This window comes from Quercus suber, unplaced genomic scaffold (assembly GCF_002906115.3).
Source record: "Quercus suber isolate HL8 unplaced genomic scaffold, Cork oak 2.0 scaffold_43, whole genome shotgun sequence".
Taxonomy (NCBI): Eukaryota; Viridiplantae; Streptophyta; class Magnoliopsida; order Fagales; family Fagaceae; genus Quercus; species Quercus suber.
Window position 1 is genome coordinate 91,615 of NW_027069508.1, and position 71,557 is coordinate 163,171.

General features: G+C 32.4%; 6 protein-coding genes and 1 pseudogene across 13 annotated transcripts; 2 read left to right on the plus strand and 5 right to left on the minus strand.

The window, feature by feature from the left end:
• Positions 1 to 12,366: 12,366 nt before the first annotated feature.
• On the minus strand, positions 12,367 to 14,487 carry LOC112010074 (uncharacterized). Its single transcript, XM_024042414.1, has 4 exons — positions 14,139 to 14,487; positions 13,582 to 13,860; positions 13,350 to 13,434; positions 12,367 to 13,213 (listed from the first exon to the last, which is right to left on the minus strand). Exons 1-4 carry the CDS (start codon positions 14,485 to 14,487, stop codon positions 12,367 to 12,369), a joined length of 1,560 nt encoding a protein of 519 aa, XP_023898182.1.
• A 4,637-nt stretch (positions 14,488 to 19,124) lies between these two features.
• LOC112010065 (L-tryptophan--pyruvate aminotransferase 1) lies at positions 19,125 to 24,151 on the plus strand. Its single transcript, XM_024042406.2, has 5 exons — positions 19,125 to 19,290; positions 19,551 to 19,860; positions 21,799 to 22,082; positions 23,368 to 23,669; positions 23,792 to 24,151. Exons 1-5 carry the CDS (start codon positions 19,193 to 19,195, stop codon positions 23,992 to 23,994), a joined length of 1,197 nt encoding a protein of 398 aa, XP_023898174.1. The 5' UTR covers positions 19,125 to 19,192; the 3' UTR covers positions 23,995 to 24,151.
• Positions 24,152 to 25,273: 1,122 nt separating this feature from the next.
• On the minus strand, positions 25,274 to 31,686 carry LOC112010091 (AP-1 complex subunit mu-2). 2 transcript variants are annotated; one of them, XM_024042429.2, is made up of 11 exons: positions 31,169 to 31,686; positions 30,893 to 31,039; positions 30,739 to 30,801; positions 30,469 to 30,645; positions 30,171 to 30,274; positions 28,762 to 28,869; positions 28,578 to 28,674; positions 28,385 to 28,485; positions 28,154 to 28,295; positions 27,943 to 28,065; positions 25,274 to 25,725 (listed from the first exon to the last, which is right to left on the minus strand). In XM_024042429.2, the coding sequence occupies exons 1-11, from the start codon at positions 31,295 to 31,297 to the stop codon at positions 25,627 to 25,629; spliced, it is 1,290 nt and encodes a 429-aa protein (XP_023898197.1). In that variant the 5' UTR covers positions 31,298 to 31,686; the 3' UTR covers positions 25,274 to 25,626. The 2 variants fall into 2 exon arrangements, with proteins under 2 accessions (XP_023898197.1, XP_023898198.1); XM_024042430.2 differs by having other exon boundaries at positions 28,385 to 28,482; positions 31,169 to 31,684.
• Positions 31,687 to 36,618: 4,932 nt separating this feature from the next.
• Positions 36,619 to 41,769, minus strand: LOC112010073 (lysM domain receptor-like kinase 3; annotated as a pseudogene).
• A 2,431-nt stretch (positions 41,770 to 44,200) lies between these two features.
• On the minus strand, positions 44,201 to 48,090 carry LOC112022826 (uncharacterized). Of its 7 annotated transcripts, none has more exons than XR_010628192.1 (7): positions 47,811 to 48,090; positions 46,825 to 46,889; positions 46,470 to 46,524; positions 45,568 to 45,657; positions 44,994 to 45,047; positions 44,783 to 44,844; positions 44,201 to 44,456 (listed from the first exon to the last, which is right to left on the minus strand). XR_010628192.1 is itself a non-coding variant. In XM_065771424.1 (7 exons), exons 2-5 carry the CDS (start codon positions 46,883 to 46,885, stop codon positions 45,000 to 45,002), a joined length of 282 nt encoding a protein of 93 aa, XP_065627496.1. In that variant the 5' UTR covers positions 46,886 to 46,889; positions 47,811 to 48,090; the 3' UTR covers positions 44,201 to 44,456; positions 44,783 to 44,844; positions 44,994 to 44,999. The 7 variants fall into 7 exon arrangements, 3 of the variants coding, with proteins under 3 accessions (XP_065627496.1, XP_065627494.1, XP_065627495.1); XR_010628193.1 differs by lacking the exon at positions 47,811 to 48,090 and adding an exon at positions 47,067 to 47,574; XM_065771424.1 differs by having other exon boundaries at positions 46,470 to 46,552.
• A 4,974-nt stretch (positions 48,091 to 53,064) lies between these two features.
• Positions 53,065 to 54,771, plus strand: LOC112010071 (peroxidase 5). Its single transcript, XM_024042412.2, has 2 exons — positions 53,065 to 53,450; positions 53,595 to 54,771. The coding sequence occupies exons 1-2, from the start codon at positions 53,223 to 53,225 to the stop codon at positions 54,414 to 54,416; spliced, it is 1,050 nt and encodes a 349-aa protein (XP_023898180.2). The 5' UTR covers positions 53,065 to 53,222; the 3' UTR covers positions 54,417 to 54,771.
• On the minus strand, positions 54,729 to 57,927 carry LOC112010063 (protein POOR HOMOLOGOUS SYNAPSIS 1). Its single transcript, XM_024042403.2, has 8 exons — positions 57,549 to 57,927; positions 56,589 to 56,705; positions 56,274 to 56,339; positions 56,041 to 56,144; positions 55,727 to 55,929; positions 55,589 to 55,647; positions 55,362 to 55,389; positions 54,729 to 54,967 (listed from the first exon to the last, which is right to left on the minus strand). Exons 1-8 carry the CDS (start codon positions 57,825 to 57,827, stop codon positions 54,909 to 54,911), a joined length of 915 nt encoding a protein of 304 aa, XP_023898171.1. The 5' UTR covers positions 57,828 to 57,927; the 3' UTR covers positions 54,729 to 54,908.
• Positions 57,928 to 71,557: the final 13,630 nt, after the last annotated feature.

The following is a 71,557-nucleotide window of genomic DNA, read 5'->3' on the forward strand; positions in this document are numbered from 1 at the left end:
ATCGACCAACTAACAATAGTCTCTATTTAGCCTACAGAAGTAAGCTGAAAACTCTTTTAAAAAAAAAAAAATGAAAAAAAGAAAAAGAAAAAGAAAAAAGTAAGCTGAAAACTAGGGGTGGCAAAATTTGACACGACCCGCGAACCCAACACGACTAACCTGTTTATAAACAGGTCATGGGTTGAGGCTAAATGGGTTCGGGTCATATTCGGGTCGACACGGCTAACCCGTTTAATAAACGGGTTGTGTTCGTGTTTAACATGTGAACCCGTTTGACCTGTTTGACCCGTTTAGGTAATAAATGTATTAAATTTTGTTATTTTTGCTTAATTTTTGTTGTTGTAATTATATGTTTATTATTATATTTATGATTGTAATTGTATTTTAATTTTAGATATATAGAAATTAATAATAGATTATTTAGATCATGTATGACCCATTAATCAAACAGATTATTAGTATATATTTTTACATGACTTATTAATTAAATAGGTTAAACGTGTCGGGTTGGGTCAACCTGTTTAATAAACAGGTCGGGTTAGGGTTGAGGATTCTTGACACGTTTACTAAACAGGTCGGGTTCGGGTCAACCCATATAGCAGAGTACTTATGGCTCGACACGACACGAACCCGACCCGCGAACACGAATTGACACCCCTACTGAAAACTAGACCATTTATTAACAGCCTATCAATGTCAAAGTTGGCCCAATGCCTCCGGCTGGGGATGATTGCATTCATAACACATCTAATACGGGTCTAAAGTTACGACAAATTCCACAATTTTATTCATAATTGTTGAAATGACATGTTGTGATTAACTACAATAAGCTATGTAATAAAAAAGCATCATATAAAATTTATTGTTTTAATTAAATTAAAAGATGGTGTTAGGTGATTAAAATAATTTAAAATGAATAATCAAATATCTTGTAAATTTCCTAAAACTTTTAGTAATGAAATTTTAAATGTAGTATTTTTTAATTCTTAAAATTTTGGTAATAGAGATTCACATGGGGTAAAATATATTAAAAAATTTAGTGCATCACAATAACAATATTGTGATACATGGTACTGACATTAACCATATGAGATTTTGCATAGCATGTAAGATAGTTTTTATTATATAGTATTGATATTATGATTGTGTGATACACAAATTTATAAATATTTCAATAACATAATTATAATTGAATAATAAAATTAAAAAGGAAACAAAAACTACTTCAAGTATTGTGGTGAAAAACACATTTTGTAAGACCATTTTTTTTTTATTTAGAAAAAATAATCCAAAATATTATATGTTATTACTATTAAAATAAATATTAAAACTTATTTCAATTTTCTTTACAATTTTGAATTTAATTTTAGTTAGAGTAATTTGTATTGTGAATTTCTTAAAAAAATTTTTAATAAATTTTTACTTTGAACAAATAAAATTAGTAATTTTAATGTATTCATAAAATGTTAACTAGTATAAAGACAGTTTAGCTACTTAGTTTTTATTTAGCAAAAATTATTTTTGCCAACTTATTTGACTATTTATCTTATTTTTGCTATTATTCATGGGTTACACTGCACTGGTGTTATTTATGGGTCTTATCATACTATTTTAGCTAATTTTTACATTTATTTACAGTGCTTTCAGTAAAAAAAATTCAGTTTTAACAAAATAAGCGGATTCTAAACGGCTTTTATTATCATGAAGAAAAAATAGCTAACTGACGCAACTATAATTATAAGAAAAAAAGATATAAAATTTTCTTTCAATGTAGATTACTATTTTTTTTATTTATTATTATTTTTGTTACTCAAGTGCATCAGACGATCACATGTGTTAGCATGGACGGCACATGCATCATCATTGGTGGCACATGAGATTCAAGGAGACAATATTATGAGCCAAATGCTCAAAAGGTATTATGTGCGTTTCTTGGTGCAACACAATTCATGTGTTGGGGGACCAAGCTCTGACATCCAAAAAATTGTATATCCATGGCTATCAATCAATTACTAGCAATTCATGTGTTGGTGTAAAGGGATGCTATTATCTTTGGAGGTGACTCTCTCATCATCTGCAAAATTCTCCAAGGCCTACTTGAGGATTCTTCACCAGGTTCTTGCCCATATACTGGCTCGATACTATTTGTATTGATGACTTCATAGCTTGGTTAGAGAAAACTCCTATTCATACTGAGCACGCGTGTGCTCATGATGTAACTCATTTGCCTTTGTTCTAAATAATTTTTTTGGTATCCCCATAAAAGGTAAAAAAGAAAAATGAAGAAGAAAACTAGCAACATGATAACCCTATATGCCTTTTGAGATAATAGATTTGGATTCGAATCTTACTTATACAGAAAAACAAATGATGAACAGATTTATTACTACAAAAGTGAACAGATTTATTACTACAAAAGTGAATCAGTACGTGTTAAAGACCTAAACTGTTCTTCAAACCGAATTGTGTGATTAGAAATGATTAGATGATATAATCATGCAATTAATATTTTCATGTTCTAAGCCTGAAAAAGAAATCAGCCGACCAAATAGCTACGTATAATATTATTATCAGTATATTACTAGTGCAGTAACATGCAATTAATATTCAGATGGTGTACATGTTTTCTTCTCTCTCTCTCTCTCTCTCTCTCTCTCTCTCTCTCTCTCTTTTTAATTGTGTGGTCAAAGTCAAAGAAGCAAATTACGTACGTACATAACATGACAACCCCACTAACCCAGCGGCAATGCAAAAGGAGAAGAAATTAAGCCCAACACACCATATGCTATGGAAACAATAAGATGAACCTATACAAAGTGAGAATATTTCTATAATTCATAATTCATTGACATATAATTAGTACAATCTAGATCTACGTAATACATTACATAATTTAAATGAAATTAATTTAAGCATCATATGCTTAACCCTAAAAACATTATCATTTGTTGGTTAACTATTTTATGCAGTAATAACCAGGGTAAGGTTTGTGAAATAGGCTAACTATTTTATCTGGTCTCATCCACTAAATCTATGTCAAACAAATCATTGAGGATTTTTTTTTTTCATTTTTTATTATAAATTTTTTGAGAAACAATTCAGTGTGGATTTACATGGCCTAAAGTGTTCAAATGGGGATTAAATGCTGTGGACAAAAAGGATTGCAGAGCTATATCCTTGATGAAGGGTTAATGGGTTGAAAAAAATGAAAACCATAAGAAAAAGAAATTACAGGAGAGAGAGATGGGGGATAAGGGTAAAAGAAAATGATAGAAACATGATCGGTTTAAACCGACACATTGTTTAAAACTGCACCCATTTAACCAAGTTTGAGGAGTATTTAAATAATTCTAAAAAAAAAGGAGTATTTAAATGAAGTAGTGAAAAATATAAAATATTCCGAGGAGTGTATTTGTAAAAATGGTTATTTGAAATAGAAAAATAACTTCATTTAAAGAGTAGCCAAAATTTAAATTAAGAGAGAGCTTGGCGAGAATGCTCTTAGATGACAAAAATTGTTGAATACTTTTATGGTGAAACTACAATGCTAACCTCTAAAGTTTAACTGCTAAGATTTTTGATCTCCAAAGTTTCAAGTGAGCATTATTGGTTCCTAAAGTTTTAAATATGAGTGCTAGTAGTTTCTCTGTTAACTCCCGTCAATTTATTTGCCTATATGTATAACGGAATAATGATGTGGCATGTTTCAAAAGATGTGGCAACCCATTTATTATTGAAAAATTATTATCATATTATTAACATGGGTCTTCAACACATCAAACTCATTAAAATTGGATCTTTCTCCAAATTCAAAGAACTTGGATTATTTTTTTCATTTTCCTTCATTTTCTCAGAATCCAAACAGGGTCTAAAAATATGTTCAATTCAAAATCAAATAACTAATATATATATATATATATATTTTAAAGGATTTTGCTACTTTTTTTTTTTTTGAAAAAGAAACTTATGGATTTTATTAATAAAATTCAACTACATCCAATTGTAAAATTGAACCAATATGAGATGAGATATCTTCCATCCATACTTGAAAATCTGGTATGCATAATGCATTTTTAGCAAGACTATGGGCAGCCCCATTGTCGTTTCTCTTAATGTGAGAATACAACAATCATTCTCTACGAATATGTGAAAACCTAATACAATGAAATAACCTTGCAAAACATTTAACATCACGACTAAGTAAACCAAAGGATTCCAAAGACCGCGAATCTGCATTCAAAGCGTTCATTGCAATTTTTGAAACTCCCTCTGGAGTGACATCTTCCAAACTCAGATCAGTATCCAACTGTAAAGCCTTCGATATAGCCAAAGTTTCAAGCTCTATGACAGTTAAGGGGAAAGGGATGATTTCGACCATGTGTGCCAAGCCTTTTCCTTGGCATTCTCGGATGATCACTCCAATCACTGCCCTATCTTCTACTTGAAACATTGTATCGATATAATTTTTGGCTATGTTTGTGAGCTGATTTGGATTGCACCAAGGTTGGTTTATTCTGACTGGAATCTGTAGTGTGTCCAATCCCACCCTGGTGGTGGTGATACTCTATGTAACTAATTATAATGAGTTTTGAATAATTTGGATGCTGTGCTCACTATATATATAAATGAGGGTTTCCCTCTTTCAGTTGGAATTATATACGGTTTAAAAATATCCTCATTAATGAAGGGTAACTTCATTTAAAAATAGGGTCATAAATGTCAAATACAAAATTTGATTTTGAATTCAAAAAGATAACTCCTAAAATTTAGGATTTTTTTCCCTTCACGTTTAAAAAAGAAATTACAGTTACTGCTTATCTCTAAAGTTTATCCTTTTTATTTGTTTGAAAAAAAAATTATAATAAATGCAAATTATTAACATTTACCCAAAAAGTAAAAGAGCCTCTAAGCACGTGCATGAGTGCATGCTCAAAGGCTAGTACTATTTGTAAAAGGATTCATGTATTTGGATTGGACTTTTATGTGATTCAAAAATACTCCTAAACCTTACATTTAACAGGGAAAAAAATTTGAGGACAAACCGGTAAAACTATATCTTTAACTCTTCTTAAAATGCTTACAAAATAGGATACTCTCCTACTAATTCATGTTTTCAAAACAAACTTATCCAAAATTTAAAAAGAAAAAATGAAATTATGACACTAGACAAAAAAAAAAGCCTCATCGTAAGCGCAAAGTGCATGTAATGAGGATAGTATGTATATATGTGTGTGAAAATTTTTATTACAAAGACAATGGATGAATTTGGCAAGAAGCTTAACTTTTACCACAAAAGTTCGAGCTACAATTATACCACAAAGGAAACCATGATGGATTAGACGCAAAGGTATCCTTGCAACACTTTGAAATTTAAAACGTTTTAAAAAATCAAGTCAAATTAAAGCTTGAAACTATCCAATTATAAGTATCTCACTACATTGTTATATAAATTTCTCTCTTAATATATATATATATATATATACTATTATTACAAATCAATTATAGAAAATATCGTCTATCTTCTATAACACAGCGACTTCTCTTAGAAATATGGTCAGCAATGTTAAATACCTAATTTTAAAACACACATTTCTGCAACACCTACTATCATTTTAAATTCCAAAAGATAACTCCTTTTCAAAACACACATTTCTACAACACCTACTATCATTTTAAATTCAAAAAGAGAATTCCTAAAATTTAGACTTTTTCCCACTTTTTGTGGTTTAAAAATACCCTTACACTCTACATTTAAGCAAAAAATTTGGGAACAAGCTGGTAAAAATACATCTTTTTAACTTCCATTAAAATATTGCCTAAAAAACAGGACCACTCTTCGATTGGTTTTCAAATTTCTTTATCTACTTATAAATTATATTTTCAATATATATAAAATTAAAACAAACACACGTTTATGTCTTTGTAAAAAAAAAAATTAATTTTCTCATAAAAACTCCTAAAATTACGAAAAGTTATTGTTGTTACTTAAAAAAAAAAAAAAAAAAAAATCCTTTTTATGGTTTCTGTACTACTACTTAAATGGCTTCCAAACCATTTAAGCCGTGCACTCTAAATAAAACTCCTAAATTTTAGGTAAATTTAAGAAACATTTTTTTCCCATCATGTTGCTCCATATCTCATAAAATTAGGCACCACCTCCCTTTACACTTTCCAACTTTTTTTTTTTTTNTCATTGACATATAATTAGTACAATCTAGATCTACGTAATACATTACATAATTTAAATGAAATTAATTTAAGCATCATATGCTTAACCCTAAAAACATTATCATTTGTTGGTTAACTATTTTATGCAGTAATAACCAGGGTAAGGTTTGTGAAATAGGCTAACTATTTTATCTGGTCTCATCCACTAAATCTATGTCAAACAAATCATTGAGGATTTTTTTTTTTCATTTTTTATTATAAATTTTTTGAGAAACAATTCAGTGTGGATTTACATGGCCTAAAGTGTTCAAATGGGGATTAAATGCTGTGGACAAAAAGGATTGCAGAGCTATATCCTTGATGAAGGGTTAATGGGTTGAAAAAAATGAAAACCATAAGAAAAAGAAATTACAGGAGAGAGAGATGGGGGATAAGGGTAAAAGAAAATGATAGAAACATGATCGGTTTAAACCGACACATTGTTTAAAACTGCACCCATTTAACCAAGTTTGAGGAGTATTTAAATAATTCTAAAAAAAAAGGAGTATTTAAATGAAGTAGTGAAAAATATAAAATATTCCGAGGAGTGTATTTGTAAAAATGGTTATTTGAAATAGAAAAATAACTTCATTTAAAGAGTAGCCAAAATTTAAATTAAGAGAGAGCTTGGCGAGAATGCTCTTAGATGACAAAAATTGTTGAATACTTTTATGGTGAAACTACAATGCTAACCTCTAAAGTTTAACTGCTAAGATTTTTGATCTCCAAAGTTTCAAGTGAGCATTATTGGTTCCTAAAGTTTTAAATATGAGTGCTAGTAGTTTCTCTGTTAACTCCCGTCAATTTATTTGCCTATATGTATAACGGAATAATGATGTGGCATGTTTCAAAAGATGTGGCAACCCATTTATTATTGAAAAATTATTATCATATTATTAACATGGGTCTTCAACACATCAAACTCATTAAAATTGGATCTTTCTCCAAATTCAAAGAACTTGGATTATTTTTTTCATTTTCCTTCATTTTCTCAGAATCCAAACAGGGTCTAAAAATATGTTCAATTCAAAATCAAATAACTAATATATATATATATATATATTTTAAAGGATTTTGCTACTTTTTTTTTTTTTGAAAAAGAAACTTATGGATTTTATTAATAAAATTCAACTACATCCAATTGTAAAATTGAACCAATATGAGATGAGATATCTTCCATCCATACTTGAAAATCTGGTATGCATAATGCATTTTTAGCAAGACTATGGGCAGCCCCATTGTCGTTTCTCTTAATGTGAGAATACAACAATCATTCTCTACGAATATGTGAAAACCTAATACAATGAAATAACCTTGCAAAACATTTAACATCACGACTAAGTAAACCAAAGGATTCCAAAGACCGCGAATCTGCATTCAAAGCGTTCATTGCAATTTTTGAAACTCCCTCTGGAGTGACATCTTCCAAACTCAGATCAGTATCCAACTGTAAAGCCTTCGATATAGCCAAAGTTTCAAGCTCTATGACAGTTAAGGGGAAAGGGATGATTTCGACCATGTGTGCCAAGCCTTTTCCTTGGCATTCTCGGATGATCACTCCAATCACTGCCCTATCTTCTACTTGAAACATTGTATCGATATAATTTTTGGCTATGTTTGTGAGCTGATTTGGATTGCACCAAGGTTGGTTTATTCTGACTGGAATCCGATATGTCCATATTGACCAAACCATGACCGAGAATCACTCTATATTCTGTTTCGTTCTGATCATCCACGACAGCCCCTCTTTGAAGTCCATGAATGCTGCTTCCACAGAAGAACAGTGAGGAGAGAGACTGCAAAAAAAAAAAAAAAAAAATCCTTTTTATGGTTTCTGTACTACTACTTAAATGGCTTCCAAACCATTTAAGCCGTGCACTCTAAATAAAACTCCTAAATTTTAGGTAAATTTAAGAAACATTTTTTTCCCATCATGTTGCTCCATATCTCATAAAATTAGGCACCACCTCCCTTTACACTTTCCAACTTTTTTTTTTTTTGCTTGGAGATTATATCAATTTGGGTTTATTTTTGATAGAGTTGAACACGTTCAAAAAAGAAAAAGGTAAGAGAGAAACAAAAAATGAGAGATTTTATAAGTAACCTAAAATTTAAAATTTTAAAAGTTAATAATTTTAATTATATAATTGAAAAGGAGTAGTGGATAATTGGATATTCTTTTAACTACATGGGATAATCTATTAATCTCATACAAAAAATAAAATAAAAACATGGAAATATGGGATAAGGATACATTTGTTTGTTTTTTATTTTTAATTATATAGGAACCTCTTTTTTTTGGGTTAGAAAATTGAAATGAACGTTATTTCAATTTACAAAAAAATAGAAGAGATTCATGCATGTGCTCAAAGGCTAGTATGTGTATGTGTATGTATATATATATATATATATCCTATACACTTACTACAATAAATATGTAAAATTGTGTTAGAGCATGTTTGGTAGACTATAATAGGAGCTGTAATGTAATAGTTATTCCTATGATTTAGTTATTCTTTAGTTTGGTTATGTTTTTATTATAAAGAATAATCATTTCTTATGAATAGCTATTCTTCAAAATGAGGAATAACTATTCATCTTTAAAATGTTGTATTAGCTATTCCTTAGTAAGTGTAATAATTTCAAAACTTAATATATTTCCAAGTAAACAAACTTTCCATATACATCTAACAATTATAAAAATAAGAAATCACAAAAAATAACACATATCTCTCTTAAATTTAAAAATAACAATTTTTAAGGAAATATAATTGTGTGAGTAAAAAATTTCCTAAAATAAATGTTAAGTTTCATTCTAATGTTATAACTTACAACCAAACTAATGAATATGTTTAATTATTACATTACAACACATTTTATTCTTAGTAATAAAGATTACAATTCCTGTTGTAATCCTCATTCAGTGTACCAAACATACCCTTATATTTTAAAATCCCACTAACTCATGTTTCTTACCCAATACCCACTCACTTTTTTAACATAAAAAAAAAAAAAAAAAAAAAAACTACTTATCATTTATCATGTATAATACTCAATGATTTAAGGGTTTATCATTTACTGTGCTGAATAGAGGTTGTACTGTTAAAAAAAAAAAAAAAAAAAAAAAAAAAAAAAAAAAAAAAAAAAAAAACTACTTATCATTTATCATGTATAATACTCAATGATTTAAGGGTTTATCATTTACTGTGCTGAATAGAGGTTGTACTGTTGTAAAGCATATTTGCAAGAAGTGATTCTATTAAAGGAATTTTCCTATGAGTTCTAATATGTTTTCGTGATGAGAAAAACATGTCGAGATGGAAGTTTGTGATATGTTCTTTCTTCTGTTGTGGAACCCACAGACGTTTTCGAGATATGCAATTTTTAGCAGTTTAAGGTAATGTTTCAAGTGTATCAATTACGTACATGCATTGCTTCACATCCTATGAGTGCATTCTTGATCTTTGTAATTTATAATATGTTGGTTGGCCCACTATTATAGTACTAAGTTTTGATGTAAATTGAGCGTTTATGTGCCAAAGTTCATAGCCTGTGAAATTGTGAATGTGTTTTCTGAGCAGATATTTTCTTGGTTGATGATGAGATGAGAATTTCTTTGACTTATAAGAATTTCTCTTCTAATTAATTGTTTTTACATTCTATTTTCTTTTTGTGGAAGTAATCTTTCCAATGGTATCAAGTGATAAGGGTAATTTTGAATCCATGTAAACTCGTTCACATGCGATGAAGCCAATGGTCCCAATAAACCCGTTAACTTTACTTAGGCATTCAGTGAAGACGAGAAAGACAATATCATAGGCCGACGAGCTCCACACTTACTTGGCCTCCATGAATATGTATATAAAGAAACATCTTGCATCCCACAATTAACCCTAATAAGTTGGTTTCCTACAAAGAAAGGATCCCACAAGATACACGTATTAATGAGGATCTTCCCCACAAGGAAAGACCCTCTCCGCCAAGGAATTGATACCAACTCTACACTACTATAAAAGTCCCAAATCCCTCACAAATCAAGGTACGCATAATTTACCTTAGTTTTGGCACTCTAGAGTTGTGAAAATTTTCTAACTTAACCTTAGGAGGGTACCTGGCCAATATCACACTGGTACTCTTTGGAAGGTCTTCTTTGTTTCTATTTCATAGGTTCTATCTAGAGTACGTGAGAACTGTGTAGTTCACTGACGATTTTTGGCATCATCACCAAGGATTCCCCTAAATTGTTTTTTTTTTTTTTAAATGCGCCTCTAAGTTCAAATAAAATTTGATTATAAAAGGTACTATCCAAATCAAGGTCTGGTCAGCAAGAATATAAGCAACAATTATAACTGTTCCAAATCAAGCTTTATTTTTTTGACATCAAGATTTTTTTTATTTATTCTTCCACGCTGAGACATCATGAAACAAGCCAACCAGTTAATATATATATATATATATATATTTTTTTTTTTTTTAAAGAAGAGAAAAAAAAAAGTGCTACCTGAGAGTCTAAGACCCAACTCAAGACCCAATTACCTGACTTGACCCGACCCAAACTCAGCCTTAACTAATTAGTGTGCTTCTTATTTATAGATGGTATGACGTTAGGGTGATTAGCGAACTTTAATATATAACTCAAATATTTGCATGATATTATGAAGTACACAATTATGCCTTTGATACTTATGAATATAAAAATGGTTGTTGTTTTGCTAGGTATGTTTTTTTAAAGCTTAAGATGAGTTAAAAATCTCTCAAGACTCTAGAAGATGTAGTTTACTTTAATGACTAAGTTTAACTATAAATCTGATTGTAGGCTAAGGTTATAACTTTACTCAATAAAATAAACATTACTACATAATTTAAAAACATAACTATTAAATTGCATGATCACCAAGCACATTTAGATCGACTGCCACATCACTCGCCAACATCTCAAGAAAGGCAATCTCCAGTTGTTCTCCATCTCCTCTGCCAACCAACCTGTTGATATCTTCACCAAAACTCACCCGCCTAGTTTTCTTCGAGATCATATATCCAAACTCTAGTTGGCTTCCTCCTTGCCACCTCGAGTTTGAGGGGGGATGTTTGTATATAGCTTAGTCTAGCCTAGCCCATCGAGCTTAGTCCAGTATACTGTATTTGTAGTATACTCATATTACATGTACGTCACACATACTTAGCCTATTTAAGGTTCTTTTTTTTTTTTTTTTTTTTTTGGTGAAGTGAAACGATAATAGATCTTATTTATTGAATATCATCTTGTACAATTGGAAAGAGAAAGGGGGGGGGGCATTCTTTTATCCAAACAATGACCTCCTCATTTTCTTTTGCAGCATTAGCAAGAGCTAAGGCAGCACGATTACATTTCATAGGAACAAAAACAAAGGATATACTAACAAATTGTTCATAGATAAGCTTAATATCCTCCAAAATCCATGCCACTTCTAATGAACATACTCTATCTGAATTTAAAAGGTCCACCAACTTAGCAAAATTGCACTCTGCAATAATGTTTGTAAAGCTCGTGCTCTAACAGAAAAGTAAGCCAACACGAACCATTGATGCCACTATCCATAGAGCATGATGTTCCTTTCTAACACATTCATATGATGCTGCCATGACTTCTCCCTTTGAGTTCCTAATAAGCAAACCCAGCCCAACAGATAAAGACGCCTTGGACTGAGAAATTGCAATGTTCAGTTTGAAGGACGATTCCAAAGGGGGGGGGGTGACCATCTAGTAACCGGGGTTCCAGCAGGTACTGTGTGCATCTTATTGATCTCTATGAATTCCAACGTGTAAGTAGCTGCTCTATTCCATATACCTACATGATTGGGCCCCATTCTCAAAAATAAGTTTGTTCTGACAATTCCATATCATCCATAAAGCCACAAAAAATATTTCCAATTAAGGGGTTTGAAGTTTATTGGTAGCCATATCTATGACTTCCATGAACTGAATATGCAGAGGTAGCCTAAAGGAATTCCAAAAAGGTGCTTGGAGCCAAACGGCTTGAGCAAAGGAGCATTCCCATAGGAGATGAGTACATGATTCAATCGCCTCCAAGGAGCATTCCCATATCTATGCAAGCTCTCCAAATAAGATTTTTAATCTTAGGTGGGATCACTGCAGACCAAACATGTTTCCAAAAGAATGTCAGCTACCAGCATTAGATGTTGAAGCCATATTCCTATTAGCAGCTTCCTCAATTTCTCTTTGAAGGAAATATGTACTCTGAACAGAGAAAACACCTCTTCGATTTTTGGTCCAAATCAAAGAATTAGCAAGCCTTTTGACACTTAGCAGAATGGATTTAATGATATCAGCTTCAAAAGGGAAGAAAATAGAGTATATTAGAGTTCCTTTCCACCTTGGTTGAAAATCAAACCCATTTATTAGATCAGAAACCCGAGCATCAAAAGTTCGTGGTGATAAAACTTTTTGGTTTGATGACATGGGCAACCACTTATCTTGCCAAATATTAATTGAAGATCCAGTTCCAACTCTCCAGCGGCTACCTTGGATCAAGAGGTTTTGGCTTTGGGCAATACTACACCATGCATAAGATGCATGGGATGGTATGGCTGCCTCTAAAAAGGATCCATTGGGAAAATATTTAGATTTGAAGATTCTGAAAAATAGAGAATCCTGACAGTGTAATAATCTCCAACCTTGTTTAGCAAGAAGGACAAGATTAAAACATTTCAAGTCTCGAAATCCCATGCCGGCATCCTTCTTGGCGAAACAAAGATGCTTCCGGCTAAGCCAATGCATCTTCTTCTCCACTTCCTTTAGTCCCCACCAAAATTGTCCCATTATAGAATTAAGTTCATTACAAAGCCCATTAGGAAACAGAAAACAGTTCCTGGCATACGTAGGAATTGCTTGAGCTACTGATTTAATCAACACTTCCTTCCCAACTTGAGATAAAAACTTACCTTTCCAACTGCTGAGTTTAGACTGAATCCTTAATTTAATTTCAGCAGAAGCTTGCTTCTTACCTCTTCCAATGATAAGAGGAAGCCCAAGGTATTTCTCAAAAGGTTCATTAGATGTGGCATTTAAGTAAAGTCTAATCTCCTCCTTAGGTCCATTGGAGCATTTTTGCCAAAAAAGATAGTAGTCTTATCACAGTTAACCTTCTGTCCCCAAGCCAACTCATATGAACTAAGGATTTCTTTGATGGTTTGACATTCTGCAATGGATGCCTTGCAAAATAATAGACTGTTATCAGCAAATAGTAAATAAGTAATCATAGGAGCACCCTTGGAGATACTAACACCATGAAGTCTATTTGTTTGAACTGAGTTTCTAATAAGTGCTGAAAACCCTTAGAGCAGAGTAAAAATAAATAAGGCGACAAAGGATTACCTTGTCTGATCCCTCTAAATGGTTTGATAAATCCAAATGCCTCACCACTCACAATTACAGAGTAAGAAACTGAAGAAATTCTATCTAAAACCAGATTAACCCATCGAGGATGAAAGCCCATTCTCAACATCAAAGCTTTAAGATAGTACCATTTAACTCTATCGTATGCCTTGCTCATGTTAAGTTTAAGAGCCATGTGAGTAGATGTACCCCATCTTTTGGTCTTCATGTAATGCAAAGTTTCAAAAGAGATCAAGATATTATCAATGATTACTCTTTCTGACACAAACGCAATTTGACAGTTAGAGATAATCGTCCCCAAGATCTTCTTCAGTTTTTAGCTAAGACCTTTGAAACAATCTTGAAAATTACATTACATAGACTAATAGGCCAAAAGTGAGACATAGATTCTGAATTTTTCCTCTTAGGAATAAGGGTGATGTGAGTAAGATTGATACTGCTTAAGATCTTCCCTAAGTTAAGGCAATCAATGACAGCACTAGAAACATCATGACCTACTATATGCCAAAAGTGTAGAAAAAATAAAGGATTCATACCGTCAGGGCCCGGGGCTTTAGTAGGATGCATCTGGAAGATTGTTGTCCTGACTTCATCTTCTATGAATTCTTCAAGTAGAATACTATTCATATATGGAGTAACAACTCTGTCCATATGCTGAATTACCTGATGAAAAGAGTTAGATGAGGCCGAACTGAAAATTTCCTGGAAGTATTGCGAAGCAGCAAATTCCAGGTCTGATTGTTGTGTTATCCAACTCCCATTAGAAACTTTTAACTTCGAAATCTTGTTACTTCTTCTTCTCTGAGAGGCCACAACATGGAAATATTTTGAATTGCGATCCCTATGTTGCATCCAAGAAACACGAGATCGTTGGTGCCAATACATCTCTTCCTACGAAATAAGTTCATTCAATTTCGACCTTGCTGCGTTCCTAAGCTGAATTCTTTGAGGATAAGATAGATTAAAGTGGCACTCCGTTTCTAAGCTGGACATCAATTTCCTTTTAGCTGCAATAGATTTCACAAGTCCTCTGAAATTCCCTCCACCCCACTGAAGCGAAGCAACCTGAACAACCTTGATCCTCTATATCAAACAATACATTAGAGTGCCCCACTGTGGAGTGTCCCAACTGGATCTAATTACATCCTCACAATCTGGATTCCTAGTCCATAAAGCCTCGAACCATAAAAATCTGTGCTTCGGTCCCTTTGGCAGAGCAAACCGTGTAGCTTTAATTTTAGTTAGCAGGGCTAAGTGACCCAAAAAGCCAAAAGGAATGTGAAATAGTTTGGAGTAAGGAAAAAAAAAATTGGTCATTCTTGATTACATAATCCCCGATCTAATCTCTCATATACTAGCTTTCCTTGAAATCTATTGTTTCACCAAGTAAACCTAGGGCCTTCAAAACCCAAATGCAGTAGTGAACAGTAATCTATCACGTGTTGGAATTCAGCTATTTGAGTATAAAGACGAGAACCACTACCCCAATACTCATCTTGATGAAGAATTTCATTGAAATCACCTATTAATAACCAAGGATAAGACATCCTGTAATGTAATGGGCGCGTAACAATTCCGAAGATTCACCGCTTCTTGCTATCACTGGATGACCATAAACGCCAGTAAAGCGCCACTCAACTCCTTCAAAGGTTACTAGAGCATGAATGTGATGAGGTGAATAAGTTTTAACTGCAAGATTAATATTTTTACGCCACAGGAGTGCTAATCCACCACCTAAGCCAATGCGTGGGACATCCAAACCCTGTGTCATTTTTAACTTTTCCTTCAGCTCAGCAAAGCCTCGTTTATCAAGTTTAGTTCACATAGAAATAAAATTTGGGGAGCTTCTTCTGTTGCTAAACAACGAAGTTCAACTACCATCTCTGGGATCCCAAGCCCATGGCAGTTCAGGCTTAGAACTTTTATGGGTTGAAAAGGGGTTGAGTACCAACCCCAGTGGTGGGAGCAGATAATTGAAAATTTTCTTTCTCAACTGAAAACTTTTTCTATTTATAACTGATATCAGGGTCTGTGATAGGATCCAATGCTCCAACAAGCCGCTTTGTAGGTACTAGCGTAGAGGTGGATGAATCCTTAGGATTCAAATTTGACTTATCCTTGAAAATCTGCTTCCAACTAAGTAAATGTGTAGTTTTTGGTTTTGGAATCTCAGCAGCAACATCAGATGAGGATTCCATCTCTATATCCTCATAAATATCAGGCAGTTTCTCAAAAGGAATTTTAAAATTCCTAGCTTCTTTCTCCAAACCCGAACAACTAATATGTGGGGGCTTATTGGTTGAGGATAACTCAGCTATCTCAGTAACATGATTTTCGGCCTTATCACAATGTTTGGACTCATGAGAATTTTACAAATTATCCCTCAACTTGAAATTTGAATCCGAACTGAGATTAACCAAATCTGATAGGATAGGATAGTTACCCTTATTAGAGTTTGAATTGGATGAAACTTCTGTATTCTTAGCTGCTCGATCCATTTGAGATTTCAAACCTCCGATGGAACTAGGAACCAAATCTTTTTCCCGTGCTAATTCTCCTCTGTCTTTTGAGGGTGTACCAAATGACGCAGGTTTCCCTGGGTTCACCACCGAGACTGACAAAAGAGGATCCATTTGAAGATGCTGTTGTTGAACAAGAACCTCATCATCCTCCACAAGTGATTGAGTATCGTCTTCCTCATCATCTCGAATATCTGAAGTAGAATTCCTTGGATCTTTTTTCCTATTCCCTTTCGGGACCAAAGAGCAGAGCCATGGCCCAAATTGAAACCCATCCACATCTGCAAAAAAACATCCCTTCTTCAACTAAGGACATTCTCTATCTTGATGACCGAGAATACTGCACCTATAACAGAATATTGGAAGCCTTTCATATTTAAAAGCAACTAGCCTCAAGATCATCAATTTGAATCATCTTCCCCCGCATAAGAGGCTTAGTAATATCAATGTTCACTTTGATTTGAAGGAAAGGACCCCAAGCAAGCCCACTTTTAGGTGCATCCTCCATTATAAGCTTCCCCATTTCATTGCCGATATGGGTTCCAATAACCTTATTCATACTTTTTATGGGGATATTGAAAATAAGAATCCAAAAAGGAGAATGGCTAAATGTGACGTTGGCTGGGCTGGAATCATTAAGGAAACGCTTCATTAAAATCAGTTTCTCATCAAAGGACCATGGGCTTTTATCGATTATGTCATCAAATGATCTTCCGAACCAAAAACAACGATAAAGAGATTTTGTCCCACCTCTCTGATGGTTACACCCTGATTAAGGTGCTAAAGATCACCACAAGTAGTTTTAAACGCTTCCTTATTAAACTCTTTGTTGGTCTGCAGCTTGAACAAAATACTATACTGTGCCTACTGTTTGGAGCCTGCAACTTCAGAAGCTTCCATTGTCATGACTCCTTTTTCCTCTTTTGAAAGTTTGAAGTTTCTCCATTGTTCTTCCATTGATGCATCCATGATGAATAAACTACCAAGAGAAGAAAAATTAATTGCAAAGAGAACCAAAGCCTTCTATGACAATCTGGATACACAGATTGGAGAAGTTGTACCTCACAAAAGGCAGTGAGTTTTTATCTTCTACAATCCATGACTACACTGAGCCGAGAGAGAGAGAGAGAGAGAAGTTTTAGTGAACTGATTTTCTTTTAGATTAGAAATTTTAAAAATATCTTTTTAAAGCTCTCTATTGTACAATGTTATTTACACAGAATATACATCAATATACAAACTATTCAGTTTTTCTCTTTCTCACTGTATATTCTTTACAATCTTGACGCTTTTAATACACATGCCAATTTTGTGTCAGTCAGATATTATTTACTATATGATCTACAAGCTTATATATTATGCATAATTTTAAACTATAAAAACTTGCAATTTAAATAATTTATTGATAACATAACTATTGACCTTTAATTTTCTATAAATTTTACAAGCATGGAAGATATAAGAAGAAGATGTAATCTAATGATGGATTTGTCAAAATTCACATCTAATAAAAAGATATTGAGTAAGGTTGGCTACAACCAATTTTGTAGTTTAAGGCTACAACAAATTTTGTAGCTAAACTTTGTCTTTATTGAACTTTAAAGCAGCCATGATTTTACTTTAAAATAGTATGATTTTGGTATCTATCTTTGGCTTTCTATCATTTATCCTACTTTTTTTTTATAGGAAGACAATCCTACTTTATGTTTCATTAATCACAATTTATTAGATATTTATGAACATTTATCATACTTTATGCTTGTTAATCACAATTTATTAGATATTGATGATCTCAGTAGAATTTAAGGTTGGACACAAAATGTGGATGAGGTGTATTAAGAGGGGATAATAAAATAAAATAAAAAACTTTATCCCCTAGATTTAGCATCCATTTGGGATAAGCTGAAAATTTCAACTTATCTACACTTTTAACTTATTTTTGCTACTATTCATGAGTCTTACTGCTTTTTTTTTAATACTATTCATGGATCCCACTATACTATTCAACTTATTTTTAAACTTATTTTCTACACTTTCAGTAAAAAAATTTCAACTTCAGCTTTTGTGTTAATCGGATATTATTTATTATATAATCTATAAGCTTATATATTATACATAATTTTAAACTACAAAAACTTGCAATTTAAACAATTTATTGATGACATAATTATTGATCTTTAATTTTCTATAAATTTTACAAGTATGGAGGATATAAGAAGAAGATGTAATCCAATTGTGGATTTGTCAAAATTCACCTCTAATAAAAAGATATTGAGTAAGGTTGTAACTTAATATTACAACCAATTTTATAGCTAAATTTTGTCTTTATTGGACTTTAAAGCAACCATGGTTTTACTTTAAAATAGTATGATTTTGGTATCTATCTTTGGCTTTCTATCATTTATCCTACTTTTTTTTATTTTATAGGAAGACATTTATCCTACTTTATGCTTCATTAATCATAATTTATTAGATATTTATGAACATTTATCATACTTTATGCTTATCAATCACAATTTATTAGATATTTATGATCTCAGTAGAATTTAAGGTTGGTCACAAAATGTGGATGAGGTGTATTAAGAGGGGATAATAATATAAAATAAAAAACTTTATCTCCCAGATTTAGCATCCATTTGGGATAAGCTGAAAAATTCAACTTATCTACACTTTTAGCTTATTTTTGCTACTATTCATGGATCTTACTGCTTTTTTTGATACTATTCATGGATCCCACTATATTATTCAACTTATTTTTTAACATATTTTCTACACTTTTAGTAAAAAAATTTTAACTTCAGCTAAATAAGATGTTCTCAAATAGACACTTAGTCAACTTAGATAAAACGATACTCACATCCCTAATATGATTTTTTTGGTTTTTTTTCCCCTAAAAATTAATAACAGGTTTTTTCTCAGACCAAAAAAATAAATAAATAAAATAAAATTATAAGGTCCTCATCCTCATCTATATAAATCCAACTACCCCTACACACTCGGTGTACACACATTACCTCTACACACTCAGAGAAACCTAGAGTATATACACATTAACTCTTACAAACGAGAAAATGGTTGGCGCTCCTCTTAACAAAGCCTCCTTGCCCTCGGCTAATGGCGCAAGAACTACTACTACTCTCTCTTCAGACTCTGTTCTCGCTCTTAACACGTAAGTCTTATATCACCATTTTCAATACGAGAGCTTTGTAGTTTAAAGGTATTATTTAACGTTTTAAATATTCCTACAAGAATTAGAGTCTGGATTCAGAGTCCCACACCCTTCTGTTTTTTCTTTTTCTGTTTTTCAAGTCAAGTAGTAGTGTACCAATGACATTGAGTAAAACTCATTTGACACAAATATTTTGGTGGGTATATTGAGTGATATCTGATAAGTACCATGATATTTTTTTTTTAACATTTCTATGACAGTGGCGATCCGACGGTATTTGAGCCGTTTTGGCAAAAGATGGGTGACAAGTGTGACGTGTTGATCCGGGGCAGTGATTTGATGAGCTATTACAGTGATAAAAACAATGTGTGCTGGTTTTTGGAGCCAGAACTGGGTGATGCCATCAAGAGATTGCATGGTGTGGTCGGAAATGCGTTAACAGACAAGAGGCATATTGTGTTGGGGACAGGCTCAACGCAGCTCTTCCAAGCTTTGCTTTATGCTCTCACTGCTCCTGCTGCTCCTGAACCTGAATCAGTCAGTGTTGTTTCTTCTGCCCCTTACTATTCGGTGAGTCTAACTGATTGTAATTTCTCCTTTGCCTTTTACTTAGAATGTGCATGCATAGATCGGGTTAGGTCGGGTTGGAGGGTTTCTTCAACCTAAATCGATCCATCATATGTGTAGAATCCAATTGGTAAAACATTGAACTTTTATTAATTATTTAAACATTTTTTAAATAGTAAATTATGACAATTCATATACTATTTTTAAATTGTATTCCAAATTCATCAAATTATTTCTCAAAAACCAAAATCAATCAAAATAAAATAAAAATTAAAACAAGGGTAGTGAAATAAGCTTTTATACATGATGGACCGGATTAGGATATAAATGGGTTGAAAAAACTCTTAACCCGAACTTGACTTCACTCAAGGTTGACAATAATTAAAATTCCAACTCAACCCTTAAGCATAGATACATCGTTTTTGTGTAAGAACTAAGAACATGTTTCTTGAACATACAAAAAGTTGGGAACATGCTGCGAACATATACACGTACTTGTGTTTAGAACCATTACAAAACATGGGGACATGTGCATGTGTGATTTAGAACCAACATGTTTCTTGGGTTTACTCCAACTGAATAAATTAGACGGCCTCTTATCGATTGGAGGTAGCTAAACTTAAATTTCGACATGACCAAGCCGCATTAGACGGCAATTAGGATAAACTAATAAGATAAATTTTTTTTTTTAAGAGAGTTTCAATTTATGGTGTCCACTCCTGATGATAATTCTTTATCATCAGATTAAGACACCAATCAGTTTTTGATGTAGGTAGAGATTGAACTTCAAATCTCTTATACAACCATCAGAGACTTTACCAATTGAGCTAACTGAAACTCACAATATAACTAATAAGATAACTTAGATAAGTATTTCAAAATATATAAAAGGTTTGGAAAATAGATACGGCTCATATTCTTCACCTTAAGAATTGGATCTTATTTATTTGAATCAAAGCATGTGTTTAATTTGAACTAGATATCTTTGTTGAATATTTCGGTGCTTTTACTAGTATAAACTAGAAATTACGATTTGCTCCCAAAAAAAAAAAAAAAAAAAAAACTAGAACTTACGATGGCATATACAAATATTGAACTAGATATCTTTGTTGAATATTTCGGTGCTTTTACTAGTATAAACTAGAAATTACGATTTGCTCCCAAAAAAAAAAAAAAAAAAAAAACTAGAACTTACGATGGCATATACAAATATACTAGCATAGTCACATAATTTTTCCTCAAATTCTACATACATGCATGTACTTTAAATATTTTACGTTGCAATCTATTTCTTTCAAAAAAAAAATTCGAAGATTCAATCAATTTCACCTTAAGAATCGGATCTTATTAATTTGATTCTAAGCATTTTTTATTTGAACTAGGTAACTTTTTTTTCTTTTTTTTGAGAAAGAATTTGAACTAGACCTCTTTCTTATTGATTTGATTCTAACCGTGTTTAATTTGAACTAGATCTTCTTCTTTTTTTGGTGAGAAGGAATTTGAACTAGATCTATTTCTTGTTGATTTGGTTCTAATCATGTTTAATTTGAACTAGATCTTCTTTTTTCTTTTTATTTGAGAAGGAAGAACTAGATTTGTTGCATATTTCGGTACTTTTACTAGGATAAACTAGAAATTACCATGGTACTAGCATAGTCACATAATTTTTCCACAAATTCTACATCCATGCATGCATGTACTTTAAATATTTTAGTTGCTATTTTTTTAAAAGATTCAATCAATTTGTTATTAAATATGATAAAATTTCAAGTTATGGTGTCCACTTATCATTAAGCTAAAACACAAATTAGCTTTCAGTGTAGGCAAAGTTCGAATTTCATATCTTTATTTCGACAGCAATAAACTTTACTAGTTGAGTTAATTAAAACCCACTAGAACCCACTATTTTTGTTGCTAAATAATAATGCTTATTGCTTGCAGTTATATCCTGAAATGATAGAAATCCTACACTCGGGGCTATACAAGTGGGCAGGTGATGCATGTACCTTTAACGAGGATGGACGACCCTACATAGAGGTGGTGAATTCACCAAACAACCCAGATGGTACTCATAGAGGAGCGGTGGTGAACGGTGGTAAAGGAAAGGTTATCTATGACTTTGCTTACTACTGGCCACAATACACAGCCATTACCTCTGCAGCTGATCATGAAATTATGCTCTTTACATTGTCCAAATGCACAGGACATGCTGGTTCCCGGATTGGGTTAGTATCTTATTCCATGGTTATGTAGGGAAGTGTGTAGAAAAATATAATTGACCAAAGAAAGTAGATTTCTAAAAAATTATAAGAGATGTGGGGGAGGAGCATCGAAGCTTCAATTCTCCTTATAAAATATACCAGTTCAGTGGCGAAATCAAGATTTGACTTGAAAAAAGGCAAAATTTACCACTTGCAATAGACATATACATAAAAAATTTAAGTCCTTTTAATTTTTTCTTTCAAAGTCGTAGTTCTACTTACAAATGAAAAGGTTTTTGCTTCTTAAATAGACATTAAGTATAACTTATCTAAATTTCCATTATTTTGGTAAAGCTATAGTGTAGTTCTATTTATTGATTTAGCATAAATGAAACTAACGTGTAGTTTTTTTTTTAAACATAAATTTTTCTAGATTCATTTGTACTTTGTAATTAATTTTTTATAATAAAAAAATAGGCCAATGAAAATAATCAAACAAAATCTATAAAAATAATATCAAATTTTGGAGCTTATATATATGTAATTATTCTTCTATTTTGTTAACCTTTGTTTTTCCTACCATTGTTTTACTTTTATAGATTTTGAATATTCAAAGACATATAAAAGAGAACATTTCGTTAGTTATATCCAAAAAAAAAAAATCACCCAAGAAAAGAAGACAAATCAATTAATATCATTATATTGTATTACTCCCTGAAGTACTGGTGCCTAGGGTACAATATTTCCCTTTTACCGAAAAAAGCAAAGTACCGGTATCTAGTTGGAAAACCGGAATACGTTATTGTATTACACTAGTTACTTTACTATGTTTAATACTTCAATACTGTATTAAAAATTGTATTACTCCATTATGTAAATTTTCAAGTAGCGTGAAACAGCCGGTATATTTAACTTATAGTGAAACTGCAAAATAATAGTATCTAGGATTTTTGGGTAGGGTCAGTGAAGCAATTGCCCCCTTTCCACCCTCACGGCACCGTCCATGGACCAATTAATGCCACTAAACTACAAAATTATTAACAATTACTTGTAAAATTCTCTATTTACACTATCATATAATTAGCAAATTTTACGATGTTAAAGTTATAGCCTAATGGTAATGGTATTTTTTGTAGTATTTTATGTCCGTAGTTCGAATCCCACTTCCCCTCTTCTCCATTGTCTACCTATAAATAAAAATAACAAATTATATGGTTAAAACAATGAGACAAGAGAGGCAATCGTGAGCTTTGCCTTTGTTTTTAAACCTAATTATAAACTAATGATTTGCCTTTGTTTTGTATGGAAGATGGGCTCTTGTTAAGGATAAAGACATTGCTGAAAAGATGACTGATTACATAGCAATCAGCTCAATTGGTGTATCAAAAGAATCACAGGTCAGAGCAGCAAAAGTCATAGGAGTGCTTTGTGATGGCTGCGAAAATGTTGGGCTTGGAGAATCAGAGAACTTTTTTGAATTTTCTCGAAATCTCATGGCTAAAAGATGGCAGAAATTAAGAGAAGCTCTAAAACATAGCGAGTGTTTCACTTTGTACAAGCATCCAAGAGAGCATTGCCTCTTCACTGGCGAGTTCACTAAAACATTGCCAGGTACGTTTTCAATAAATACAAAACTATAGCATGGAATATCCCATTTCTTAATTTCTCTCATTTAAAAAAAAATATTGGAAAATGCATGTTCTAACATAATTACTTTATTGTTTCCCTAACAGCTTTTGCATGGTTGAAGTGCAAAGAAGGTATAGAGGATTGTAATGAATTTTTAAGAGGATTAAAGATTGCTGGAAGAGGGGGCAAGGCTTTCGGTGTCGATCCAATATTTGCTAGGGTTAGTATGTTAAGCAGGGAAGACGAGTTTAACCAATTTATAGAGCGATTGGTGGTTGCAACCCAGGGGATTAGCAGTGGACATTAGTTTATATCTTGGAGTCATGGGAGTTTGAGATGAAATTTGTAAAATTCTTAAAAGAGAGTTTCATAAATAATAAGAACCTCTAAGCTCCAGCTCTTTGTGTTACATGTCGTTGTCTATTGAAATACTCTCACCTTGATAAGAATAATAAAAATATCAATGTACTTTTTTTTTTTATATTATAATTCGATAGTTACAATAAGGAAAGAGATATAAACCTTAGATGTTTCTGTTGAAAATATTAAGAGATATCAACCAATTGAGTTATAAGACTCTAGACAATACATTTATTTAAACCTCTAAATTGTTCAATTTGACAATTTGTGTTTTGTGATGTTTAACATAATTATAATTTTTATTAAATTATTTTTTGAGAAGGAGAAGGAAGGACGGGAGGATATTAAATTTTATAATCCCAATAAATGTCTATTAAAATCCTAATAAAGGTACATTAAAAGTTTATGAGTAGCCTATTAAACACGACCCACCTATGAAGCCCACTAAAAGTCCAATGGGAATTATCCATGAGCTAAGCCATGACAAGAGCTAAGGTTTTTCTCTATACTCGGCTCATTAAATGGTCAACAGCCCGTTTGGCTCATCCCACATAGCCCATGGCTACCATCGAACCCAAAGCTCACCGAAAAAATTTGGTGAGTATAGCCGTATAGGCGCCCGGAATTGAGGCTTCTAGAATTTGGAGTTGCCACTTGATTATTTAAGGATAAAATCAAGAAAACTAAAAGATAATGAAAAAAAATACATCTTTATTCAGATGAATAAGATTACATTATCTTCAAGATTTTTTTTTTAAAGATAAAAAATAAGAATACATGGCTTATGCTGAGTTATGCTCTTAGCTACAATCTAAAGAAAACTACAATCCTTTGAGTTCTAGTATATTTTTAAAACAAAAATTACACAAAACTTGAGTATTCTTTGAGACGTGTTTGCATATCATTACATACGTGTGTCAATTATTCTAAATCCATTTGTAAATATCATATAACTTTATATAACAAAAAAAAAAAAATCAATTATTACATAAACTTTTCAACTAATTGTAATTTTTAGGTGGACAGTTTGGTATCCACTGGGACCTCTCTGCATACGCTTTCAAAATTTAACACAACCACTTGGGCTGCAATAGTCGGCCGGCCCTTTGGGAAAAAAACTAGCCTACAATCTAACCCACAGGCCTCGATAATTCTAGACCAGGCCAGGCTGCAGGCATTTTTGTGACACTTAAATTGGGCATTAAAAGCTATCTGGGAAAATGAGATTACGATTTACAAGCCAGATAGCATAGATCAAGAAATTTCTCAAGGAATACTAATTTGAATACAAAGATCACAGGAAAATATTGAAATTACAAGATATGCTATGTTATTCCGAACAGAAGAAAAGGATAACAAAATGTACTTTCTGGACAACCACCAACTAAAAATCCTGTTAAAATAATTCACGATGCACAAACCAACCAAAATAATGCCAGAGAACCAAAAATGATTATTCTCAATAATCATCAATGCATGGCAACGGACTTTCAAAAGGCTCCTTGTCCTTGATATATATCCAATTTAGTACTCACGGAGAAATACACGTGGTGGATAGAAACAACATGTGAAGCAACCATCATATAAGCCTTAGTTCATATTCGCCAGCCATTGTTATGTACCGCACCCATGGAAGAGCTTGGTATCCACTTTTCTCAATAATCTTCAAGTATCGAACCTACAAAATCACCAGATTTATGTAATGTAATTTATACTAATCTCATCTTGCTTCGATCTGTCATGATTCATGTTAATTTAAAAACGGTCTTAATATATAGTAAACCCAAAAAAAGTTCATCTCTTTGGTGGTCCCTATGGCATATTGTGTCTTACTACATATATTATTTCAGATTCACACAATACTCAAAAAACGGAAATGAAGAAACAACACAGTGGTCGAGTTCGCTATTGTGGATAATGGAATTTAGCAATAATAATAATAAAAACTCCCTTTTCAGTCTGATCCATTAATATCCGTTTGTCAACAGAACAAAAAGCCTTTTGCTTTTTGCTAAATATAAGACAAAAGATATATAGTGTTTGGTAACTTTTATACTAAAACGTGTAACAAAAAAATAAAAGTTAGCTTTTTTTTTTTTTAAAGCTATTTTTGTTCATTTTTAAATAATAAAAAACTGAGTCAAAATGCTTTAGCCAAATGGATGTGTAACTTGTTTCTTTTCCGCTTGTTATTTCTTTTCCTTTCTTACTCTTCCTTTTCCAGTCAATTTCTTGACTATCACATCAATCCTACGAGTCTAGATTCTTTGAAATTTACTATATGTGAATTTTGTTACAAAACAAACAGGTTAAGCTAATGAAGTCGCATGTGCTATTCTACCAACAAAAAATTATTTATATAATTGATCGAACAAATACTGGATGACCATCAACTGGTACCAACTAAAAGAAAAGTACCAGTACTGTGATTGATTTTAACCCTTGCATTGTTAAGAGTATGCTTCTCAATCTGAGAAAGGAGAAATTGTGGGGAGGGAGGGGGGGATGTCATTTACCAAAAGCATGAGTAACTGAAGATAAACAAGAGAACATCATCAAGCTGTCCCATATAATATAGCATGCAAACTGGTTAAATGGGCTATGGTTTGTGAACCAGTTCGTTATGGAGGGTTAGGTATAAGGAACATGAGAAGATTTTTTTTTTTTTTTTTTTGTTGATACAGGAACATGAGAAGATTTAATCAAGCTTTGTTAGGGAAATGGCTTTGGAGATGTGGGACGGAAAGGGAGTCCCATGGAGAAAGGTTATAGAGACGAAATACGGGAATGAATGGAGAGAATGTTGCACCAAAGCTGTTTTGTATCCCTATGGTGTGAGTCTTTGGAGATTGATTAGACAGCAATGGGAGACCTTTTCCCAAAAACCTTTAGTTTGAGGTGGGTAATGGCACAGAGTGAAATTTTGGCATGGCGTATTGTGTGGTGATTGTCCACTCAAGAATACTTTTCTGGAGTTATTTAGCTTCAGTAACATTAAAGAGTCCTTAATTGCTGATGTTTTACAACTCTCTTCTAGGGTGCGCCATTGGGGTGTTCATTTCTCTAGACCGGTCCAAGATTGGGAGTTGGAGTCACTAGTATCATTTATAGATCTTATCTATTCCAAGTTTGTTAAGGGTGAGGGAATGGATAGACTTTGCTGGAAACCTGCCAAGAGTCGGGTTTGAGGTGCATGGTCATTACTATTCCCTATCCTCAACTAATGTGGGAAGACTGTGGATCAACTGCTCCTTCATTGTCCTATAGCTTTGGAGACTGGTGCTTTTACTCTTTTGTTTATTTGGCTTCCATTGGGTTATGCCAAAGAGAGTCACTGATATGTTTGCATCTTGGCAGAGGTATTTCAACAAACATAGAAATATCGCTTTTTGGAAGGCTGTGCCACATTGCATTATGTGGTGTCTTTGGCAAGAATGAAATTCTAGAAGTTTTGAGGGACGTGAATGGAATATCCTAGACATTAAAGCCTTCTTCCTCCGAACTTGGTTGGATTGGAGTGCTGCTTTTCTCTCTCTGCCTTGTTCTTCTCTTTACATTTGTTTGATCATTTTATTTTGAATTGATTGTACTTCTCTCTTAGTGCACCATCAGTGTACTAGGTTTGTTTTCTGGGAAAAGTTAAAGGATGCCCTAAGGGCATTGGTTTAGGGAATACTTTTAGAAACTTTTTATAGGAAAAGAAAAAAGCAATTGACTTTTTTGACAACCTTTTATATTTCCCATAAAAGTGATATTCAAAATTTTCCTAAAATGGCTCATTAACAAATGCCCTAAGGGCATCCTTTAACAGGACCCTTGTTTTATTTCTAATAAAAAATTTCATTACTTAAAAGAATATATATAGCATGCAATACTGTTCCATGTAAACACATACCTGTATCCCTGAAACAGTAAAATATGGTATCTCAAACTTCACACGTATAGGAGCTTTTCTCTCAGGAGCTGCCTCTTCTGCTGTTATACTAGGAAGACGAAACTCTGCTCTCAACATATACTCCTAAACAATTTATATTTGAAAATAGTATTAACAAAAAAAAAAACTTTTTTAATAATCATGGGCAACATAATCTAAAGTGGCCTCATACCTTGCCACCTGGAAAAGATTTTATTTTCCAGACCATTGCATCCTTTTCTGGTGCATACGATGCAGACCCCATTGATGTACGAACATCTGGATTTGTAGCATCTGATGGCACAGGCAACTCAATCTCAACATTTGTGGCAGTGCTGCACAATTAGTATTAAAGAAAAACATCAGGCTGTGAAACACTCAGAGCAATAGCCTTAAATAGAGACATGTTAAGTAATAGCCTTACCTGCGCTCCTTGAACTGGCTCCGAGCCTTTACCATAATCTCGATACGGCTTTTAGAATGCCTTTCAACTTGAGCTTCCACCCAAATCAAAGGCTTTACCTGCTAACAGAATTATTAAAATTTAACTGATCAAATGCCATGGAATAAGCAACTAAAAACAGAAAAGGACAGCATTTGTAAAGTAAAAGGTAAACCTGAGTGCTGAGTCTATATGTCATGAGATCAAAAGCTCCATCAGGCGGTATGAAGGATATGGTCCGATCATTTTCAAACCGGGCCAAACGCACACACCTAGACCAAAATTGGCATTTACTTTAGAACTTGCAGCAATGATAGCAATTTTGCACTTAATACTAACCAAAGACTTAAGCTACATACTGATGAAATTTGATGTCTTCCAAATCAATAGCCTTTCCCTTGGTTGCTCGACCTTGTGCCTCCAATAATACTCTATCATTTAGGCCAAGCTTACACTCGGGCATGCCACTGCAACAGACAAATTGATGAATATTTATAGTATCCTGCTAAAACTGACCAGAACATAAGGATGAGTAACAAGCTCAGAGGTAGAGAAAGCTAGATAAGAAATATATTTCTGCAAGCAATATTACACAAAACTATCAAGTGCTAGTCCAAGTGTTTAAAGCTTGGATTAAATTGCCTACATTATAGGATAGGGTGGAGACTGGAGATGTATATATAAAAATATCACAATTAGCATAAGCTTTAGAAGTAAAGCCCACAGAACCATAGAAGGGATGAAGCATTAAGCAAGCGTGTGGATCACTTGAATGTACAAACATTTTTATTTGACTTTCTGATAAGTCAATCTGATCACAAGGTAGTCCACACTTGTTATAAAAAAAAATGCATGTCCTAAAAGCTAACAATTCAGACAGAGAAATGAACATGTGGAATCCATGACTAGACATCCAATGAAGTAATTCTACCATACCAATCAGCACCATTTGTTTGCATGTTAACCCAAAAATTTGGTGCATTTTACAACAATCTTTACCCATTTGTTACGATGGATTTCTAGAAAATGACTCTTTTTAAAATTTAAAAAAAAAAAAAAAAAAATTGACTCATTTACCTGTTTTTGGGTGCAAACCTAAAAATGAGCCAACAAAACATTATCATTTTGCTAGCAAATGGAAGAATAAACCCCAAATTCAAAATCTACACATATAATTAAGTTGGAAAAGAGAAAGGTTTGCAGGTGAAAACTTAGACATGAGACACCATAAAGGATGTCATAACTGCTGGCAGTGGGCTATCACTTGAATCCTATCTTTGAGAAAGTTTTTTATGGTATAAATTTTATTTGTGGTAGTTTGTTGAGTATATAATGTCCCAAAACTACTTTTAAAAATTGGGACACAGATAACGTTTTCCAATCTATTGGGATTGTTTTCCATCGACCACAAATTATGCTTTCTATTGACTATTGTTTTCTACTCTACGAAACACCATAAACAAAGAGAGTGTAAATGTCATTTAGATGCAAATTTAAGAAACAACAGAATTTACTAGGTCTTACACTATTAACCTTGAGAACAAATTTTTCATTACAAATGGAGTTGTCTATTGCAAAGGCATCCTAAACTGGCACTCCAATATAGCAATATTTGCATTCACTCACTCCGCATGTCAATCCTCAGGTACAAATTTGGTGAGGAAATTATGAGATAAACCATTTAAACATTAATGAAGTTGAATGAAACTAACAGCAGCTACAATGTCTACTTGAAACTCAAATCTCAAAACTTTAATTGATAACACACCTTAAATAAGTTCTCATCTTCAATGCCCCAACAACATCAGACCTAATTATTTGTCCATTGCTGTTGACAAGTATATTAACACTCTCCACCACATCCAAGAAAACCTGACAAACAATATCAAGAGTGATGTTAGCACTACTACTAATTTTACTACATTATCATTACAAGCTAATGTGTCAAATTTCATACGCATGACAAAAAGTAGTCAACAAATTTATTTAAACAGTGGTTGATGTGTCTCCGATTACAATCATTGGCATGTCAGTTTGTAAGCATTTTGTAGTAAAACTAGTAGTACCTCGTTCTTCTTGTATTGTATCCCTTCGCTACGCCAAGAAACTGCGTTTGTTACGGCCATGGGAGGCCTCTGCGTAACCTCCATCCTATAAGCATCAGTCTTGATGAATTCACTAAGAATCTTCGCCTCTGTATACTGAGGGTAACCAAAGTCCATAATCTCATCAAGCAACTCGTACTGCCAAGAACACAAGGTAATTAGCATAAAGGCACATCTAGTTAAGCACAAGGCGCAATCAAATTCAATCAAAGTTAACAAAACTTCTCCTACCACTACAACAAAGTTGTCTCGAAGCGATTCCTCTTCTAACTCTTCAAAATAATGCTTAAAGACCTGCCAAATAGAAATCAACCATAACGAACAATCTCGATCTGTTACAAGCGACACGAATGCATTAGTGCCCTAATTACCAATCGAAGCTTACATCAACTAAGCGGTGTAGAAAGAAAAGAAGGCTGGCAGCATTGCAATTCTGCCTCGACGCCGCCATCAGGAACACATTATTGTGCTGTATAAACATGTAGGTTACACCATCATCGTACACAACCGGATCTTGCGTCTCTGGATCACCCTGATACCATACCAAAATACTCAATAACAGTTCTGTTGCCTTCAATTTAACTAAGAAGTCTAAGTTTAACACTTTTGCTAAGTTGAAATCACAGGAAAAAAAAAAAAAAAAGAGAATGAGCAAAATTACCTCTTTCTCGATGAGCTTGGCGAAGAATTTCTCGGCCTGAACGGCAGAGACATCGCCGCGATAGTCACGCCAAATGAGAACGCGGCCTTTGATATCTAGGAGAAACAGGGCCGACACTGCCCCTGCCATTTTTAGGCTTTCGAGGATCAGATCGGATTGGATCCGATCAAAATTGATGAGAGATTAGTGCTTGGATTTGGAGAAAATCGAAGAGCTATATAAGGTGAGATCTGGAGCTTAATTACCAGAGCTAATTGATAAGGAGAAGAGAGGTAGATCTAAATGGTGTGGTTGAAGCACAATCTACTTGTTGCTCTGCGATGCTGAACCATGTTTGGACACGGTTTTTTTTTTTTTTTTTTTGAACGATCTGTCAGAATTTAATTGAAGAAAGGTGTGTGTTTCGATTACTCATCTTTTTCTCTCTTTCTCTCATCGTGTAAATCTGTGTAGAAATGTAAATGGAGCTCGATTTTTGGTGTATAGTGTCAACTGGTTAAGTTTCGCTTCCAATGCAAACGACATTTGAGTTTCTTATCCGTACGACATCGTTTAGAGGAGAACTCTATTTTTTACACGGCGTCGTTTTTAGCTCTAGCTAGCTGCTTTAGAACATTAACAATTTTTTTTTTTTTAAATTTATTTTAAATACTCATTTTTCAAGACACACTCTATAGATGATGATAAAGAAATATGAAGATCAATCCCTACTTACATAAAAAATTAATTAATGTCTTGACTTAATGATAAAGAGCTCTCATTAAGTGCAGACGTCGATTGATATTTTGGTCTGATAATAAAGATTTATCATTAGAAACAGATATTATAGGTTGAACCCTCTTAAAAAAAATTTACACTATTTTTTATTAAAGTATTAAATTTTAAATTTTTTTAATTGCTTCTCTTTTTTTTACACATAATAACCACCATCTACTCTCTTCCTTCATTCTTAAATGAATAATGTTAGTGTAAATTCATATAATTATTATAGCAATCATGTATTTTTACACAATCTTACATAATTGGATGTAGGTGAATTTTGAGCTTGATTAACTAAAATGTGGTACTATTTCTATTATACTTGCAAGTGTCTTACTGTTTTTAAACTCCACGTAACTCATCAACAAATAGTTAGATCGGTTATATATATTATTTTTCTTTATTCTATTCTATCCAAAGTTTAGTTATTTGTTAATTTTCTAATTAATATGTCAATTTGACTACTAATATTACTTTTTGATTATTTCTATCTTTTTTTTTTATTCCCTTAACATAACTCAATATAGAATTCTATCTAAAGTTTATGTTAATTTTCTAATTAATATGTCATTTTTACTACTAATATTACTTTTTGATTACCTCCATCTTTTTTCATTACTTCAACATAACTCAATATATTATTTTTTATTGATACATTAATCATTTCCCTCTTAACAATGAACAAATCAATTCAAACTAATCTTTCTCATCTTTTCATCAATAACAAGACAATTGTTATATTTAATTTTTCTTTTTTATCCCGCCTAAAAATCTTCTCTCCATCCTTCTCAGCCTATAAAGGCTCTCAGTACCCACACAAATCTTCAAACCCACTCAAATACAACACAAACTTAGAGAAACTTTCAAGCCAAACCCAAAGAAACCAAGCCAAGATAATGCGTAGAATTGTTCCAATCATCACGAATAATGTTGATTGGATTTTCCACAGATCCAAATCTCAAATCTGCATGGAGGACTTGAAGGAGTTGGTAAGGAACCATGTATAATTAATTTATGATTCTTTTGTTTTTATTTATATGAAATATATTTTTTCTTGTGCTATAGAAACCCACAGAACAAATGGAGCAATATTTGGATGGGGTTTATCAAGAATAAGGTACACAACGGATGGAGCAGTATTTCGACGAGGTTCATCAAGAAATTGGTAATGTTTTTGTAATAGTTTCTTCTCTTTCTGATTATAATTTTACTTCTAAACAATTGTAGTAATTTGTGTTTTATTTTATAACAAATTAAAAAGACAATAAGAGTGGTATAATAATTTGATCATAATATATGTGTTTACAAATTTAAAAATTGCATGATATTGTGACTGATATAATTAAGCCAATTTCATGCCTACTAAACAAAATAAATACAAATATCATTTTTTTTAGAACTATGCAATTATCATTTTGATAAATAAAAATAAAGATATATCTTTCAATAATTGTTTTTAAAAGCTAATGTGGACCTTCATCAACACTTTGTAAAATTTTTGTAAAATTATTTGTGTCTGTAGCATTATTCTTCTTTTAAATATGGAGAAAACTTGAGATTTATTTTTATTTTTATTTTTTATAGTAGTTCAGCAAGATTGAGAAAATAATAAAATAAAATATAATTTCATAATTTATTGTAATAAATAAGAGAGAACACTAAAACATGTCATATTAATTAAGTAAGATAGTGCTTTTTAAACCGTTTGATTGCTTTGAGATCTATGGTGAACAAAATGTGTAACTTTTGTAAAATTACACTAGGTGTAACTTTACTAACTTAAACTCATATATGTGTGTGTGTATATCTTAGAAAACTGACATCAAAATTTCATTATACTTAAATAATTAGTTAATCACTTAAAATAATTAATAAAAAAGTATTTATTTATTATATTAATAATCTTTTTTAATTATATAGAATAAGTACTACAATTTTGGTTTTATATATATAATATCACTAAAAGAAGTTAAGAAATCTAATTGGTTATGACTAATTATAGTGAATTCACAAATATTTAATTTTTTTTAGCTTTTGTGTCAATCGTTGTCAAAACAACTAAACATTCTAAATCAATTATTATTACTAGCCTCTGAGCACGCGCGTGAGCACGTGCTTAGAGGTTCTTCTATTTTTTGAGCAAAATTTAATAATTTGAAATTATTACATTTTTCAATCACAAAATACCTAGGAGTGTGATTGGAAATATGTGTTTGCAGGTAAAATAATTTTTCATCACACCCTTAAGTATTTTTGTGATTAGAAAATATAGTAATCCCAAAATAGAATGGATGCAAATTATTAACCTTTACAAAAAAATAAATAAATAAAAAAAGGGCAATTTGAAAACCATCAAAAGAGTAGTCATGTTTTGTAGGCAACATTTTAGTGGGAGTTAAAGATGTATGTACTTATATATAAAAAAAAAATGTTTATATCTATTTATTTATTTATTTGATAACTATTAGTTTTTTTTTTCTTATTTAGTTTTTTTTTTTTTTTGATAAACATGAGGTTTTTTTTAAGGAAAAAAACAGCAGCAACGTGGGTTGTTTAACTTTTTTTTTTATTTTTTTATTTTTATATATCTATACTACTATTTAAGAGGCTTCCCCTTTGGACCAGATATTTTTGGTTCCAAAATACCCTTACATCCCTAGGTTTAAGTAGATACAAAACTAAATGATAGTCTGATAAAAATATATGTCTAACTTGCACTAAAACTACATTGCCTACAAAATAGGAACACTCTTCTACTAACTCACTTATTCAAAGCAAATATACATTTATTTTTTTTAAATAGAAAAATAATTTAAGCACCCCACGTTTATCCAAAAACAAATCTAAATAAATAAAAAAACTAAAGAGTTATTAAAAAAAAAAAACTAAACTACATAGATATATACACTTTTTATATTTTGTAAGTAGATATATCTTTAACTCCCACTAAAAAGTTTCCTACAAAACAATACTACTCTCCTAAAGATTTTCAAATTGCTTTATCCATTTATAAAAAAAAAAATAATAATAATAATAAAATAAATTAAAATTAAAAAAAAAACACATTTCTTTATAAAAACATATTTGCTGTATTGATTTAAAAAAAAAAAAAAAAAAAACCCCAACCGTACACCCACATTTTAGTCACACACAAACAACTTCAACCTTCTACCCAATAAATTTAAATCTCCCCATTATCACCCCAATGTATTTTTGTGAAGGGAAAATGTAATAATCCCAAATTATAATGGATTCAAATTATTAACCTTTACATAAAAAATAGAAGAGCTTTTGAGCATGTGCTCGCGCATGCTTAGATGCTAGTTTCTTATATATATATATATATATAAACTTATTTAGAAAATGATTCATTTTTTGGATAATACAAATATTTTCTAAAAAAAACTTGTTTTCTTCATTTCTTGTATATGCTTGCAAATCAGAAAATGAGTCAATAAAAAATTATACTATGTTGTTTGGCTCGCATGAAAAATCCTTATTTTTTATAACTCTAAAGTGATTGAAGAAACATATCCAAAATGGAAAAATGTATTCTATTTTTAAGGCCATTTGGCCGTCTCAAATAGGAAATTTTAAACTCCAAATTTGGAATTTAAGTGAAAAATTAAGTGAGAAAATGAGATTATGCTACAAGTAATTTTGTAGCTAAACTATGTCAAAAAATATAATAGTTAGTCAACACTGGTCAACAACTATAACAATTTGTCTTTTGAATGAGAGAAAGTGGGGAGAAGAGAGAGAATGAAAGAGAAGTTACTATTGAGAAACATTTTTATGATGTGGAATTTATTTGAATCGGTTTGTTGAGTAAGTAATATTTCGAAAAATGTTTTTCCACTCAATTAAGCTTTTTTTGTTAGAGTAATGTTATAGACACAAATTATTTTACAAATGTTGATGTGGCCAATCTCTTATTAGTTTTCATCTAGGCCACCATTAATATCACTTTTTTATTTACCAATAATCACTCACCCTATCAACAATTTCTAAAAATTTTTGTAAAATAGTTTGTATATTTACCATTATTCTTTTTGTTAAGCACAGAAAACATTTTATGTTGAATCGCATTTTTCACCAAACGTAGCTCAAATACTCCATACTTGCACTACTTTTCATGTACAGCACAAAAAAATTCCTATAAATTCCTCAAAAAAAAAAAAAAAAAATCCTATAATTATGTTGTTCCTTTGCCAAAGATTTTACGACTTGTGGAACTAATACAAAAATTATATAAAAATGGCCTTACCCGAGGTCTAGACAAAGTTACTTTAAAAATTCATATCACACCTTAACAAGTTTCTTTCTATTTTTTCTGGCATATCTGACTTCATATTTTAAGACAAGTACAACATTTCATTTGCCAAGTCCTCTCAAGTTATGATAATACCAAATACAACCAAGTTGAACACAGTTTTAAGTGTTAAACTCTATCAGGACCACAAAGAGCAATTACATATTTCCATCTTTAGGATTTGGAGCATTCTAACATGAAAATTTGGTAAATAACTAAATACACACTACTCTATCATGTTATCAAATATCAAAAGAGTTAATCTTCTAATGTTTTCAAGAGAGACATTCAGGGTTTAGATTCTTCTCCCTCAACTATCAAATTATCGGAAAAAAAGAAAGAAAAAAGTTTTATTACATTTTAAGGTTAATCACACCATACATATAATAGTTATTTGACTTATTTCATCTTCCATTAAACAGCCCACTGAAAACTTGGCTGTTCCCTCCCAGGGATGCCTCCCACTCTATGGAGTAAGTCACCAGATTAGATAATGACACAACTATTTCCCTCATCTCTGGTCTGTCAACAACATCTTCACTCAAAAAACACTGAGCAATTTCTGCCATCTGTGAGAACACAATTATATGATGATCAAGAGGGCAACAGTCACAATACAAATTTAGGCAACTTCCTTCACAGATTGTCATAAAACAAATTTAATTATGTGACAATAAAAATATATGCCTTTAACCTCCATCTATTTAGCACATTTTTCTTACTCCTTTGGCTAAGCAAGAGAAGGAAAATAAGTAAAAGAAGTTCATAAACTTAAGTTCCAAACTCAACTTCCCTGGAGCCTTATTAATTTCTCTACCAATACATCAAGAGCTGACTCAATAATCTCACCCCATGATTTTTTATTTTTGCTATTTGTACCATATTAAGTACTAACAAAATCCATATGTGGAGGTCTTTATTGAAAGTTTTTTTAGTTATTTATTTTTATTTGTACCAGTATCAATGTTGATAGTAGTATCTAAAATCTTGCATACCTTGTATACGTGCTCAAAAGGGTAGATGCCACGAAGATTTCCTTCTATGACAGCTTCCAAAGCATCCTCTGGGTGTTCATCTTGGAAAACGTTATTAATCTGGCCATGTGGTGGAAACAAAACTTAGCTTGTGCATTATTATTGAAGTGGCTTGTCTGGCTGTGATGGCATAGGTACTAATCTAGTTATGTATGCAAGACCAAGAAGCGATGGAGAATATAATATGATTATATGTATATTTCCGCATGAATCTGACATTCAAGATTTTTGTTTGATTGGTTGCAGTGAAAGCACTTGCATAAACATGTAATTTAACAAATATATTTGAATTAAATGGATTTGAGAATATGTAAAGTTGAGCATGTGTTTAGAAAACATTCAGTAGGTAGAGTTAATTTTGCCAGGAATTTGTTGGTTCAGTGAGTCAAATTTAGTATCTCATTTGGGTTCCACTTCAACCTAGACCTAGTCACTTGCTTCAATTTTAAGTTCTATCTGTGGCAATGACTTTTCGAAACATTGAATCCTTTGAGTAAAGAAATTGTTCACTTACAACTGTAATTAGTGATTTCATCTTGTAAGTCTCCTTGCTGTCACAAATAAGTGCATGTTGCCCCGTTATCAGTTCTGCTAGGACAACTCTAAATGCGAATACATCAGTTTTGGGGGTCACCTGGAGCTCCTTCACAGCTCTTCAATTATGTTTAGAATGTCAGGAAAAAAAAAAAATTACTTTATTTGAGTGTAAATAAGAAAAGATTATACTGACAATAAAGAGAGAATTAATCTAATTCCCCTATAATCTACTTATAATCTACTTATGGTTGTACTATTAAAATAACAGCTTAGAACTTGCTCAGGAGGAAGGTAGTCTGGTGTTCCAACTAGACGTGTTGCTAGGAAATCTCCTTCGTTTGTCCTTCCAACAAGTTTTACCAATCCAAAATCTGCTACCTATAACATATGCTAAATGAGCTTTGAGATAAAAACTACCTATATTTCTTTTATAAAGACATTGCATATTCTTTTTTTTTGGGTTGGGTAGCTAGATATTTGGGGAGGGGGGGGGGGGGGGTGGGTAGGTAGGGTTTGAATCAAAGACACAAGGCACCATAAATGATATGACACCATTACCACTGGACTATCACCTGAACCCTCTCTGCATATTCATTTTTTTGGAGAAATTTTACTGGAGTTCAGTAAACTGTTAGAAAAATATCTTTATTTTTCATTCAGGAACAGAGTTATGCTTGGAAATTTGTATTGAAGTTCTATGGTACTGGGCAGTGGCAGATCCCAAAATGTGACAGATATAATTTCTAAAGAGAGATATTGTAAAATCAAGCATGGCTGGAAGAATTGATTCATACAAACATTGCTATACTAAAGAGAATGTTACTTGTCTTTATATCTCGGTGCACATACCGTGATTTTGTGTGGTCACGAATGTATTCAATTCCCTTTGCAGCATCCAGTTCAATCTGTGTACTTGCAGTCCAAGAGNAGAGTTATGCTTGGAAATTTGTATTGAAGTTCTATGGTACTGGGCAGTGGCAGATCCCAAAATGTGACAGATATAATTTCTAAAGAGAGATATTGTAAAATCAAGCATGGCTGGAAGAATTGATTCATACAAACATTGCTATACTAAAGAGAATGTTACTTGTCTTTATATCTCGGTGCACATACCGTGATTTTGTGTGGTCACGAATGTATTCAATTCCCTTTGCAGCATCCAGTTCAATCTGTGTACTTGCAGTCCAAGAGAGAGGCTGATGACCTGATTCAATACTCATTGTCGTAAATCTTGTTCATCCTGTGTAAACCAAGATTGCTAGCATACATTTAAGGCATTTAAGCTCAACAACTAATTCATTATTGCCCTAGGACACTGTACAAGTGGGAGGCCCATAGAGTTTCTTTGGATAAACTTGCATATTCCAAACAGCCTATGGTGATTGAATAAGGGATATAGTTTTCTGCTGCAGCTGATTCAAAGAAAATGGGGTAGAGGATTTCATCAATTTCTTAGTTTAGATTCATTTGGTTTTTTCTTTAAATAAACGGAAAGTAAATTCAATTGATCCCTTAACTGAAGTATAATCTGAAGTTCTGAACTCTTTTTAAGTATTGAAATCTTCCATACTGGACTAGAGTACTAGTTGACCTTTTCCCTATACAAATTCAAAATTTACATCACGGTATCACTTAGACACATGGTTACATCCTAACCCTTTTACTAGGACTTGAACTCATTTATGCTCTTCAAGTAATTTGCTATGGTCACCAGTTACAATGAATGCACAGGGGTTTTTTTAATTATAAGAACGAAGAGCGTTATGATCTTGTACCTACTTGAGAGGGCATAATGACCTATGTCAGCCTGACATGAAGATGCTGTTTTTGGATGTGTGAAGCCTACAAGGACGGTCTATCACTACATGATTCTACATATATGATACCTTTCATATCTCATATGTTTCATCTAATTGAACCACATGAGAAGCGTTCTTGGCAAACAAAGAGTTATGAATTAATTGTCATAATGACATGAATACCTTTTAGTAGTGGATCATGAGAAAAGCATTCAGTGATCCATTCTGAACATACTCATACACCAAGTAGAGGTCATCCTCTCCACTGGCATACCCCAGGAGCTCCACCTATACCAAAGATTTTACTAGTGAGGAGTTAATCATAATTACTCACCACATTTATGTGATGGATCTTGCATAAGACCTTTAGCTCTGCAAAGAACTCTTTGGATTTATTAGATCTCATCTTTTTTATTGCAACCTCCTGAAAGTTAAAGAGGCTGTCATCTTTTAAAAGTTCAATTAGCATAGAATATATATAGCAGTAAGTGTGTTAAATGAGAAAGAAAAGAAAACTGGCCGTGAACCTGCCATACCTTCCCCCCTAGTATTCCAAAGTATACACTCCCATATCCTCCCTCTCCAATTTTCCTACTTTCATTGAAAAAACTTGTAGCCTCTTCAATCTCCTCAGGACTAAATAATACTGGTCTTTCGGAATCTGCAAAATGTAAATATATTATGAGTGCCTCTCTTTTGGTCCAAAGAATCATAATAGCTAACTATTAATTAGTATATATTCCCACACCCCCCGCCCCAAAAAACAAAAGTATTAAATAGTAATTTGACTAATTTCTTTTCCCCATTCCTCTCTCTTGTCTCTGTTGAAGTATTTTCATGTTTTGGATTCAGTTGAGTTTATCTAACCTTCCATGTTGTCTGTGTCCTGGTACTGATTCTGCACCAAAAAGGTTCGGTAGGCACTCATGCTTCTGGCTACAGCTCTTGGATCTTCCACCTTCTGTTTGGATCTTTTTCTCCCGAGAACGACAATAATCAATATGCTCACTTAAAGTAATGTCACAGCCAAAGATATACCAACGGCTATGATTACAACTGTCCATTTGTGTCTCCCTTCTTGTCGCAAACAGCAAAAGCAATGCACATTAACTCATATATTAGCTTTTCATCGAATCTGAAATGCCTGCATATGCAATGACACAAATATATTTTTCTTAATCATTTGTACATGTATATGTATATCTTTTATACCAAAATTCAGCACTACTAAGGAGTGGCCTAGCTGTTCATTGGACTTAAATGAATGATATTTTTGGCATCACACAAATTATGAGAATAAATTTAGGACTAACCATGAAAGATAGAATACAAAAGCAAGGTGAAACAGATGATTGAAGTGGTTTTTATACAACGTATAAGAAGTATCAAATGCTATTTATTTTTAGGGGAGAAAAAAACTGCAAAGATGAAAAGGCAGCACATTCACATCTATAACACACAGAGACTTTCACATACATAAAAATCAAAAAAGTTTTATCAGAAGCTCACCTTTCTTTGGGTTATTCTCCAAAGGCACAAACAACACCCAACCCAGGCCGATATTCGATGGGTTTAGAACCATTTCTTGATTCAAGCTCTGAATTCCAGTCACATCAGAAGATAGTAAAGAAGCAATACTCAGTAATGTATCCTTGTCCTGAACCGTGTATGTTACCACAGTTTGAGACTGACTCTCAATGCACCCACATGGAAGACTAATAGATAAGTTATTTTTTGGGTCTAAATATGAATAATTGGCTTTACCCTTCCAAGCTTGACCACTATATATTTCAATTGAGACTTTATCAAATGTATCACCATGTTGTACCGGATAGGTTGTGTTATAGAAATAAGCAGTAGTATTGTCATCAAGATCCATGCAAGAACATGGGACACTGATGAGGTAATCTTGAATATTGTTGCCATACATTATATGATTATAAGCTTCATTTGGGATACATTGACAGAGGAAAAAGAGGCAACGTTTTCTTTTGGGACAGTGTTGCTGATGTGGTATAGTGAGGCATTACATGACTTGATTAGTGTATTACATCTAAAAGGGGATATAAGAGTTGATGTGATTGGCAATTTAGCTGCAAGAATTCTAGTAAATAGAGTTGCAAGTAGAAGGAGATGAATAAGGAGACCAAGGGAAGCCATTGTTGTGGTCGTGGGAATTTTCTTAGTTAAGAAATGAAGGAGAAAAGAACATGTAGGAGTTGCCAACTTTATTTTTATTCTCTCTGTCCTGACTCGTTTGTTTCTTAAGGAATTCAAACAGCTGAAACGACTAAGTTGATTATTTTCGTATAGAAATTGCCAATTCTTCATATTGGTTCTAACTAAGGGACTAGAAATTTCAATACTAAAAAATAAACAAATTTTTAATATTTATTAATTAACATGATTTGTTCCAAGATTTTGTAATGATTTTTTGCTACAACGAAATTTTTGTAGATGCTTACAATTTACTGATATATCTGCGCTCACCACGAGAACATTAAATTTATCATCTATGATGACGGTAATTTTTATTCTTTTTTATCTTTACCGGCGCGCGCGGTAATTTTTTTTTTTTTTTTGGCTAAGATTAAGAAGTCATATTTTTTAATAGACTATAGTTTTTTTTTTTTTTTTTTTGAGAAACTTTAGTAGACTATAGTTAACTTTTAATTTTAGGAACTTTTATAAAATTTATGGTTGCCTTTGTGGTTCTTAAAATTTCGTGATATCGATCCAAAATCTCTAACCTAAGCGTTTTTACAACAAAGAGAAAATGAAAATAAAGAATTTGAGAGTTCATGGAAACTAAAATAAACATTTATATTGCACAAATGAACCGTTTCTTCTACTAAAAACAACGTTGTCTCCTTTGTTTTCTTGGACAGTTCTTTTTTGTTGTTTTCTTGGACAGTTCTATCACAACCAACATCTTGGGGCTTCTTCCATGTAATAGTTTAGTGTGTGCAGGATGAAAAGACTAAACACACCCAATAGAATAATTAGATACTTGAAAACATCTTAGGACCATTCATGAGAGATATCTCTATATAATACCTAGTGTGTATGAAATGAGAGGATTGTAACACCCAATAAAATAAGGTACTTGAAGAGCTCTAAATATTCTTGTTTCCCAACAATAACAACAACAACAAAAAATCTTAATTTTATGCATATTTTATTTCTACCCACAATATATATATATATATATATATATATACACTAGCATGTAACTCATGCTTACGCACAAAAATGATGAATTTTAGTGGTACAATTGATATTAGCTTGAGTTATTAAACATACAAGACATAGTTTGACCAGTACATTTGGAGGTACTAAAATAGTTTTTTCTTGCAATTTTCATGATATTGATTACGCCAAATTTCTCATTATATTGTTATTATATATATAATTTTGAAAATCACTATCGGATCTACATATACAATATCAATTCACAATTATTGTTCATAAAATTCTACTAACTAAAACATAAAATAAAATAATAAATTAGTCTAATAATATCTCTTAAATTGAATGGGGATAAGTGTATGAGATCGTTCAACTCAATTACAGTTTGTTACATTCAATATCTTCGCATACAAATATCTGAATAGAAACTATATAAAAAAATGCACATTAGTTCAAAGAAAAAATAATAACAAAAATCTAAAGAATTTAATTTGTATGGAAAGCTAACAAAAGCAAAATCCAATTTTGATTCTAATTAAATTTTCTCTAAATTATTTTTTTATATATATATATATATATAACCTAGTTAGTAATGGACTGTACATAGTCATGGTATATTATATAAATGACTTATAAATTTGAATTGTTTTTAGTTATATGATTAGGTTTTTTATGGTTTATTTATGTTAGACTCCTCATTTTCTATATTAAATTAACTCATTTGGCACAAAAACTAAAAAAAACTTAGATTAGATGGGACATGAGGCGCAAGATTAAACTCTAATTGAAATCCAATTTTTACATTAAATTAACTCATTTGGCACAAAAATTTAAAACTTAAATTAGATGGTACACGTGGCATAAAATTAGACTCTAATTAAATTTCAATTGAATTTTCTCTCACCTTTACCTATTAATATATACTAGTATGTAGCCCCGTGCTACCGCATGAGAATGAATATATTATTAATCATGAGTTTATTCATATTTAAAAGTTTCAGTTAAGTCTAAATTCATATTATTAACCAGAAAATTTTATTAACAAAACTTAGCAGTATATATATTTTATATTAATAAACTCGTATATATTGTATTTTGGTATTACCGCGGGAATGGTTAATTATTGTGATACTATTGGTCAATTTCTTTTTTGTCTTTTTGGGTTTATCACAAGGAGGATAGAATTAGATAAAACAATAAAAATATATATTGCATTTTATTATTTAAGTGATGCTATTGGACGTTTTTAAAGCAAACGAAATGTAAAACTTAAAGCAATGGGAAAAACTATTTTCCCTAAGTTAATTTTTTCAATCCTCATAAATATTTAGATTCATGATTTTTTTTTTTTTAATTTGTACTTTCATCAAGCCACTAAACCGCATGATGAAAAAGAAACAGGAATAATAATGAAGTCTATATTTTCATCAATCAAATACAATTAGTTCATATTAATCTTCTCCAAAAATTGCTAAATCCATCAACTCCTTTGGCTTTGGAACTGAACAATGTAGTCAGTGAACCATCCAAAACCCTATGAACCCTGGCTACCCTTCCCTTTTTCTTGCCAACAAACTCAAAGTAGAGTCTCTAGCAAATGCAAAACTCAAATCTCTGGCTATATCTTATGCCCTTCTAGCTGGAACCCCATATATCGTCTGAAAATCAATGTTACCATCAGTAGGAGTACAAAGGGAGTCATCATAATCATATTCAAAGGGATTTTGAAGTGAAACTTCAATTAAAATATGCTAAACTGATTATCATAATATAATAACATGATATAGAAATTCTATATTAATTTGAAGAGGGCAATAAGACTTATAGCAAAACAATGAATTTTATATCACTAAGACCCTTTCCCATCTTTATTGCAACAGCTGCTGCTACATCAAATGAAATCCCTACTTGAAATAAACATGCTCTCACATTCACCACAGAAAAAAAATGATAATATTAGATATTCCACGGCCTAAGGCATTACCTGGTGGCCATGTTGTCAAATTGTGCCTAGGTTGTTTCACACTTTAGTGCAACAGCAACAACCTATTAAGGATTATTCAAAAAAAAAAAAAATCAGGAATTAAATGCTCAAACAACAAAAATTAGACAATGGAATAAGAGGAAATTGTGATTTTCATAACTATTTTATCTAATTAGTTAATTAAGTGGATGCAAAGAGAAAATGATTGTACCCAAGATCAAAGTTGTTTTCTCGCTTGTGTGCAAATCACACTGTCATCCAACACCTGAAGTGATTGAACATGAGTTTAGTTATTCACATTATTTTTATTTAAGATTAGGCACTTAACAGAGCTATTTGTAAGGAAAAAAAAAGTACATACATACATATACATATATACATATATATACAATACATACATACATATATATATATATATATATGTATATGTATAATATCATGCCAAGTAGATTCAAGTATGTGGCCTTTTAAATGCATGAAAAAACAAAAAGACAAACATTTAATTTTATTATCTAGATAACATAAAAGAAAGACTAAGACTGAATCATACCTTTATCACTTTCGACTATGAACACCACTGTTGCAGATAATGTTTTATGAAGGTATCCTCTTATTATATCTACAGTTACCAGATACTATCAAAAGTGTTGTTAATCATCCACTGTCACTTAAATGTATAAGAAAAACAATGCCTAAATAAGGGAGGAAAAAGAGAGACAAACACAAATGGTACTTTCAACACAAAGGTGAACCTGCAGAGATTCTATCAAGACAAAAACACTCACCTGAGCACTGATATTGGCTCCATGGAAGGTCTCATAAAATCTTTCTAGGTTGTCTTTTCCTGGCTGTCTCAAAAACATGGAAAATGGTATCTGCCACAATACATGAACAATTATAAATTACAGAGGATACAACAGGAATTTGCATTTCACAAATCTGTAACAAATAACAAACTAAACCAAAGATCAAAACCAAAATGCATTTAGCATGACTTTGAAAGAGAGTGGAAAAGATAAGGCTACTAAAGACATAAACTAGACAAGAGAAGAAAAGTAACTCAACCCTTTAATTATTATTTTTTTTTATGAGAGGCTAACAGAACATTTAAGCTAGAAAATATGTTACCTAAGTAAATTTTAGAATTATACAGAAGTATGCAAAATTCATGGTGGGAGTAAAAAGGGAAGTTCGCACCACACATGAGGAGGAGAGAGCTTCCATAGCAGAACCTAGGAGACTTATAACTAATACTTGAGTCCCAATACCCAAGGATACAACATTGCACATTTCTAGAGATAAAATTTTTCATCAGTAGTGCTGCTCCTGCACCATTTTTGAAATCATAATATTGTGTCTGGTAGAATATTAATCAGACGACTAAATTCACAATGTCCTAATAACTTAAGTTTTTGGGATAATCAATAATTCATCATGGTCTTAAGTTCGAACCCTGTCTCCACTCTACCACTCATTTAAAAATTTTAAAAAATCTTGTGTTGGACCCCAATTATCAAGAGAGAATATGGTTCACATGTAAGAGAGAGTGTGAAAATAATGGTCAAGTAATTAAATTTCCCATTTCCTAACCGTTTAAACTTTTGTGACAATTGGTAATTTATCAATTTCAAAGTAAAGAATTGTAAAAAAAAAAAAAAAAAAGAATAGTTCTCCGGAGATGTAGTACCTCTGTTGTACCCGAACCAATCTTCCCGGAAGGTCTAACCTCTGTACTCTTGTTTCTGTTTCGAAGTAAGAGAAACAAATTATCTGTACAAATCTCCATATGAGGCAAACATAAAAGTTAACTATCATGAAAGAAACAATCAACTAAGTAGCTCAATGGAATAGCTATTAATATTAATAGTTTATTACATCACAAATCATCACAAACACAATTAACTTAGACCAAAAACAAACATAGAAACTGCAATTACACATTATATAGGAACCAGAATTCACATAAACTGAAAGGTATAATTGAGTTATGCTTTCAAAATATGAACTTTGCAAAATTAGGGCTTCTCAAAGATTGAACTTACAAAATGGAGATAGGCTTGACAACACCATATAAGGACTCAATAATTCCAGCCGATCCTCCATGAATCTTCAAACAAACAAAAGCATTTCAGTTGAGATTTTACTATGACAGAGAAACGAAAAGAGAAATAGCTCTGTTTGGTTGCTGAGAAATAAGGAAAAAAAAAATACTAATCTCGTTTAAAAACAATATTTTCTGTCATTTTTTTTTGGGAAACCAAATGGAGGATTGATTCAAACCCACTTGCAAATTGACGGATCCATTGACAGTGAGACGAACACCATAGTGAGAAATGGAAGAAGAAGATTTTACTATGATTATTCCCTCCAGAGGTTCTTGAAATTCCAATACTCATCTTTTTAGAGAATAGAGAGAGAGACAGACAGAAATAGTAGGTATCTGTGTATATAGAGAATGAGAGAGAGAGATGAATTACCAAAGGGTGATAGATATGACTTGCACGGGAAAGTTTGAGCTATATTGACATTCAAATACCTAAATTAATAAAAATCAACCCAAAATAACAAAACCTAAATCATATTTGATACCAATTTTTATTGTTTAAGGATACCTATATCAATAGTGGTTCAAGCAGTATATATCAGTGGCAAGAGGCTGGGTTGAAAACTAAACCCAAATTCATATTTCATAATACCAGACTAAATCAAACCCTTCAACCAATAAACCAAATGCTACCAACCATCAAACATGGAATTCAATTCTCAAACATTAACAATCCACAAGAAAAAAAAAAAAACCAACCCCATTACCACATACCAATACCCACACATGAATATTCACACTCACTATTTCACAACTTCTAAATCAAATTTTACCCATAACCCCAACCATATAAATAAAAAACCCAGCTTTATATAAACCTCCCAACTCCATTTCTAACCAAAAAAATGAACAACATCTAAATTCACTTTACAGAATTCAAATATCTAAACCACAAATAAAGAGAGTGAAAAAAGTGAGAGAGACCTCGAGGGCGTGTTTGTAACGCTTGAGCTTGCGGAGCTAACGGACGATGCGGTTGAGATCGTACTTGCAAACAGTGTGGCCTTCTTCTTTTCATTTCCGAATGGCGATGACGGCGTTGCGTTTTGCGTACACCAGACTCATAAGCCTCCTACCCAGTGTGTCTCTGCCGTCACCCGAGCTTTTCGTTGAGGGATTTGATGTCTAAGATCAAGGAGGTGAAGAGATCGGTGTTGTCGTTGTTGGTTTGGTAGAAGGGAGGTGAACTTGTAAAACAGGTGTCTGATATATAAAGAAGAGTAAAAGGTTTTATATAAAAAAAAAAAAAAGCACAAAATTTAAACGTAGAACACAAATTTCTAGAAGGGGAGGTGAAATTGGACTCCAATTTCTGAGCACAACATTTAAATGTAGAACACAGATTTTTAGAAGGGGAGTTGAAATTGGACTCCAATTTTTGATTTGAATTGAATAATTAGAAGGATAAATTTAGACACTTGGCACAAAATTAGAACTCTAATTGAAATTGCAATTTGAGATTCTCTCTGTTTCACCTATTATTATTATTATTATATATATATATATATATGTTTGTTCATTTAGACCCCTCAAACTAGATTGTTTAACCTATTTTATTAACCAAGCGATAACTTAGATTAATTTTTAGATCTAAGTTAAACACAAATAAATCATATCATGCAAATATGCAGAAAAGTAAATAACACAACGATATGATGACCCAAGAAAACCAATGAAACTAATCGTTTCAAGGTAAAAACTTGGGGAGGAATTTCTAGAAGGGGAGGTGAAATTGGACTCCAATTTCTGAGCACAACATTTAAATGTAGAACACAGATTTTTAGAAGGGGAGTTGAAATTGGACTCCAATTTTTTATTTGAATTGAATAATTAGAAGGATAAATTTAGACACTTGGCACAAAATTAGAACTCTAATTGAAATTGCAATTTGAGATTCTCTCTGTTTCACCTATTATTATATATATATATATATATGTTTGTTCATTTAGACCCCTCAAACCAGATTTTTTAACCTATTTTATTAACCAAGCGATAACTTAGATTAATTTTCAGATCTAAGTTAAACACAAATAAATCATATCATGCAAATATGCAGAAAAGTAAATAACACAACGATATGATGACCCAAGAAAACCAATGAAACTAATCGTTTCAAGGTAAAAACTTGGGGAGGATTTGACCTAACTATTCTCAAGGTAAACCAAATCCACTATGAGAGAATTGAAGTTTTTTAAAAAAATTTAATCCTAAATCTAAAGCTACCTCCAGTAGTAATTTACTAACACGACCATGTGCAAGCTCCGAATCCACGGATTCCTTTTCTTCTTGGATTTACAGCAACACAAGCTGTCTTACTTGTGACTTTGAGATCCCACTCAAATGTTTTAGATCACTCTTAGTAATGATCTTGATGCAGCAACTATGTTCTACTAATGCTTGATTGTAGTTTTAGCTCTGGTAGATTCTTGTGTAGTTAGAAAGTACAAAACCTCTCAAATCTCACAAAGAGTAACACACAAGTCTTCTTCAGCACCTTTAAAAACGTGACTAGGGTTTTTCTTTTATATGTGTAGAAGTTTAAATGAAACCTTAAACATTTTCGCGAGCTTGGTCTTGTTTAAAATTCTGCAGAAAAAGTTGTACTTGCGATTTTCGATCGGTCGAGCCTAATTCTCTATCGATCAAGCAAGGCAGAACCACACTTCCTTTTCTAACTGGACTTGAACCTTGAAACACGCACATTTAAGCCTTGCCTAAGCACTTAGACTGTACATGTTTTGTTCCCAAGTTCACTTTTAGGTAGTCAAATGTTTTTATTTTTTAGTTAAACTAGTTAAATGTTTAAAGATAGGCAGAGGAATGTCCAGCTACTACTTCTATCTTTATCAATCACCATCTCACAAGTCACAAGGCGTAAATTCATGATTCACGTTAGGGGTGGCAAAATTTGACACGACTCGTGAACCTGACACGACACGAAATTAGCAGGTTATGGGTTGAGGCTTAATGGGTTCGTGTCATATTCGAGTTGACATAGCTGACCTGTTTAATAAACGGGTTGGGTTAGTGTTAAACACATAAAACCAGTTTGACCCGTTTAATTAATGATATTTTACCAATTTACTCTTCAAACTCTAGGTATATAAACTTATTAGTTGTTGTGATTTATTTTCTTTGAGATATTGTGATTGATTATTTATGATATTGGGATATAATTTAGTTTTGAATGATTATTCAGTTACTCATTAATTCTGAATTTTATATTAAAAATATTTATTTGTTTTTTCATAAATATTTTTTTTTCATTTTGATAAAATATGATAAACAGGTCGACACGACTAACCCGTTTAATAAATGGGTCGTGTTAGGGTTAAGGAATCTTGACCTGTTTAATTAACATGTCGGGTTAGTGTTAACCTATGTAGTCGAATACTCATAATTTAACACGACACGAACCCGACACGCGAACACGAATTGCCACCCCTAATTCATGTAAGCTGGAAACAGTTACTGTCCTTTGTTTAATCCGTCTCCTGGTCATGGATAGTTGGCCATTTTGTGTTTTTTGTGGTTTTGTGTCTCTTCGCCTATTTTCTTTTTCCTTAGTCGGCAGAGATAGTTGGATTTAGAAAATAGATATCAATCATTGTGTTGTGTTACTCCTGGGACACAACCGTTGCACTCTCTCATTGGGTCCAGACTCTAGAGACTTATTTTGGTCTGATTTTGATTTGTAATTAATTTCTTTATCTTTTGAATTACACTACTTTATTAGCAACTTGAATTTTGAAGGTTCACTCAAACTGGACCTTGCACCATCTTTAGCTATAGAATAAAGGGGGAAAATGTCTTTTCAAAGCAACATAGAGACGCAGAAGTATTTCATTAAAGTTTCTTTAACAAGGAAATGCTATGGTGAGCTCTATTTACACTGAGGTCTAGCCAGCTCTCCTAATTTTAAAGTAGACAAATATCAACGTTTGACAAAACAAAACTCATTGGTCAAAATTTGAATCTCTACCACATGATTGATTTTTATTAAAAAAAAATTATTTTCATCCCTGCCTTGCAAAAACTCACCTCGTGTTAATCTACCCCGCCGCAATTATATAAAATATTTTGATTTTATGCTTAAAATTGCAATTAAATTGATTATATCAAATTAAACTAATTTTACAAAGAATTCAATAATATAATCCAAAGTATTTAACAAGACAGTATTAGTAAAAACAGAAAGTCTTAAGGTAACAGGGGTATTTTTGTAAATATATGCAGTGTGGAGTGGGTAGGAAAGTTTAAACTCATCATTGTCTCGTGTGGGGGTGCGAGGTAAATCATTTCCGCCTAACCACCATTAAGGTAGGAAAAATCCACATGAGATGAGGCAAGTTGAAGTAGGACAAAATTGTCATCCTCAAATTGAGAAATAATATAAAAGGTTGTTAAAGAAAAGAAAAAGGGGTTATACATTGTCATTTTAAAAAAATTATTATTTATTTAAGGAGTTAAGACTTAAGATAAAGGCATGATTTTTCTAGAGCATTATAGCTAACTGGTTAGCACCTAGCATCTCATGGTTTTGAAATGTTACTTTTTATTAAAAACATGTGGTCTTTGTGCATATCAAATGAAAAGCACAGGTATTAAGTATTAACACAGAGTCGCAGTAGGATCCAATAATTGCATATGAATATATACTATTTTCAAATCTCTTTCCTGCAAATTACTGGTATTTATCAAACAAACAGGTAGGTCATCTAATGAACTAATCCAATTTGATTTTTTTTTTTTTTTGGGGAGACATTACAATTGATGGAAAAGAAGAGATCAAGACATTGCTAATATGAAGACAAATGATTAGTCAACATAACAGGACCATTTAGAAGTTAGAACACAACTCAATTTTGCTGCCTTCTTATCAGAATTTGGAACTTTTTAAAAGCCACTGAATGTTGTAACTTGTAACACTTGCTTGAGGTTGTCGATCACATACTTGCTTAGATTAGGTTTTTTATTTTTATTTTTAAGATTGTTGCTTGGTTTAGTTTTTTTATATTATTTATTAGATGGGCTGAAGAACACTCAGAAGTATCCAAAACCCCTTGTCCATCAAATCATGCTAGTGTGTTGGTTTGGTAAGCATTTTCTCTATTTTTTTTCTTAATTATAACAAAACTAGGTTTTTTTTAAAATTATCTAATTTTTATATTTTTTTTTTTCATATACTCTTATTTAATATGAAAGCTAAAATTGGATCTTTTGTCTTATCATATTTGTCTAATAAGCTACCAGAAATTAGGGGCTTGTTTGGTAACGTTGTTCTAGTAACATAGTTTGTATTTTTTGAAAATATGTGTGAGTGAAAAAGTGTGTGAAAATACATATAATATTATTTAAAGACTGAAATTGTTTCTTAAAATATCATACCCAACTGCCTCTAGAGTACTACAAAATGGGCACTAGGATTGTGAATTGGGCCCAATTGCCACACTCGGCCCGAAACTGCTTGGGCCTACATATTTGAACTCAAGCCATGGGTTGAGCTCAATGAAAAGCTCCAGTGTCCTTGCCAATTGCCAATTGCCGATTGCCAGAGTCTCTTCATGTCTCTTGTAAGTTGTAACAACCAACCAACGCAAAACAAAAACTTAAAAGTAACCAAAAGCTCTAACACCCTTTTGCTTTTGAAGTGTTTCCAATGGAGACAAGTATGGTTCAAATCTCCAAATTCATTAAGTTTATAACTATTGAGGGAGAAAAAAACGTAATTTTGGTTAGACTTCCAAATTTATTTATTTTTGAGAAAATTCCAAATTTAATTTAAACTTTGTACAACTTTTATCTTTAAACAATACCTGCATCCTTTTGTATTTCTAATTTTCTGTTATAGGAGTAATTCAAACCTCAAGCTTGCTATTGAGGACCTCACCTTTCTCATCTGGCATAACCCTTCATAGTTCTTTCAAACAACAGCCTAACAAAATCCAGTTACCGGCTACTGTTGGCCATTGCCTCTTTGTGTTTCGTTTGGCAATGACCAAAAATTAAGAGGCCCTACGGTTTTTCAAAGACTATTAAAATCTGATTATTTCTAGGAATATATATATAGATTAAATTCTAGTTTTAAAGGGACATTTCAAAATTATTTTAGAAATTAAAAAAAAAATTAATTTCAAAGACAAAAAATATAAGGGAACCAATTGTTTATTCATACCTTAATTCTATATAAAGACATGCAACAACTATAACCATCTTCCAGCATTAAAGCCTGTGAAAATGCTCAGGACAACGCGGGTTTGGTTATAATATTTAAAAAAGAGCTTCAACTTGAAAATTTCTGGGGCATTTTCTAAACAACCACAATCTAACATTAACATGGCATTGGGCTGCGTTACTATCGTGACAATCTTCATCTTTTGCTTCATGCTCCATGCCTCGGAGGCAATTATTGTTGGCGGAAACAGCTTACATGTTGGATTCTATGATAACACATGCCCCCAAGTGGAGAAAATTGTGGCTGATGTTGTTGACAATGCCATCAGTGAAGATAGAGGCCTCGCCGCTGGTCTCATCCGCCTCTTTTTCCATGACTGCTTTGTGAATGTAAGTTCCAGCATTCTTTATCAATTATCAATTTATCATGAACTGTTTTTTGTGTATTAACGAAGAATGGTAGCCTCCCTGACATGCATTCATGTTTATTGGTTTGAGTTTTAACATGATTTTGGTTACATATGTATGGAACAGGGCTGCGATGCCTCAATTCTGTTGGACTCAACACCATCTGATGAACCTGTTGAGAAAGAATCACCAGCCAATGGTAAAACTATCCGGGGCCTAGAAATAATTGATGAGATCAAGGACCAGATTGAGGAACAATGCCCTGCAACTGTATCTTGTGCCGATATATTAGCATTTGCAACCCGGGATGCTGTAGTGCATTCTGGTCTATCCAACTATCCTGTCCCTGCTGGCCGCCGTGATGGTCTCTCTTCCCGTTCTGCTGATGTTTTGGGTAACATCTTTGGTCCAAAATCATCTGTTGATGAAATAACAGAAGGCTTCATCAGGAAAGGGTTGACAGTAGAAGAAATGGTTGTCCTAACCGGTGCACACTCAATTGGAAAGTCCCACTGCAAATTCATTACAGAAAGGCTCTATAATCACAGCTCAACTAACACCAAAGACCCTAACTTGGACGACGCACATGCTAATTATCTATCACGCAAATGCCCAGCCCGAGGCTCATTACTTGCAGAATTCTTAGGTAAAATAGGCCTAGGTGGCTTTTTTGTTGATGAGTTAGGTAACTTGGTGGACCTTGATCAGGTAACACCAGTCATTCTGGACAATGCATTCTATATCAACCTGTTACATCGGAGGTCACTGCTTCAATCAGATCAGGCAATGGCTTTTCATCCTAGGACCAGTGAGATTGTGCAGAGAATGGCAGTTGATCAAAGAGAATGGTCTAAAAAGTTCACAATGGCTATGAATCAGCTTGGGAGGGTGGATGTACTCACTGGAGAACAAGGGGAGATAAGGAAAAACTGCCGAGCTGTTAACTAATATTAATATAGTTTTGGATGTTTCATATGGATTCTGGCCTGGACAGGTTCTGTAGTTGATCTTACAGTGGTTTTTTTTTTTTTTTTTTCCTTTTCTGGTTGGATTTTATTACTCCATTGAAATGATAATAGGCTGAACGTTGTGAGTGTAGAACAAAGAGAAATGATATGGAAGATATTTGCAGTCAAAGAAAAAATATGCAAACAAACTTTCAGAGAGCAAAAATACCCTAGTTACCAAGATTTTCAATTATTTGTGAAACCCACTTTCAACAAGCAACTTCATTATCTGCAAATATCTTTGAGAAATTATAACAACCGCCGGGGGGGGGGGGGGGGGGGGGGGGGGGGGGGGGTGTGTGGTGTGGTGGTGTAGGGGAGAATATGAACATGGTTTAGCCTGTATATATCAAATGCCATATACAACTTCCATTGCAGGGGAATGAATGAAAATGCATTCTGCTCTAGACTTCATTTGGAAAGCCACGTACAACTACAGTGTCAAATCACCGCCAATTTCGCTGATAACTTTCTCCACTCTAATCAACATGTCTGGCAAAAACAGGAAAAATAAAACCCCTTAACAAATGATCATCTTGAATAACAAGTTGATGAAACAAAATTTTCCATTGACAGCAGTGCTTAATAGTCATATTTTAGCAGCTTGTGCATTTCCTTTTGAATTGCATGTATATAAAGACTAAAAACTAAGTTCAAGACAGGGTTTATATAAAGCAATGAGCAGCATCCTCTATGAATGACTCCACATAGCTTCAAAGCGAATAGTCTTGCCGGCTATGCTCAGATCAAGCTCCCTTCAGTACATTCATAGAGGATACTGCTCATTGCTTTATATAAACCCTGTCTTGAACTTAGTAAGCTCCCTTCAGTATACCAGGCTAAAAAGTTTGTGATTAATTAAGGATTAAGTTTAAAATAGACTTACCTTGGAAGGAAGAATCTTCCATGTATCTCTGCAACAAACATCAAAATACGTCAATAAATCACAAGTACAATTGATCATAAATCTTGCGTAGTAGGAAAAGTGCAATCTCGAAAGTGGTCTTTAATTTCCAAGCCACCCATGAAATAATAGGCAACATGTTACTGCTTATTTTGCTGGTTGTCAAACACATCTGTCAATAATATCAAACCAAAAATTCAGAAGGATACCACAATTTGGGATTTGAGATCAACTTCCTCACAGAGGTTTGATGGGGCTGAACCTGAACCTACAGATTTCAATCAAGGAAATTGAGTCATCATGCAGAATCAGAAGTTTCTCTTGTTTAACTGGAGCAACATATCTACCTTGGTAGACCTCAGCACAACAGTTGGTCAGTAATGCTGTGAAGCTGGGCGGCAATGATGCTTGAATTCCTTCAAACTTGTGAGTGAATGTAGTTTCCTTTTCCTGGTTAGATGAGTGTTGCTCAATTTCATTTTTCAAGCTTGGTGACATTTGAGGAGTATAGGTTTCAGGAAAAGTCATAAGATTCAAGTCCTCAAAAGCACTGCATACACAGCAAACCTTGATCAGTATTCTCTCACATTTATATATTGACATACACTCATATATATCTATAGGAATGACCAAATTAATCAACAGCAGTCTTCTATTTTACCTATCCGGGTGTGTATTTGAAGACATAAACTCAGATTGCGATACAATTTCAGAGCCATAGTCACTATTCAGAGGTGGAATATCCCTCATATCCTTCAAGATCTCCTGAAAGATGAAAAAAAGCATGACACCATCAGTGCATGAGAATGAGGAAAAGAATTGTAAACCTAGTGTGGCCATTGGCTTCAAGAAGTTATGATGATTATCTATATTATAAAGACTCATTGGTTTCACCTTCAAAGCATTTATGAATCCGTCTGCTTCATAAATTGTTGAAAATCGCAAAGCAAACTTCTGGATCTGCAAAGACGCGGAAAATAATTAAATGGGCTTGGAGAAATGAAGAACTACTCTAAAATACAACGTTTTCTAATAAACTAATTACGTCTGCAAAACAACTTGAACATTTCTTATTGAAGTCATAAAGAATCAATCATAAATCCATCATACAGTCAGTCTATCACGCATTTACAACTTAGCACCCAAAAAATCTAACATATTCAAAATTGAGTGACTATGGTACACAAATAGAGTAATTAAGCAACTTGCCTCGCCTACTTGATCCCTGTAGCTCACAAAAACTGCCCTTATACCCCTGGCAGGAAATCCAGCAACGCACAAGACCTGAGGCCACGTGAAGTGCAGCTTGGACACATAGTGCTGTTCCTGCAACATGTTTTAACCACATAACTCAAGTTCTGTTCAAACATATCATATGCGCTTTATAAAAAAAATTAACAAAATGGAATTTACAATTACACAAAAAATAAAAATCTGTTTGGCTGTTGCGATGTAATCCATGTCATTACTTTGCGGTAATCAACTAATCCGTACATGACCTAAAGAATCTTGAAAAGTTGCAATGTAAATAAAGAAATAATGCTTAAAACACAGAATGCTACTATTCTTATACACCTGAATTTGAAAGATATTAGATTAGAATTAAAGAGAAGGCATCTCGAATTTTCATGAATTATATGGGAAAGGAATTCATAAACCAAGAATTGAATATCCATATATTCTATTAAAAAAACAGAGAGAGAGATAACAATTCATAAAAGCATCAGAAGCCTAAACAAAAACCGCAATCGTATAAGTTCTTATAGGTAGTGCTTCAAATAACGCAGGAAATTCGTGAAATGTTAAATCGTATAAACAAACACAGCATAATCCCCTAGATTTAAACGAAGTTTGGATGATCTAATTATTTGAATTTCGTAATTAATTGAAAAAAAAATGGAGCAGAAGTTAGAGGTAGATCATCCAAAAGCGCGGGAAATTCCTGAAAAAATCAAATCAGAATTAATTGAAAAAAAAAATGGAGCAGAAGTTATAGGAGCTAATTAAATAATGAACTGAATTCACAATCCGCCGATTGATTGTGATTATTAGCGTGCAAATGCAAATCAATAGAGATTAAACTAAAACGTGAGGTTTCAAAATAAAATAGGTTTAATTTTGAAAGTTGGAGCAGAAGAAAGTTGTAGAAGAAGAGAAGGGAGGAGTTACAAGGATCTTGGCTCTTAAAGAGACAGTGAGGATGACGTCGGAGTTGGAAGGATCGTTGAGGAGGCGGAGGAAGGCGGAGGAAGAGGAAGAGGAAGAGATCCAAGTGCCTTGAGGAGGACGGTTACGGAGTTTGGGAGGGAGAGGAATGAGATCGGGAGAGGTGGAGGAGAGAGGAGGGTAGTTGAAGAAGCGAGAAAACTGAATCTCCCATTGCCACTGCTCAGACCTTTCTCTAATGGGGATCTCTACTTGTTCGCTCGGTATAGGGATCATTGCCATTGTTACAGGGAGATCTTAACTCTCTCTCTCTCTCTCTCTTCCTCTTTGCTTTGGTTGTTCTACTTGTGGAAACTGTTTGGACTTCGAAATTTTGAATTTTGGGAATGGTTTACAGGTCCGAGAGGTACTTATAGAATATGGTAATTTACTGATTTAACCTCCCTCAAGTCATAGACTAATTACTGGCTAATGGAGAGTGGCCTGGTCCAGCCCGTTTTCAGCATTACACTTGCGCGCCAATTTTTGTTTCCATAAGTTTTTTTTTTTTTATTTTTTTTTTACGATTAAAAAAATATAAGTTCAATTTTCACAACACTTTCATAACAAATTATACATGATTATTAATTCTAATTTAAATCCACAATTTAATTTTTACTTTTTTTTGCCCATTTATAACAGACAATAACAACTTATCACTTGAGATTTATTGTAAAAATATTATTGACATAGCATATATATATATATATATAGGTTTTTAGCGTGGATTCATTGACTTAATGGCAATGGGTGATTAGGGGTGTCAACTCGAGTTAGCATGTCAGTTTCATGTCGTGTCAAGGTAGAGATATTCAACTAAATAGCTCAACCTTAACCCAACCCATTTAATAGTCATGTCATAATCATTCAACCTTAAGCCGACCTGTTAATAAGGCAAACTAACCTAAACCAACCCACTTGACACGCTTAATAAACAAGTTATGTTGGATTGACAAGAATGTGACACGACCCATTTCAACTTGCTTAGTATTAAATATAATATCCATCTAGAAATAAATATTTTTTGCATTCCAAAAGTAGTGCATACGCTTTAAGTTTTCAACTCACATTCAAAATAATATAGTTCAATTTCCAATTAAATATATTAGGCTACGTAAAATTTGTAAAATTTCAATTTCCAATTATACTTGTAAGTTTTTTGTTATTGCTCACTTTTCATTTTAAGTTTAAAATATAGGTTGGATATAAAAGGTATTTGACAAATCTAAAATAAAATGAATATTTGTTTATTATACAAGTTAAACGGGTTGTGTTAAATTGGTCATTTTAAGTTGACACAAATAAATTGGCATGTCAAACGTGTCTATTGCGAGTCATGCGGGTTAACCCTCTTATGACCCGTTTCTTATCATGTTACTTTTGGGTTAACCCGTTTATGACCCAAACCTACTAAGACCTAACCTTAACCCGGCAAAATCCATGTTGGGTTCGTGTCGTATTCACGGGTTGGGTCCAACATTGATACCCCTAGGGTGATACCATGTTTATTAGTCTATATAAATGGGGAAAAAAAATGCTACTCTCTAATAAAACATACTTTTAAAAACAATTATTGAATGATATTTTTATTTACCAAAATGATGTTTGTATTTTTTTTAGCAGGCATAAAACTTGCTTGTCTATATCAATCACAATATCATGCAATTTTCAAATTTATAAACACCTATAGTATGATCAAATTATTACACCACTCTTATTTTGTTGCTTGATTTTCAAATTCTTTAACCGTATCTAGCACCACATCTCACCTCTTTTTCCCTCTTAAAACCTATAGCTCATGTCCTATAAATATGAGCAATGGCCACTACTCACACACAAAAGCAAAATCACCTCTTTTTCCCTTTTAAAACCTATAGCTCATGTCCTATAAATATGAGCAGTGGCCACTACTCACACACAAAAGCAAAATCCATAGCCAAACAACTCAAGAAAATGGCGCCTAAGAGTGTGGGAATGTTGAAAAGGAACATTCATTAGATTTTTAATGAAATTAATAAGTTGATAGCTGATGCACCCCATGCAGTTGAAGATGAAGATGAAGTAGTACCTGTAGTGCTTCGAGCTCGTGTTGGTAAGTTTTATAGTTTTCTTCTTTTCTCGTTTTTTATTTACGGAATTGTTTTTCTTTTTAAATTTTTAGCTAAATGTCCACTGGGAGACAATACTGAGCAGATGGAGCAATATCTTTAGAAAATTCGTGAAACAATTGGTAAGTTTCTTTAACATTTTTTTATTTAATTTTTTTTTATTAGTTGTTACAAGTAGTTCATTTAATTATAGTAGTTAATTTATTTTATAATCTTTTTTATCTCCATTCTCCAATTGTTAGAATGGAGATAAAAAAAGATTATAAAATAAATTAACTACTATAATTAAATGAACTACTTGTAACAACTGATAAAAAAAGAAATTAAATCAAAAAATGTTAAAGAAACTTACCAATTGTTTCACGAATTTCTTGGAGATATTGCTCCATCTGCTCAGTATTGTCTCCTAGTGGACATTGAGCTAAAAATTTAAAAAGGAAAACAATTTAGTATATAAAGAACAAGAAAAGAAGAAAACTATAGAACTTACCAACATGAGCTCGAAGCACTATAGATATTGCTTTATCTTCTTCTTCAACTGCATGGGGTGCATCAGCGATCAACTTATTGATTTCATTAATAATCCAATGAATGTTCCTTTTCAACATTCCCACACTCTTAGGCACCATTTTTTTGAGTTGTTTGGCTATGGATTTTGCTTTTGTGTGTGGGTAGTGGTCATTGCTCATATTTATAGGACATGAGCTATAGGTTTTAAGCGAGAAAAAGAGGTAAGGTGTGGTGCCAGATACGGTTAAAGAATTTGAAAATCAAGCATTTGTGTTTGGTAATTTGTCAAATAAAAAGAATTTTAATCTAAAATAAAAATTATAAATTGCACATTTACATGTAATGAAGTAAAAGCTTAATTCTTGAACACAAGTAAATTTACCAAATAATAATTTATTGAGAGAGAAGTGATTCATTAAAATGGAAAATCATGTAAAAGTAACTTAAATATAATATGAATTCAACTAAAAACACAAACACTAATGGTAGGTTAATAAAGTTTATCCTAGAAACAAAAACATGTGTTATGGTTTTACTAGAATATAATGAGGGTTTGTTTGATTTAAAGTGGGATGATGGATGTGTCATTATTAGAGAAGTTTGTTACATACTTAGCATATAAACCATTCCTGCAAAACAAAACAATTCAATTCTGTAGATTTTTTTTTATAAAAAAATTATTCTTATAATCAACAATATTGTAGATTGAGGTACGTGCATTATAACATGTTAGTTATTTTTTACTTTAATACAATATATGCCTTTGATTTTCTGGTATTTCATTTTTAACATAATCTTTATACCCATGTAGGAGAGAGGGGACCTCTAAATGCTCTTTTAGTCATATATGTGTTTAATTGGTCATGAAGATTAGATGATGGCTTGATAGAATTCTCGTGTGTGGAGAATTCTTCAATGGCATGGTTTGGTGGTCTCAATCAAGGATTAACTCCAATTGAGGAGTGCATTTGTTCCGTGAGTGTTTGTCAAGAGTAGCTAAGTAATAAAAGAAACATTAAAGAAAGATCGCATTCGTAATTTTATTGACCCTCAAAGTTATTAGTATTGGTATGTACTAGTACTAAATATATTAGATTGTAGCATAATATGACAAAACCAGTTCTTGTGTGTGTCTAGCTTAGTGAGGCACTTTGTACGCATTTGGATTGCGTCTGCGTTACAACTTTTTTTTTTTTTTTTTTTGGAGAAGCGTATTTTTGTGGCTTTCTATCACATCAGTGGGTTCCATGCACTGTTCACGGGATGCATGGGACCCACAAACTTCTTTTTTCAGCAATTTTTTCATTAAAAATAGGTCTACGACACTATTCATACATTTAAAAATTATTTTGCTAGAGCGTTTTCAGTTTTCAACTAAATAAACGATATTCAAACAGAAATTTAGTATTTGTTTCATACTAGCATCTGGAGCAAATGGGGCCCTTGTGCAGCTTGTGCTGAATCAATTTTCTTTGCTTTTTTTTTTTTTTTTTTTAATTTAAAATTTCTTTCTTTCCATACTATAAGTTTTATTTTTCAATTAAATATTAAAATAATAGTTCAATCAATTAATTAATATATACATAGACCCTTCCATACTAAAAATTTATTATTATTATTATAGATAGAATTCTACTCTAGTCTAATTTAAGTATATATGTGTGTGAAACTCTCTCTTAGAAACTTGAATTTGGCCATTGTCCCATAAATCCTCCAAATACTTACACTTGTAGAGCGACCATTTTGCCAAGAGTGCATAGTAGTTAATTTTAATTGTTCAATTAAATGTTTGAATAATAATTAAATCCATTAATAATAGATACATAGACACTTTTATTAAAATAATAATAAATAAAGAAACATACAAATATCAAATATGGTAATGTTGAATTGTTGGATTTGTGAACTTGTGGACCCTTGGACCAGATAACGATCTGAAACTTTTTTGTTCGGACCACGTTCTAAATAAGTTTTCAACACCTCACTTTTTAGAACTAGTAAGGTTCGTACGTGCAAGGCATGTGCTGCCTCCTGAGTGAGAAATTTTAAAATAGAAAATTTTTAAGTAGTATAAAATCATGTACTTAAATTTGGAATTGTTATTTAACATATGACTATTTATTTACTATATTAATTTCTTATAACCTATTTATTAAAGATGGTATCTACTCACGAAAAAATTCTACTAAGATTAATAACAAATGTTGTCATCTTCTAACAATAAATAACTAAGTTTTGATAAGACACTGTCACAATATTTAAATTTTTGCAATAAATGATGACATATGCTAGAAGTGAAACTTTTCATCAAATTAAATACCTACAACCATTTGCAATGAATATTTTGTTATTCATACTTTCTCCATTATCATCTTATTTTATGAACTTAACTATGACATTTAGCTTACTTAATTTTTAATGAACACCTCCTAAAGAAAGTAAGCAAATAAAAAAAAGAACAAGATAACAAAAGACAGATGTCATTGAAGTTTCTATTAAATAAAATTATAAATCAAGAAGATTTAATCCTCTAATAAATTACTGTTCTCTAGGAAACAAATAGAATAGCATACATCACAATTTTTTCACTTTCTAAGTACGACTAACACATAAACTCAAAATACACGAGGATATTTTTTGGGACATTAAAATTTAGTGAGATATTTTAGATATTGCACAATGAAATATTCTAGGAACCATAAGATTTTGTTAGAGTTTAAATAAGAGAGTGATTGCGGAGACTATATGCTTGTCTACAAAATATAAATGAGGAAATTATTCAACTTTAAAGTTGAGGGGAGGGGAGGGGGAATGAAACTACCCCAAACATAGAGTAGAAAAATACTTTCTACCTTTCTTTTTTTGTTAGTAAAACTATATATATATATATATATATATATATATATATATATATATATATATATATTACTTTGAACAATGTGTTAAAAAAAATTCAACCCAAGAAAACTGTTTGTAAAACTATAAAACAATGAATTTTGGTTCAACAAATTAGCTAAACAAAAAAAAAAAAAAAAAAAAATCAGGAATACAATAAATGTCACAATATTTTCTCAATATTTATTTTAGCTATTGGGGGGGGGGGGCCTTATTATGATATTTTATTATTTTATTTTTGAGGAATTCTATGTCCACAACATTTTCACAGCAAATTATAGGTAGTAAATTATTATTGGTTTTTAATTGGGACAAACACTTTAAACTATGCATTAAAAAAAAAACAACAAACAAAAAACCAATAAAAGAAAATTGTGTGTAAAATAGTGAATTTTGGCTCACCAAATTTGACTAAACCAAAAAAGAAGTCTAAGAACACAACAAATGTTACAATATTTTCACAATACCTTTATTTTCAGCCATGGTAAGTTTCAGTCAAATATTTTATTATTTATTTTATAAAAATACTATCTCCATAATATTTTCATAACAAATTCTAGTTGGCAAGTTGTTACTGATTTTAAAATAGACCCACCACTAATATCACTTTTTTATCCATCAATAGTAACTTATCACCTATGATTTGTTGTGAAATTAATTTGAAAATGTTGTGGATTTAGCATTTTTTTAATAAGAACCATAAGAAACTGAGACCTCAACAATTGTAAAAATATTGTGATAACAACAATTGTTACAAAATTTTCGCAAAAACATTTATTTTCAGTCATAGTTAGTTACAATCTTATATTTTATTATTTTATTTCAACCTAAAATCAATTTCTTCATATTGGAGTGGAAGTGTAGAACTGTGGAATCTATTTGTCTCAAATTTCGATTGATTGAGTAACATCTTTTCATAACTTTTATTTTTATATACTTGCTACTTCATTATTTGTATACATTATTTTTGTTAGTTTTCAAATTTTTAAAATGACTCATAGAAATAATCTTATCATACTAGATGATCTAGATGAGCAAGGGCAACATTTTGAGTAAATGAAACCATCCCATTCGATAATAATACATCATTGGATGCCGAAAAGATAATGTTGGACACAAAAACAATTGGTGAGAAAAAGAATAGCAAAATACCTATTTGAAGTTGCAAGCAAGCTGTTGTGTAGTAAGATAGTTAACTTATCATTTAGTAAAAATAACATACCTCATTTCAGCCTTCTTCAAATCTTTATAAGAAGGAAATTGTAGCTTATATGGCCTTGGAAATATTGCGATAGCTAATTTTGTACAATTATAATTAATTGTAATTTTTTGATAGAAAATATATGGAAATATTATACATAAATCAATTATAGAAAGTTACAATCTAAGCATAGTAATGATTACTCTAATTACTATATTTTTAATCCATTAGAGTATATTATATTGCCACAAACTTTATCGCATCAATTGGCAACGAAAAATTTTCTTGCAATAGAGGTTTATTGCAACAAAATGAAACTTATTGCAACAAAAATTTTTGTTGCAATAAGGCAATTTTCTTGTAGTGTAGAGATAACAAAAAGTTAAAAAATAAATGAACTGCTATAAATGAACTACTGGTAAGTTGTAACAAAATAAGAAATTAAATCAATCTCTCAAAACAGATCAAAACTTGGAGCATACCACTTAATTTTCGTGGGTGGGAAAAGTTTGTGCACATTGATTATGAGGTTTACATCAATGACATTTGTCATCTCCAAAAATTTTTGGTTTGGTTCTCTGGGATAAGAAGCTATTATAGCACACCATTTGAATTGAGAGACTGAAATTCGTATTTTGCATCTTCATGCATCCTCTCATTCATTTTTTGGATATTTGCTGGGCAACACCGGCTCATCCTTGCCAGAAACACAATCTTAGTATCGTAATGATCAATGAATTGATTCAACAATGCTCTTTCATTTGCAAAACACACACACACCATCCCAAGGAGTAGTAACAACTGGAGAGTTTTCCCCGTCATGCAGGGCGGGGCGATGATAGGTTAAGACAAAACCATGCTGGAGGGGGGAGGGGGCGAAGACCCCATCCCTTTTACCCGCCCCGCCCCGCCCCATTACCATCTCTACTTGGAAGTTGTTTGAATGCTTTCAAATAACTTTCCAAGGGTTGAGGGCCTTTTTGTAAGTTTTGAAAAGTTAGAGGGCTTTCTTGCAATTTTAGAAAGATTTGTGGCCAAAATGGAATTTTTGGGTCAAAATGCAATTTTAGGAAAAACCAGGGTCAAAACATGAATATGATAAATTTTTGAGTCAAAATGCGATTTTGGAGAAAATGTTGGATCAAAATATCAAAGCAAAAAGCACTCAAGCATAGCATGTAAAAGCATTATTATTGATGGTGCTAAAAAGTCATATTGCTATTTTTAGCACCACCAATTACAAAACTGAGATTGCATTGGTTGAGTTAAAACCAAAAATTTTGGCTTTTCAGCTACAGTGCACAACCAGAGATGACTATGCACTATAACTCAAAGGTATTAAAAAAAAATTGTTGCATTCACACTAGTCTGAATATTTTAATATTTTCTTTTCTTTTCTTTTCTTTTTCTCCTTCTTATTCATTTCTTTCTGTTGCTCCTCTCTCCTCACTCTTCACTTCTCCACTCTTTGCGTCCTGCACTCAAATTTTTTTCTCTTCCTCCACCTCGCCTCACTCGCCGATCTCGCCTACCCAGCGCCGACCTCATCGATCTCTCTTCTCCCTTTCATTTTTTTTCTTTCTTCCTCCACTCAACCATTCTATATCTTTTCTCTTTGGAACATCTCTATCTAAACTCAGTCACAATCAAAACACAAACTCAAATCACAATCTTAAAACTAATCAAATCAGAACGATAAAAAGAGAAAAAAGAAAAAGAAAAGATAGCAAATCTGACTCATCTGAGCCACGCTAGGGGGAGGACGAGTGGTGGTGGAGAGGACGTGGTGGAATTCATGAACGTCGATTTAAAAGGCTAACTCTCTCTAGCCTTTGTTATCCACCGATCTCTATGTGTGTGTGTGAAAGTAAGAGAGAAAGAAAGAGAGAGCTAAATTAGAAAAACAAAAACGAAAACGAAAATGAAGATAGAGTGAAGAGGAAGTATACAGGTGTGTAGGAGAAAAAAAAAGGAAAAAAGAAAAGAAAGAAATGTGTATGGATTAAAACAAATAAAGAGATAAAGGGAAAAATCAAATAAAGAACAATAAGAAATTAAAATTAAGAAATGTTACCTCAATATTTTCACAATAAATCTTAAGTAGTAGGTTATTACTAACTAATATTGGTGAGAAAAAAATAATTTTTTTGAGAAAGAGAAAAAAAATAATTTTAGTAGTTTATTCAAATTATTTACTATTATGTAGCAGTTGCGGTGGCAATGACGGCAGTTGTGGTGGAAGTGGTGGTGGCGGTTGCGGTTGCGATGTCGGTGGCTGTGATTGTTGTTTATTGTAGTGAATATATTATTTTATTATAGTAAATATATTATTTTATTGTGTTGTTTATATTATTTTATTATATTGAAAGCTAAAATAAAGCCACTGATGTTGGGTGTTTTGCAAAGTGAGAAAGTAAAATAGATAAAGTAGCTGTTTGTGGTGCCAAATTGCTAAATTTATGGCTTCACCAATGTGGATGCTCTTAATCATCAAAAGGTAAACACAAAGCTACAAGTATAAACATCAAACAAGTTTCCAACCAATTATCTTAAACAAAGGCAAGCAAAAATGTGGATTTAAAGATGATTAAAAGACCTTGGAAGTTGTTTAAGTGCTTTCAAACAACTTTCCAAGGGTTGAGGAGCCTCTTTGTAATTTTTGAAAATTTGGTGGGCTTTCTTGGAATTTTAGAAAGATTTGAGGTCCAAAATAAAATTTTGAGAATTTTTGGGTCAATGCAATTTTGGGAAAAAAATCAGGGTCAAAAAATGAATATCAAAAAGTGTTTGGTCAAAATGAAATTTTGGAGAAAATTCGGGGTCAAAATATGAATGTAGGAAAATTTTGAGTTAAAATGCAAATATGGCAAGTTTATGGACCAAAAAGGAAAATATGACAAAGCATGATGGCATAATGCAAATATGAGAAAGTAAGGACTAAAATGCAAAAAAGGACAATATTATGGCATGCTAGTGGACCCTTTTTATTTAAAGTGTGTGGGACGAAAGTTTATTTAAAAAGGAGTTCAAATCTGAAGTATAAGGGCTAATGCTAAGCATTGAAAGGGATTGGGCTTTATTTTAAAAAGTGAGAGTGTTGTTACCCAAAAAAAAAAGGTGTAAATGTACTTTTAGTCTCTACATTTTGCATCTTTTCTATTTTGGTCCCTACATTTTTATTTCACCGTTTTTAGTCCCTAAATCAATTAACGCGTTCCATTTTGGTCTTTACCGTTACTCACTTAATAGAAATTACTGATGTGGCAAACGGAGTGCACTGTGACACGTTAAATGCTAACGTGGCCAATAAAATAATACTCCATTCGTCTCACTTTTTTTGTCATATTTGAAAAGTCAAACTTTATAAAGGAACATCATTTATTGTCTTGTCTACTTTTTAAAAATGAATAAGTTTTCAAAACTACCCTTAAAAAAATTTATCAAAAAATTGAATTAGTAAATTAATAGGGGTATAATAGGAACATTAGTAAATAATGACTTTTATTTTTAGAAACATGACAATATTTTGAGACATCTCAAAATTGAATAGAGGACAAAAAAAGTGGGACGGAAGGAGTATTAAAATGCCACATCAGCATAAAATAATGATTCGACATCAACTTTTGATTTTGAAAATTAATTTATCTATTTTAACAAAATCAAAAATGAAAAAAAAAAACAAAATTAGAACCTAAAATACACATGAATTTAGATTTGGTCTCATCTTAAACATGAACAAGAAAGAACACAAAACCAAAATATTCAACCACATGAACACAAACTCAGAAAAAACTTCAACCCAAAACTTCCTTATCAAAAACCGGTTCCCCCAACCCTTCTAAAACATTCTCCAACCTTCCTCTATCTTCCATGTTAGGACATATGTGGTTCACTTGTTAAGAACATATGTCATTTTTTTATGTAATTGGCTAATCCTTTGACAAAACACACTTTACTTGTAATTGGGTAGTTCTAGGTGTTTTTAATACTTCAAGAAACAAGGTTTCAAGATCAAGTGTTAAAGTCATCAAGTTTGTCCAAGAAACAAGCTGAAAAAGTGTAAGTTCATTAAAGCTGTTCAGCTCTTGTGCTCGACACCTGCTCGACAGCTCCTATTTGTCGAGGTTTATGAAATTCAGAATTCTGATCTAATTTTCTTGGAATCCGTAAATATGTCTTTGGGCCTTCTTTTCTCCTAACTCTAGACATATAAAAGGATTGTTTTAAGGGCCAAAGAGTTCACAAGTTACACAAGCATTGAGCAAAGTCTGCTCAAGCAAATTGTGACCGGAGACAAAGTTTTGCCCTAATTCATTTCTTCTGAAAAAGTTGTTGTGTATGTGCACCATAGGGTTTTGTGACCAAGCATCTTCTTGATCTTCATCATGGATGAACTGAAGAACTTTACAGCCAACAACCTTCTTTAGTTGGTGATTGAAGTCGCGTATTGGGATCCGTGCAATTGATAAGTCACGTACTTGGGAGCCGTGCATCAAAAGGAGAAATTGTCACTACAGAACAAATCTAATTGGGTATTGGGGTAAGGGTTCAACTGTAAGTTGGTATAAGGTACTGGGATTCCTTTACTTGTAACTGCTTGTTGTGATAATAATGGAATTTCTAGAGTGGTGACCTGAAAATCACTCGGTGGGGTTTTTCTAGCGTAAGTTTTCCCCATTCATAAAAAAATCACTGTGTTAATTTATTTTCCAGTGCATATTTAGTTATTGGTGATTTATTTGTGCTACCATGCATTTTGCATGTTAATTTGATTAATTAATAACTTGGTTAATTAATTAATTAATCTAAATCACAAGGGGTCAATATGCGTTTGGCCTATCATTCCAAAACTCAAAGCTTCCTCTTTCTCTTCCAAAAACGGAGATCTCTTTCTTCCAAAACACGTTCATGGCCAAAAGCTTCAAGCTCTACCTCCTTGCTCATCATCACCGCAACCACCACAACTGGTTGTGGTGCTTTTTTTTTTTTTTTTTTTTTTCTCTAACTAGCCCATTCTCTTTATCTCTTGATTTTGTTTATGAAATTATCCTGTAAATTATAATACTACAATATTAAGTGGTTGGTTAAACCAGTTGATGTGTTTTTTTTTTTTTTGCTAAACAGTTGATGTGTTGTTACTAATAACGTATTTTGTTGGAGAAGATATTACTAATAATGTTTAGCTCAAGTTTTCATGTGAATTTACTATATATCTAATTAAAAACATAAAGTTAAGAATTTCCTAAAAGACTTTGCAATTGTATTTATTTTCAATTTTTTTTTTCTAGGAACTTCTCTTAATTGGCAAAAGAGCTTCAATAAAACCCTAAGATTTGCTAAAGTCTCTAGTTGCTACGACCTAAAAAATAAAAGAAATTAAAAAAAAAAATTACCTTGACAAGTTATATATGCAAGTTATCAACCATGCATGGTTACTTTAACGAAGTTGATTGATTTGAGGCCTTTCGGCAATAAGAGCATTTAGTATTGAGGGTGTAAAAAATTTCAATTGCTATTTTAGTAACCAAGACACTAAAATAGAGCATTACTTGAATATGTGTATGTAAATTTTTTTAGCATTCGTGAATAGTAAGGTTGTATATATACAACCTTACTGTTCATGAGTTGTAAAAATAAAAAACTAATATTTTAAGAGAAATGCTATATCCACAATATTTTTAGAACATTTTCGCAACAAATCACAGGTGGTTAGTTGTTATTGATTCAAATTTGAACCTAACACTAAGATTACTTTTTTGCCCCAATAATAATAACTAATAACATTCAGCCACTTAGGATTTGTTGTAAAAATGTTGTGGACATATCATTTCTCATATTTTAATAGAGTGAGAGAGGAAAAGAGAGAAGAGAGAGAGATCATTGATTTGTTTATATTATTTGTTGGTATAGTTTATATTATTTTAATGAAGTGTATGTAAAAATAAAAACTGAGATGTTGGGTGAGTTATAAAATAAAATAGTAAAATAGATAAAATAGGTTTTGAAGATGTATATATAATAGACACTTTTTTACATCTTTGGATGCTAATGCTTAATACCCTTATTACCCAAACCATATATGACCAAACAAGGTAATATATTAAAAAAAAGGCGTAAATGCACTTTTAATCCCTACATTTTGCATCTTTTTCATTTTGGTCTCTACATTTTCATTTCAGTACTTTTAGCCCCTAAATCAATTAATGCATTCCATTTAAGTCCTTACCGTTACTCAATTAACAGAAAATACTGATGTGACAAACGGAGTGCACTGTTAGCACATTAAATGCTAACGTGGCCAATAAAATAATATTAAAAAATGTCACGTCAGCATAAAATAATGATTAAAAAAGACACATAAGCATCCACATCAACTTTTGATTTTGAAAATTAATTTATCTATTTTAACAAAATAAAAAATGAAAAAAACAAAATTAGAACGTAAAATACACATGAATTATCAAAAACCGGTTCCCCCAACCCTTCTAAAACATTCTCCAAGCTTCCTCTCTCTTCCAAAACTCAAAGCTTCTTCTCTCTCTTCCAAATCATGTTCATGGCCAAAAGCTTTGAGCTCTACCTCCTTGTTCATCGCCATTGCTGCCACCACAACTGGTTGTGGTGCTTTTTTTTCCTTTATCTGACTGACTCATTCGCTTTAACTCTTGATTTTGCTCAAACCCAAACCCAAATGCCTCAAGCTCCTCGCTCAGATCGGTGCTTTGCTATCTCTCTATGTGGCTTAAATCAATGTCTTTCTCTTTCGGTGGGTCTCTCTGTCTCAGACCGGTGTCTCTCCCTCCCTGATTCCCCTTTCTGCTCGCCCCTCCTTGTTTCCTCCCCTCTCCACAACCTTCCATAGTTTTGATCTGGGTTTAAAGAGAGGTTGAGATTGGTGTGGTGGTAATTGTGAAACAAAAATTGGTGGTGGTGGTGATGGTTGTGAAGCCGTGGTTAGTTGGGTACGGTGGTGGGTCGAAGGGTGGGTTTGTTGTTGGAGTGGGTTTGTTGATTGTTGATTGCTAGGTTTGAGATGTTTTGGTGTTCTTGTTGAAGATCAGTTTGTGTTTGTGTTTGGTTGACAAGAAAGGGTAAGAAAATCCTAGAAAATCTGAGTTTGTGTTCTTATGTTTAATCTGGGTTTGTGTTTTAATTTTAATTTTAATTTTGATTTGTGTTGGTATGGTTGAGCTAGGTTTGTGTTGGTATATGTGGATTGATTTGTTTTGGATAATTTGGTTTATGTATATATACATAAA

What these genes read in the sequence shown, in the direction of transcription:
- LOC112010074 (XM_024042414.1), bottom strand. Translation starts at nt 14,487, where the DNA reads ATGTATTGGCACCAACGATCTCGTGTTTCTTGGATGCAACATAGGGAT. An exon ending in ATTTAGAGGGATCAGACAAG is followed by an intron (nt 13,435 to 13,581) that starts GTAATCCTTTGT and finishes TGCTGATAACAG; the next exon opens with TCTATTATTTTGCAAGGCAT. An exon ending in AGTTGGCTTGGGGACAGAAG is followed by an intron (nt 13,214 to 13,349) that starts GTTAACTGTGAT and finishes TATCATTGGAAG; the next exon opens with AGGTAAGAAGCAAGCTTCTG.
- LOC112010065 (XM_024042406.2), top strand. Translation starts at nt 19,193, where the DNA reads ATGGTTGGCGCTCCTCTTAACAAAGCCTCCTTGCCCTCGGCTAATGGC. An exon ending in TCTGTTCTCGCTCTTAACAC is followed by an intron (nt 19,291 to 19,550) that starts GTAAGTCTTATA and finishes TTTCTATGACAG; the next exon opens with TGGCGATCCGACGGTATTTG. An exon ending in GTTCACTAAAACATTGCCAG is followed by an intron (nt 23,670 to 23,791) that starts GTACGTTTTCAA and finishes TTTCCCTAACAG; the next exon opens with CTTTTGCATGGTTGAAGTGC.
- LOC112010091 (XM_024042429.2), bottom strand. Translation starts at nt 31,297, where the DNA reads ATGGCAGGGGCAGTGTCGGCCCTGTTTCTCCTAGATATCAAAGGCCGC. An exon ending in CCAAGCTCATCGAGAAAGAG is followed by an intron (nt 31,040 to 31,168) that starts GTAATTTTGCTC and finishes GTATGGTATCAG; the next exon opens with GGTGATCCAGAGACGCAAGA. An exon ending in GAAGACATCAAATTTCATCA is followed by an intron (nt 28,675 to 28,761) that starts GTATGTAGCTTA and finishes ATTTTGGTCTAG; the next exon opens with GTGTGTGCGTTTGGCCCGGT.
- LOC112010063 (XM_024042403.2), bottom strand. Translation starts at nt 57,827, where the DNA reads ATGGCAATGATCCCTATACCGAGCGAACAAGTAGAGATCCCCATTAGA. An exon ending in CTTTAAGAGCCAAGATCCTT is followed by an intron (nt 56,706 to 57,548) that starts GTAACTCCTCCC and finishes AACATGTTGCAG; the next exon opens with GAACAGCACTATGTGTCCAA. An exon ending in ATCTCAAATCCCAAATTGTG is followed by an intron (nt 55,390 to 55,588) that starts GTATCCTTCTGA and finishes TGTTTGTTGCAG; the next exon opens with AGATACATGGAAGATTCTTC.
- LOC112010071 (XM_024042412.2), top strand. Translation starts at nt 53,223, where the DNA reads ATGGCATTGGGCTGCGTTACTATCGTGACAATCTTCATCTTTTGCTTC. An exon ending in TCCATGACTGCTTTGTGAAT is followed by an intron (nt 53,451 to 53,594) that starts GTAAGTTCCAGC and finishes TGTATGGAACAG; the next exon opens with GGCTGCGATGCCTCAATTCT.
- LOC112022826 (XM_065771422.1), bottom strand. Translation starts at nt 47,107, where the DNA reads ATGGTGTTCGTCTCACTGTCAATGGATCCGTCAATTTGCAA. An exon ending in TTGGTTCGGGTACAACAGAG is followed by an intron (nt 45,658 to 46,469) that starts GTACTACATCTC and finishes GTATTGTGGCAG; the next exon opens with ATACCATTTTCCATGTTTTT. An exon ending in GAGCCAATATCAGTGCTCAG is followed by an intron (nt 45,048 to 45,567) that starts GTGAGTGTTTTT and finishes CAATCACTTCAG; the next exon opens with GTGTTGGATGACAGTGTGAT.